This window comes from Callorhinchus milii, unplaced genomic scaffold (genome assembly GCF_018977255.1).
Source record: "Callorhinchus milii isolate IMCB2004 unplaced genomic scaffold, IMCB_Cmil_1.0 Scaffold2, whole genome shotgun sequence".
Classification (NCBI taxonomy): Eukaryota; Metazoa; Chordata; class Chondrichthyes; order Chimaeriformes; family Callorhinchidae; genus Callorhinchus; species Callorhinchus milii.
In genome coordinates, this window is record NW_024704743.1 from 78,440,707 (window position 1) to 78,512,795 (window position 72,089).

At 41.0% G+C, this 72,089-nt stretch overlaps 1 protein-coding gene across 2 annotated transcripts; it reads right to left on the bottom strand.

Annotated features, from left to right (window-relative positions):
• Positions 1 to 725: 725 nt before the first annotated feature.
• dspa (desmoplakin a) lies at positions 726 to 43,349 on the bottom strand. 2 transcript variants are annotated; one of them, XM_007903423.2, is made up of 24 exons: positions 42,798 to 43,349; positions 40,686 to 40,776; positions 37,335 to 37,486; positions 36,349 to 36,532; positions 32,283 to 32,411; positions 29,915 to 29,983; positions 29,629 to 29,790; positions 28,599 to 28,703; positions 28,394 to 28,489; positions 27,046 to 27,171; positions 26,578 to 26,742; positions 24,393 to 24,547; positions 24,165 to 24,291; positions 21,130 to 21,331; positions 19,349 to 19,524; positions 18,983 to 19,152; positions 16,732 to 16,870; positions 16,281 to 16,471; positions 15,653 to 15,815; positions 13,926 to 14,009; positions 13,338 to 13,445; positions 11,440 to 11,538; positions 9,347 to 11,161; positions 726 to 4,922 (listed from the first exon to the last, which is right to left on the bottom strand). In XM_007903423.2, the coding sequence occupies exons 1-24, from the start codon at positions 43,241 to 43,243 to the stop codon at positions 2,532 to 2,534; spliced, it is 7,545 nt and encodes a 2,514-aa protein (XP_007901614.2). In that variant the 5' UTR covers positions 43,244 to 43,349; the 3' UTR covers positions 726 to 2,531. The 2 variants fall into 2 exon arrangements, with proteins under 2 accessions (XP_007901614.2, XP_042202764.1); XM_042346830.1 differs by lacking the exon at positions 9,347 to 11,161.
• Positions 43,350 to 72,089: the final 28,740 nt, after the last annotated feature.

Consider the following 72,089-nt stretch of genomic DNA (forward strand, 5'->3'; position numbering starts at 1 on the left):
CTGTAATTAATGTGTTAAATAATATCTCAAATTATACTTGCGATGTTTATATATTTGAGATATATGATCAATCTCATATGATGGGAGCTGGTTGTGACTAGCTTTGCAGAAGAAACAAGACTGTTTATAAAGAACAAACTGTTTTCAGTCCTTATCAGTCATGTTCTCATGAAAAAAATGGTCTGCAGCTGGTGAAAGAGCTGTGCTGTACTTTTTTTTGCAAAGGAACCATCTTGCAAAAGACAATAGGTGAAAGGTCAAGAGAATCCGAAGAAAGAATTGAAGGGAAGAGATCGAATTGGACGTCCATAATATCTGGATACCAGTACCTTGGGACTTCCTCCCGACATGAAAGGTGCTTTACAAATGTCATTTTGTTGTTGTTGGATACTTTCGAGTGATGAAATTGAACAAACGATAATACCTGGGTACTTTTGAGTGATCGAACTGAGAAATGTAAAACAAACGTACATCCCACCTCCCTCGGCTCCCACCCCCAGCCCTGGCAGCTGTGTTGAGCGCTTTGAGACGTCCTTCCAACGTGAAAAAGGTGCTGTGTAAATTTCGTAATGTTTCTGGAAATAAAATATAAAATATTGCTTGTGCAATATTGCTTGACGTTTCTCAAATATTGCATCTAGCCTGCATCAGCCTGGTTCAGAGTGCATGAAACTATTCTGAAATTTCAACATGTGAAAATACAAATATAATTCAGCAGACGCAAACAATTTTGAAATGACAACTTTATTAATAAAGAGAAGCAAGAATGCACCATCTTAAAATTCAGCATGCTTATAGACTGATACAAAATCGATGTTCAAAACCCCCTTTCAATACTACATAAACTACTGCTCTTAAATTCAAAGTTCATTACATATTGCTCTGATGGCTATATATGTGAATAATCATATGCTAAACTATAAATTGCATTACACTTAGTATGATTTTTTTCTACCCTCCCCCAAAAAACTTGCAATTTCAAACCACCAAAAAGCTCATCTATACAGTGGAGCCCATTTAAGATCAATTTGTTTCTAGTAACAGAAACTATGTTCACTGCAATGTAAGGTATCAATCTGTACAATCAATTCCTATTCAACTCAATGATTTTTGAAGTGTTGTATTTTGTCTACAGCTGCTTGCTTCCTCCTTTTCATGCCACAAATTCATTGCTGCTAAAATTATATGAATTTCACAATGGCATGATTTTTTAAAAAAATCATAAGAATTATACAGCACAGAAGGAGGCCATTCGGCCTATCGTTTCTGTGCCAGCTCTTTGAAAAGAACTATCCAAATCAAAAAAGTACCATAGCTATTAATTCAGACCAGATGTCTTTTATTGAATTGAAACTGTAATAGGATTTAGTGTTTAGCTAATTGTTGAATTCTAATATTTTGAGGTAGAAAGAACCTTTGCACAACTTATTCATTTTCATTATTATAATGGATATCAGAGAGATCAATGTTAAAATCTTGCTCTAGATGAACTACATTTAAGCAAATAGATAATGATCTTAACAGGGCACCAGTGTATAATAAAATACATTTAAAACATTTGCAAAGACAAGTGAATATAATGAAGAGAACAATTTGGGCTTTTCATGAATTTTAAAAACAACCATTGTACAGTAAAACTCACATAAGTTGTATTGGAACTATAACATGTATTATGACTTATGCGAAGTATGAGTTATGGCAAACTTGGAGAAGTCATATATCATATATATGACTTATGTAAAGTTAGGTATAAGTCAGATTTGTTATAACTTACACATAACACATACATAAGTACTGTACTGACTGGGGACATTAAGGCAAGGATTCCGAACAATGTTTAACTCTTGCATATTAAAGCAATGGTAGCCCATTCTTTCCATGCAAAGATACTGTACCACATTGCGGAAAACATGTACTGTACAATGAATGACACAACCAAACAGGTTTGCCAAACCAACAGAACTGTTTTGATAGAATATAAACTTAATTTGTGTTTAGGTGGGGTATCTGCATTGCCTGATGCCACGATGACTGGTCAAAACCTTGTCTTCCATCCTTGTTCGATGTGTATCATTCCATCAGCTGAAGGCATTGCAGCCAGTAAGCGCGCATTAGGTGACGGGTCGGGACTTAGGTTCCCGTAATTGTTTCGCATGGAGCTACTTCAAGGCCGGTAAGTGCGCATGTCGTGTCGGGTTCCCCTCGCTTACCTGTGATCAGGTAATGCTCTTTCCTCTCCCTGCTCCTGTACGCGATGATGTTGATGTTACATCCCTGGGAGGAGGGCATGGAGAGCATTGGGGTGCGAATGTGTGGTGTTCTGTTTTAGGCAAGCGGGCAAAGTTTTGACCCACCAGTCAGTAAGTGTGGTAGTGGCAAGTGTGGGAGTTATGCAGTGATTAATATAACGAGTGCATAGGAATAAGTGAATTTAAAAAGAAATTGAATGGGTGATTGTATGATTTATACAGATAAGACTTATGCAAGTTTTACTGTATTTTGTTACTTGTTTAGGTTTTCATAGAGAATGGTTAGTTTACAGAAATATTGCTAACAAAAGTTGTCGAAGTACTAGTAGTCAGGGTAGACGAGGTAGCATCAAAACTTCCTCGTCTTGATCCCCCACGTGAACCTGAACGGGAGCCTGAACGAGAATTTGGTCCAGATGAACTCAAATTGTAAGGACTGTTGATTCCTTTAGAAGAGAAAGATGATGCCTCTAACATCCTTAAGCCAGTTTTCTCCTCAACCATAGAACGATCCATTGCTTCTTTGTATGAAATCTTCAACTTTGTTTTGGGGCAGGTCAGATTTTTTGAATAGCTGTTGAAGTCTTGAAGCTTCTGAGCTGTTTTGCCACTGATCAAGCCTTTTCTTATTGCTTCTTCCACAGGGATTCGCCCTGAAACATTTGGCAGGACCAGCCCACCTGTAATGAACTGATACTCAAGGAAGCGATTTCCAGCTTCATATGGCAGCCAATTCTCCTTAATTGCTTCTGCTGCAGAGAGCTTCTTTTTGTTTTTAACATCCTCAAAACCAACAAATGCTTTTTGTGCTGGTTTTAAACGCTTTCCCATATCTTCATCAATGATACCTTGAATTATAGAATCTTGGATAAGTAATTTTTGGTTAGTGCCAGGATTTATGATCCCTCCTGTGCAGGCCTGGGCTTCGAGCAATCTTTGCCCTGTAATGGAATCAACAATGTTGCGACGCACAGCTTCAGAAATTGTTATTTTTTCCAATGTTTCAATATCAAATATTGCAGCAATGGGACTGAACTCATCAGAAGAAACAAATAGTGTTTTTGTAAATTGTGGAGATGGACTGGGACTCCTGTTTGTTGAATGATGCAGTTTACTCACATTCCGTGTATCAACGTTGGTCTTGTCACTAAACAATTCTGCAAACTGCGTAAGTGACATAACTCCAGCGCGGTAGTCATCAAAACTCTTTTTGTCAATTAAACCTTTCTTCAAATAATCTTCAATGTCGTATTGGATGCCAGTTTTTCTATCAACCACCACTGTTTTTACACTCCCATCTGATCCTGAAATTGTTATTTCTTCCCACTCTGCCTCCTGTTCAGAAAGTTCCACAAAAGTTTCATAATCTATCAAGTCTTTGTGATATGCTTCACGTACTGACATTTCCCGGTTTGTATCAGGGTCTACAATGACAATTCTACGTTTTCTGACCGCTGATGTAGATGTCGTCGTTTTCTTCTTTTCGGTCAGTTGCAATAAACAAAGGTTGGTAACTTTATCAGTAACGCATCGTTCCATCAGCTGAAGGTAGGTTAAATTTTCCTCTGTGTTGGGATCAAAGAAGCCCTTGGTATCATCACCTGGATCAATGAGAATTTGATTCATTTCTTCATCAAAGTAATTGCGTTTGTAAGCAGTGTGAACTGGCAAACGGTGGCTTTGGGTGGGATCTATAATTCCCCCGGTTGCTATTTGGGCTTCCAGTAGTCGAATGCCATGAGTTGGTTCAATTAATTCTTTCTTCATTGCCTGAAACAAGGAGATGAGTTTTCCTGTTTCGGGATCTTTGTAACCAGTAACAGCCTTTTCAGCTGAGAGAAGTTTATTTTTGAATTCTAGACCTATAAGCCCGCTTTGAGCAGCCTGTTCAACCGTCAACTTTAGGTTTTTGACTGGGTCAATCATATGGCCTGTGGCTGCTTGAGCTTCCAAAAGTTCAAGAGCAGTGCCACGTCTAATCAAGCCCTTTCTCATAGCTTGATAGACTGAAAGCTTCTCCCTTGTGGCTTCTACAAATATGCCTGCAATGCTACTTTTACCTTGGAGTAAGTCCTGGTACTTGTGGCTAACTTCCTCTGCTGTTATTCTCCCAGTTTCAATATCACTAGCTGTTTTTTCATCTATAACTTCAGAATTCACAAGTTCATGCAATGACACATGGTCTCTAATGCCTAGTAATTTTATTTCCTTCTTGGGCACCTCACTGAGTCTTTGAATTTCCATTTGTAATTGGATGCGCAGAGCTTCCAACTCAGATTGCTTTTCTCTATCAGCAGTTGCTAGTTTCCACTTGCACCTTTCCTCCAGCATCCTCAGTTCTTCTTCCAATCTGGTGATTTCAGCTTTCAAACGATCAAGCTCACTAGTTGCCTTTCCTTTATCTAGTTCTTGGTGTCTGATTGCCTGGTCTTTCATTTCAGCTTGGCTCTTCCAATAGGTTAGATCAGTTTTGACATGTTGAATCTCATCTTGCATATGCAACTTCGATCGGGATTCAGTTTCCAGGAGTGCTTTTATTCGACTCAATTCATCTTCATAATGTTGAAGTCTGGATTTGTCCTGCTCCAGAAGTCTGATCTTCAGTAGGAGAGATTCTTTTTCATGCAAGATTTCTTCTCGAGAAATCCGCGTGATTTCTATCTTATTAGTTGCCTAAATGTCAAAATAAACACATTTTTTTAATGTTTTAATCTCTTAAAATAATTAAAAGATATCCTAAATTGTATTAGAAATCATTAAAATCATGTTTCACCCACAAAATATACAGTCAATTCACTTTACAGTATATTCTGTGAAGTGCTTTGAGACTCGAAGACATGATAAGCTGCTACATCAAATGCAAGGATTATTATTATCAACTTCTTCAGGTAACCATTATTATACTATTATTATCAACTTCTTCAGAAGTACATTACACCAACACTACCAAGGTGTTTAAAATTATATATTTGCAGAGCTTGGGGAGTTCATAAACAAGGGATACAAGTATAGGATAGAAACTAGGGGATCTAAACAAGAATATAGGAAAAAAACACGTCATGCAGAGTGTAGTGAGATAGATTATGGAACTCGTTGCCTGAAATGGTGGTTGAATCAGATGGTGTGGATTCAAGAAGAAGCTGACTTTCACATAGGGAGAGGGGGAATAGAAGTGTATGGGAGGATTAAGGAACAAGTGAAGATTCATATGGAGTATTAACACTGAAACAGACTGCTTGGCCTGTTTCCATGCAGAACATTCTTTGTAATTATGCAGAACTCTACTCCAGTACAATTACTTCTGGAGCATAGTTCCTCACATTCAGTGTGGCAAACTTCTGGTTAACAGAAACTTTTATTTATGACTAGAACACTATTTTGTTATATATTTAAACTGGAAGCAATTATTTTCTTCTTGGTTTCATAACCATTTCCCATATCTATTGTATACCATAATCTATTAACAGTTCTAAAACAAAAAAATCCTATTAATTTGTATATAATTTATCCTATTATTTAGAATATTAGAAATCAGTTTCTCAAAGATCAGGTGAAAGCCAATAAATAACTTGAATGTGTAAATACATCTTATACTAATTATAATAATTATTATTATTCAAAGACATCTGAAGCTTTTCACTTCAACTAACCCACTGCCCACTGTCTTGTGATATTTCTGACAACATCTTTTCAGATCTGTATTTTACAATGCTTCTCATTTGATTTTTTCATAATTTTCTTAAACTTTTTTTCTTTGTTTTATTTTAATGTCAACCGGTATCAAAATTTAGCTTCAGAATCGGCCAGCCTTACTGTAATTTAACCTGAACTACATATACATTACAAGTTCTAGAATTCTTCACCTTATACTGTTCTTTCTAACATGAAAAACGGCTTCAGATGATGTAACCCAACTTCCACATATCCAGTAACCCATTCTACTACACAGTTTACATTTTTAATTCCTCTATTTCTTTTTGACTTTAAGAATTCAGGCTTCAAAATGTATAATTCTGTATTTGTCTTTTAAGCAAGAATGATCTTAAAATGCCTTATAGCATGACATTTATGAACAAAAATAATAAGATGTTAGATTTTCATGAATATTTTTTAGACTTCTTTCTCACAATTTTAGGGTTTCTGACAATTAAAAGCAGTTCATTATAAACTGGATGAGTTATTATGTTTAGATATGACTTACTTTATCAAAGAGTGTAGATTTCAGGGCAAATTCAAAGGCCTTCATTCTAAAATATTGTTATACTCATTTGAGCCATTAGTTGTTACAAAATAATACTTTCCAAACTATGCCATGATCCTTTGGATTTTTTTGCCATTATATTTCTGATTCAGGAAACTTGAATGGCGTAGACCATGGGTATCTTCAAAGCTTCCAATCAACTGCACTTAGTCTTTGATCTGTTTTGCAGCATCGTAGACAGTTAACTTAATTTCTGTTATCCAAGTTAGACCACATCAAATCTATGTACCTTTGAGTCGCCTGAATGGTTTGTCTAAAAATTCAGCAAGCTCAAGTGTACAGTGACCTTAGCATAAACTCAAACCTTTCAGAGTAAGGAGCAGTTATTCAATAGCTAAAGCTATTTTTAAAATGTATGATTAGGTTGAAACTAAGACAAAGGGCTATGGAAAATATGATTACCTACTTGAGGAATAGAATAATCTGTTAATTTAATAGGAATCAATTGCCACATATCACTGGAATAAACTCAGAATATCAATAGGGAGAATCACAAGTGATATCCTTTAAGATTTGTTTTTAAGATCTGTGACACAGAGTCATTGGTCCTACATCAATTCTAGCTAAGGTATTAGTTTTTTTTTTGCATGACAAATCATCCATAGTTCAACAAAGAACTGTAGTCAGAAATAACCTAAAAACAAATAAGTCCAAGGAAAATCCCTTGGTAAATATGTGATTTACATTTGTTTTAATTTAGCCTTCCAGATTATTTCCACATAACGATCTTAAACTTGGCCCGTGTTATGGCTGCGCATCAAGTTGAATAACATTTAATCAATAACAATGATGTTATTACCAATGGAGTTTTTCTTCCCAATGGTTTCCATGAAGTTGAAGGCAACTCTTACCAGTAGCCAAAACCAAAGAGCAAAGGAATGTGCTAGGAAATGGAGGGTCAGATTTTTAGGCCTTCCAGAATGACTTCAACCTAATCACCAAAACGTAACTGATTCAGATATTTCCAAATGTTTGGTTTGTAACAATTGTTACAGAAAGGGTACCTAATACAAATCTTTTCAATCCATTTCACCCACAAAAGTCAATTCACTTCATAGCATATTCTGTGAAGCGCTTTGAGACGTCTTGAAGACATGATAAACTGCTATATCAAATACAAGGATTATTATTGTTAGACAGTTCCTTGTTGGGTAGAAGGATGTCACAATCGGATTCAATGCCAACATTTAGTTAATCCTCTGTGTGTGTGGGGGGGGAGAGGGGGACGCAGAGGAAGATGAAAGGACCTCATATAATGGCCTGAAAAATGCTATTCATTTTACATAAAGCATTTGGTATAATTTGTTTGTCTTGAATCAGAATGTTTTCATTCCCTAATGGGAGAAACTATCATTTCACTAATAGGAAGATTTCCCCAAGTATTTTTTGCATTTATAATTGATGAATTATCAAAAGATCTTACATTGTTTTAATGCTTCTTTTGGATAAAAATCTCAAATGTAAAGGAAATTTTGGAAATACCTAGGTCGGTCATTGAAAACTAAACACTGAATGGCATTGTCAGTTTGAACCATAATCTCAGTATAAGACAAGTCATTGCTGGAGCCTTTTAATCAATCCATGGACATGGATTTACTGTGGCAAAGCACAAGAGTTAGATACAATGAAGGCTTACCTAATTCCAGAAAATACTGGACCCAGATTGGCAGCGTAAATAGAATCACAAAAGTAGAATCTACTGCAATGAAACAGGCCATTCGGTCCAACTGGTCCATATCAGTGTATACACTCCACATGAGCCTCCACCCCTCCTAATCCCACCTCCCTAACATTTCTATACACTCCTCAATTCTCCTCTCTCTCTCTCTCCTCTCTCTCTCGTGTACAGCCAAGGCTTAGAGTCCCCAAATTGTGTGAGATGGGGTATTGCTTGAGTTCAACCAGCTAAAGCTAAATAGGTTATTATTCTAAGCATTATTAATGCCAAGACAAATGATGCTGACTTTGCTTCAAAGAGGACCTTCTGGATGGTGTTCAAGTTTGGTTGAGGCTAATTCCTTGGTCTGTATTTATGTTGTCAGTATGGTTTAATGACCCATGTATAACAATACAATGCTACATTAATGTTTATCACCTGTCCATACCACGAGTTGCAGATCTAAAACATACTGATCTTACAGACAGTCTTTTAGAGCTTTTCCTGGTTCTCAAGAGACCTACTACCTGGAATGGGACCAGTGGACCATCGACTCCACCTTTTCACCTCATTGCTTACTAGACTTCATCAGATGAGATGCCTCCCTAATGCTCAAATATAGAGTAAGGCATAATGGCATCCAGGAGTACATTTTTATAGTGGCTGGGACAGAAGTCACAATATCTCAACATCACAGATATAGAAAACATCTTAAAGGGTGTCACTTATGCATGGCATGAGCTCTCCTTAAATGATATCTGCAGGATGCAAATGAAGAAGCAGTGTTATTTCCACAAATTGGTTTTAGAACTCATGAGATAGTTAGATGTTTCATGTAAATTAAGCATGTCGCAGACCTCTATGAAATATTCGGGTTGTAACACTTGCATTGAATGCTTTATTGAACTTATTCCTCATTGTTTAGATCAGCTTGTTTGATGTGAAAGACAGTTACCCTTATAGCATTTCCACTAATTCTTTTTGATCAAAGTATCCAGATGTGACTTATTTTCATAATTCTGGAAATCTTAAAATATCTTAAACATAATTTTGAAATAGTCGAGTGCTGCAGTGCATTAGTATTTATACTTTATACTTTTTCTACTCAACCAAAGATTGTGGATAAAAAAAATCTTACACAAAATATTTTCAGTGTAAAACAGTAAAACTTGTATATACCTCTAGAGCTTGCTTTTGGAATATCTCAACTTCCACTTTCAATTTTTCCCTCTCATTCTTTAACTCATTAATGAGTTTTTGCAGGTCAGCTGTTCTCTTGCTAGTCAGTTCAAGTTGGTACTTGAGTTCAGAGATCAATTTCCCCTTTTCACCTTCATTTTCATTTTGTTTATTCTGAAAATCATCCAGAGAAATCCTTATATTTCTGCATTCTTCTTCTAACCTCAGTCGTTCTTTTGTGAGTTTTTCCACGAGTGAACGAAGTCTTTCTATTTCGGTTATGCTTTCATTCAGACTCTTACTCTTATCTTCAATAGTTTTCTGACAATGTTCATTTCTCAGATGAGCCTGTCTTAAATTGTCTTGTTCCTGAGTTAACTGGTGACGCAGTTTCTCTATTTCAGCATACAGCCTATTGAGCTCCTCTGTACTGACCTTCTTCTCATTAAACTGATGTTCAAAAGATATCCTTTGCTCTTTCAGATCATCCTCAAGTTTTTTCTTTGTGAATGAAATCTGTTCAATCTGCTGTGTGAGCTGACTGATTGTAATTGTATATTCTTTACAACTTCTCCTAATGCATTCTAACTCTTCTTCAGCCTTCTTTCTCTTTGAAGACTCTTCAAGTACATATCTCTTTTGTTGAGCAATCTCCTCTTCTATCTTCACTTTAAAATGGTTTGCTTCTCTTATAGTGCTTTGGAGTCGTTCAATTTCTTGCAATGACCTATTCTTCTCATTAGATGCTCTCTCATAATCCATTTTGATACGCTTATACTCTTCCTCTACGGTATGAATTCTGGTAAATGAGTCTGTGGTCTTCTTCTGACTTTCCATGTTCAGTTGCTTCAGTTTGTCATTATCATTTTCTAGATTTTTCCGTTTATAAATTTCCTCTTCTAATAAAACTTTCACTCTTTCGAGTTCCCTTGTTTTGTCACTAATACACTTAGAAGTATCTTCCTGGAAAGCTTTATGCCTCAGTATTTCTTCTGATCTAATTTTGATTAGTTGTTGGTGTTCTCTTTCCAACTCCAATCTCTTCCTAGATTCATGAGTACCAGATGCTCTCTGCTGTGCAATATTCTCTTCTGCCTTTGTTCTATGCAATTCAGATTGTTTGATGGAAATTTTCAACCGTTCTATTTCTTCTTGGAGATTACTTTTCTCTCTTGAAATGTTGTCCAGCTTTATTTTTAGCCCTGAAGTATCATCCTTTTCGATAGAGAGCTGCTCAATTGTGGATTCACTTATCTTGATCTGTGTTTCATAGTGTGATTTCAACGTAGTCATTTCAAATCCATGTTTGTTCTTAATCTTAACTAGTTCACTTTCAATCTCTCTCCTAGTGTTAGACTCTTCCTCTAGCAGTTTTCTAAGCCTCTGTATCTCATGCTCTTTCTCCTTGAGTGTTTTTTCAATCTGCACCTTGAGCCAAATGACATCATCCAACTCCTTTTGTTTGATATGGAAAACACTGTCATGCTCATCTTTTTGCTCAATTTTCAGTTTCTCACTCGATATTCTCAGCCTTCTTTCCTCTTCAAGTTCAAATGTCAGTCTTGTAATCTTCTCGTTGATTTCTTTCATCTGACTAATATTTACCTCTAGGCTGTGCTTCGCATTATCACGTTCCATTTCAGCACTTCTCCTCTGCTCCTCCAGGATTACAACCTTTTTCCTCAGTTCTGTGATCTCAACTTGAATCTGACTTAAATGTTGATCAAAAAACTTCTTCTGTTGGCTACTATCAGCATTCTCACCCTTGGCATGCTTAAGTTCCTCTTCCAAAAGTTCTATTTTTGTGTTTTTTATCTGTATAATTAAAATTAATGGAAGTGGCCTGTAATATTTGTCTTTGTATCACCTACAATTTTTAAAATCCAACACTCATTTACAGATTGCGACCAGGGTTACATTCTAGAGCAAAACGCTCAGAGGCTGTCCTACTGGGCACACATTAGCACTGCATTACAAAGAGCAGAACATCATTACTTCCTACTTCAAAATTGCAAATTGCCACTACAGTAATATAGAGGACAACGATGATTTAAAGAAGTTGTTTCCAGGAAAGGGGTAAAAATTAAATTTACCTTTACTTCCTCCGTGTTCTTCAACATCTCACTGAGACACTTGTAATAGTCACCTGATCTTGTAAGAAGTTCAATGTATCGAGACTGCAGATCTGCAGACTGTAGGGGGGGGGAAACAATGAATTGCATCTTAAAAATGTGAATAAAGAAATACATTTAAACTTATGAACATTTGGATTCGTTTCTTAACTAAGAGAGGTGACTGGGTGGAAAAAGAAAATAAATTTTCTGGCGTATTGCTAGTTCTAGTCATAGACCATATATCATACACTACAACTAGCAGACATCCAATAGATGGCTTATCCATATACTTCCTGTAGGGGTAGATGGTTTTTGCCACTGCTAGAAATCTGTTTGATAAATTCTAAGAGGAAGAGCTTCGTAGAACTACTACTGTTAGGGTGCCAGGTCCAGAGGCAACACAATCACAGTATTTGACAGCAATTTATTTGTTGAGGTGGGTGTCTTGACACATGCGGAAACCTATCACCATGCTTGAAAGTATCCAAACGAAACTGAGATTTCCTCCTTTAAGCACTACATCAAGGATTGTTCACTTATTATTTAGTTAGTAGAGGAGAAAGGAGAATTTAAAACATGACAATAACACAAAACTACAAGCAACAGCTGCATTTAAGTCTTAAAAATAATTTAGAATTATTTTACAAAACAAACATTGCGGGACTTTTCTCGTTACTAGCTTTAACTGCAGAAGAAAATGGGCCAAAAACAGAAATGCAATTAAGCAAAGTTTTAGTTCAGAGGTCTATCAAAAGCATCTTGCTTATTTTCCTCAGTTGCATCACTGACTTATAATTATAGAGTGCCAGTATTGCTCAGTTGGTAGCACTTTGAGCCATGTCAGGTCTTCGAACTCCTATAGTCCAAGCTGACATGCCAATGCATTGCTGGAGATGTGCTGCATTGTTAGAGGTGCCGCACTTTAGATGAGATGGTAAGCTAAGTTTCCATGTTAAAGATCCTACAGCATTATTTGGAAAGAACAGGGTGTTTCTCCAGGTGTCCCAGCCAACAATCCCCAAATAAACAATTGGTTCTTCACTTCATGGCTGTTTGTTGAACATTGCTGGTGCAAATTAGGTACTGTATTTGGCTACAAAACGCACAGTCACTTTATATATTGTGAAGTGCTTTGAGACATTATTCTGTTGTGAAAGGTGCTACATCAAATGTAAGGATTATTTATGAGATAGGATACACAGATGTTACCGCGGACTTCAAATGTAATAATAATCATTCTTGCATTTAATAAAGCGTTTTTCATATCAGGTGGACATCTCAATCAGAATTTACTGTAAAGTGTAGTGATATTATGTAGACAAATACAGTAGTCAATATGTGCACAGCAATGGCCTACAAACATATGGGGAATTATTGGCCAATACATCAGAAGAAACTTCCTTCTCTTTTCAAATAGGGGATTCTTATTATCCTTCTGAACAGACAGACAGAACCTCAATTTAAAGTCTTATCCAGAGAATGGAACCTCCAACAATGCAGCACACCTCCAGGACTGCATTGGAGAGTCAGCGTAGACTATTTGATTTCAATGCTCTGACATGGTTCGTAAACCCATAATATCTGACTCAAAAGTGAGAATACTACCAACTGAGTCTGGCTAACATTTATAGGTTTAAGAAATGTATGGAAATCACAGGATCACAAGACTAATTTGGATAATGCAGGCCCTTCAGCTCACATGATCTCATACCTCCAGAATACCCACCCCAGCATCTTCAGTCATAACTTGGACTGTAATACTTGGTTGAACTGTGATGTTTGATGTTTTAATAATTCAGTCATTTAATTTAAGACAAAGTAGACTGCAGAACACTGAGCTCAAAGCAAAAGCACAAGAAAAAAACTACTTGAATTACCTCACGAAGAATGTTAGTGGAAGCTGACTGTGCCACTTGCCTCTTGATTGGAATTTTAAGTAGCGTCTCCAGACCAGCACTGAATGATGCTAACTGAAGCTCATAATCCTGTAAATATGAGAATATGTATGTATATGTCTCACAGTTCCATTTACAAACAATGAGGTTTTAAAGCATTCATCAGCAAATGTGCAGTTTAAAATGGTACATTGGAATGTACAATGCATCTTCTCCAGGGAACCCCATTTATGTCATGCCCGCCCGTGAGAAATTGGCTCAGATGAGATCTTATTTCAGAGCTATGTTCCTGCAATTGGCGTCATGTACACGTATTTCCCTGGAGGACACGTATTTTACACCCAATGATGCAAGACTTGGGAGTTTGGCGGTGGTTAACTGATGACTCAAAAGTTGGCCATTTTTAGCTCAGGAAGCTGGCTGTCACAAGGGAAATCAGCCAGCTTTCTGGTTACCTGCACAGCGAATGCAGAAGAGCTGACTGGTGCTCACACCCTTCTATTATTGTTGGTTGGGATTATATGGACTCCAATTACGTTACAATGGGGTTCTACTGTACTGAGCTTTTACCTTTATAGATGTTGCACACATGTCCGCGTCACTTTGATACTCTTCAACATTGACTCGTTTGTTCTTTATTTCTGAATGCAAGTTCTATTCAGTAACAAAAAAAGGATATTAGCACAATAATACCAGTTTGTTTTTAATACGGTGGAAGAAAGTTTAGCCAGGCTCAAGTTAACTTCAGACAACAGGTGAATTGGACCAAACGCCCAGCCCCGATTCATTTGTATTCTTACCCGTTTTAAATATACTTGTCAATTCGTACAACAATCCGGTTAATCTGGATACAATGCCTTGTTCCTCGCTGCTGACTGCAGTTGCTTGTGTGTTCTGTGTCTCAGGCGATGCCATTCAGCCACGAGGGGCTCCAGGCAGAAGATGGGACGAGTCAAATTGCGATTGATTGACAGCAGACTCCAGCCATTCACAAGCGGCTGGAATTGGGCTGTCAATCAGTGAAGGTGCGGAGGAACGGGAAAGAAACAAGGGAATAGGAGGAGTCAAATCACGATTGATTGACAGCTGGAGCTGTTTGTGAATGGGTGAAGTGCTCAACCATTCACAAGCGGCTCCAAAGGTGTCAATCACTTTGGAGCCACCGCTAGTTGGTCCCCTTCCCGTCCAGTGGAAACGGCAATGGGCGGGAGGAGGCGCCACCGCTACTCTGGTGGGCAGGAGGAGATAATGGAACTTCGGTTAACCTTTTTAACGATTAAAAAGCTAAATTCAGAAATGACATTTTTATGTAGGAGCTAAAATTGCAATATGTGATGTGTTAATAAATGTAGACATGGCAATTGTTATACTGTTGGTAAATGTGGTCACCGACGTCAGTCAGTATTAAAAGAGTGGCCACAGGTGATACCATTGTCTCCACCAGAATGTGTCCGACTTAACCATCTATTACAGGGTGAAAATTGCTACATATCATGTACGAATCATCACATTGGTCATAAAGGTGGTCAATGAGGTCATTCAATAACTAATGACTGGCCCTAGTTGTGACTGACCCTCCCCAGCCAACTCCACCACAATGTTTCAGTCCAAAGTCTCATTAGTGGCTATTGGAGATATCAGTCCCCAGGATATCAACAACAACTTGCAAACAAAAACAATAATAAATTGGTCATTTTCAATCCACGACTGTTTGTGGGACATTGCTGTACACAACTGGCTGCCGCGTTTCGCCTACAAATATACGGTCAATTCACTTTATAGTCTATTCTGTGAAGCGCTTTGAGACGTCGAAAAGACGTGAAAAGCGCTATATCAAATGCAAGGATTATTATTATTATTTATATAGCGCCCTTTAACTCGTTTCGAAGCGTTGAAATATCAGCTGATATGACTCTTTCTTGTTGATTTAAGATGTTACCTGTGACTGGCATTCTAATGATATGACCCATGGGCTGGCATGGCCAATGTGGTCATCACTAGAGCTTCATCTTTGTGATGCTTCATATATTTTTTTTAAATCATTCTGGTGGAGACTAGGTGTCACCTGTAGCCACTCTTTAATACTGACTGACATCGGTGACCACATTTACCAACACGATAACAATTTCCATATCACATATCGGAATTTTAGCTCCTACATAAAAATGTTATTTCTGAATTTTTTTTAAAATTCCAAGTGGAATGAGTGCTAATGGGCCTATTAGCATATATGCAGTGGTTAGCATCTGGCAAATACAGAAAAATCAAACGCATGGAAGGTCACAAATTGAATAAACCTTTTGCTCTTGTAGTTGAGCTATAATAGCTTCTGCATGCCCAAATTTATTGATTTGCAGTGCATCCTGTTTGCATTTGGTTACATCAATCCATCTGTTAAGCCCATCAAATAATTGTTTGTAATCATTCAGCTGCCGGTGATGTTTATCCAAGTCTAAATATCTGCATAAAGGAGGGGAATAAAAAAAAAGTAATAAACAAACCAATTCTGAATCCATAATTATTACAATTAATAAAATAAATTAGACTTTGTAAGAGCTCCTGGATTCCTTTTAAATATCATGCGACTGGATTGTTGCACTTAATGGAGGGCAACCCCATAATATCGCAGTCATCTGGGTCCATACTCTCAGGCTCTGCTTTATTAGCCGATAACTTTGGCTTTCTGACTATGTTTTGTACAGTCATTTGGGTAGTGGCGAGACCAAAACTCTTGACCACCACTTTCGATGTGTAAGAACAATAATTAATATCACATCTTTATAGGATAACTATCTGCATGATAACGACTCTGGATTTAAAGTTTTTTTTAAAACATGAAACATTTCTTTAAGCTGTAGTTTGGTTAGAAATTTCTATATTTAGAGTTACTTTAAAAAACAATTTCCAAAAGGTTGTCAAACAAACCTGGAATCAAGTTCTTTGTAAATTCTTTGCCAACGGTCCTTCAGTTGTGTGACCTTCTCATTATATTTGTCAATGTCAATGTCACACTTGTATGAAGATGTTATCCGCTCATTGATATTTAACACTTGGTTCAGATCGTCATCCATGTGCTTCAGCAAGTCCCTTTTCATATCCAGTTCACCTCTCATTGTCTATAGGCAAGTGGAAATGATTTAGTTCAAAAGTTAGCCCTTGAACATTGAATCACCATGAATCAAATGGCTGTTTCACAGGCTGTGCGGTAACCAGAAATTGACATGCAATGTATATTTACACCAAAATGTCATTCATGCATTGGACCATTTAAAAGGCCGTTTAATTCTCATGCGAATTATGAATTTGAAACATTCTTTATTCTCTGCATAGTGCAGAGAGAAAACCCAGCAGTCTAGAAACTCAAGATTTGAATTACCTTCAGATAGAATCTGTAAGGCTCTATTTTATCCAGATCCAATGGAACACTTTCCTCTTCAGTTAGTCGAGCTTCATAAACTTTTACAATATCTTCCACCTCAAGAATACTTTGAATGAGTAAATTCAGTACTTTCATTCTAAACATAAAGAGTTGCAATAAATTGTAAATCATTCATATAAAATCCATTAACCCTCAGCCAGCTGGTAATATTCCAAAATACTTTCAATAAATTCAAGTTCACCATATAGTCAGAGTAGCCATCTGTCAGGTTAACCTTATCCATTGTTGGCAACTTACAAAAAAATAAGCAAATATATATTTTAAATGACCATATAATAATAAAAATAATACATAGGGCATGCCTAACATACGACACGCCTAATAAAAGTGACACCACTTTAGGTAAATATGCATTGTTTTTTTTGTTCTGCTGAAACGATAAATTAATATTGACAATGAGCTGGGCCACAAGGTTAACATCTAAATCTGTAACCTCACAACCTCCTGATATTGGGTTATGTAATAAGAAAGAGATCCTGAGTGAAGACCATGTTCTTGCCCGTAAGAAGAGCCAGAGAAACAAAATCAGAAGTTTTACAAAAAGAACAACCTAGAACAGCCCAAAAGTGACGGGAGCTGTGGGTTTTGAGAACATTCAGTCGACCCAGTCTGATAAGGAAAATATAATAAAACTAATAATAATCCTTGCTTTTCACACGAGGATATCAAAAAGTGCTTCACAGGATTTAGTGTAAAATGTAGCTGCTGTATTTTGTAGCCAATAAAAAACAGCCAATTTGCACACAGCAATAACAATAATAATTCTTGCATTTGATATTGCGCTTTATCACATCTTCGAGACGTCTCAAAGTGCTTCACAGAATATATTGTAAAGTGAATTGACCTTGTATTTTGTGACCAAACCTACGGCAGCCAATATACCACAAACAGCCGTCAAGGGAATGGCCAATTATTTGGGGGATTGTCGGTCAGGACACTGGGAGAAACTCCTTTCTCTTTTTGAAAAGTACCATGGGTTCTTTAGTGTCCATCCGAACAGACAGATGGGACCTTGGATTAATGTCTCATCCAAAGAACAGCAGCTCTGACAATGTAGCATATCCCTGCATTAGAATGTCAGCCTAGACTATCTGAGTTCAAAGTACTGACATGGTACTTGAACACACAACCTTCTGACTCAGGGCCAAGAGCTTTCTTCAGCCTTGGCTGATGTCATGTGGCAGGAATAAATCTGACTTCTTGGTCCTGATCACCTTATTGCTGGAAGAGATACTGTATGACTTCCAGCATTACAAACAATCATTAGACTCTCATCAAAGCACACTCAGCTTTATTAACTATTGAATTACGCAAGTGGCCCAATAGCTCAAGGGATAGCATTCCTGATCATTCACATCAAAAATCGAACTCAGATTCCCTTGAACCGGTAAATGTTGCTGTTTATCAAGATCTCAAATTATGTCTTCGATAGAAGTAGAAGCATTCTATCTTTAAAAGGCATGAAAGTCTTTCAGGAAGCATTTGTACACAGCATTTTGCACACCAGCACAAATGTAGCAATTGTCCACCTCATTGCAAGTGTGAGAAACCAAATGAAACAGCAATTCTGTCATAGCAGCTCTGCTATCACAGCTGTGCTGACATTTATGGCCCAAAATGAGCCACTCATACATAACTGGCTGTGTGTGTGTGTGTGTGTATGTGTGTGTGCGCACGCGGAGGGGGATTTTAAAAAACAAGTATCAAACATGGAAAAACAATGGGTTGACATAAGATCATGACAGTTGTATTTTGAAATAATGTATATTGTACAATATACAATCTCTTCTGTACAATAATAATAATAATAATAATCCTTGCATTTGATATAGCGCTTTTCACGTCAGGAGGACGTCCCAAAGCGCTTCACAGAACACACTGTAAAGTGAATTGACTGTATATTTGTGGGCGAACGCGGCAGCCAATTGCGCACAGCAATGTCCCACAATCTAACAGTCGTAGATTGAAAATGACCAATTTATTATTGTTTTGTTTTTTTGGAGGGATTATTATTAGGCGTGTGGAGTAAGGAAACTTGCCCAAGGTTTCGCCCTCTGCCTGGAATTGAACTCAGGTCTCTCACTTGCAAAGCGAGTGCTCTAACCACTGAGCTACAGGACTCTGCTGTCATTGCAAAACATTCGCCAGTTCAAAATAAAATGAAGTAATAATCATCTGCACCTCTTACCTTTCTAAATAATCTGTGGAGTATCTGCTGGCGGACTTCAGCCGCTGAGCTATAAAGAGAAACTCTTTTTCAAAGAATAATTTAGACTCCAATGATGGATTTGATAAGTGCCACTTCTTCTGCAGTTTGACAAAGTCATTATCAATTGCATCTAGGTCATCTAGTGTAAGCTAGATAAAAATAAAAGAACGTATATCAGAATGGGAGCAAAGCACCCAGTAAATCCACTTGAGTTTTTCAAAATAAAATCTGAACAGTTCCCAAATTAGAATACAGAAAACAAAATAAAAAGGGCAAGTTTTAATAAATGAGAATATTTTGAAGTAAAAGCAGGAAAATGTCAGACTATTACTGTTTTACGCTCACCTCCAATTCAGCTGTCCTTCGTGTGTTGTTGAAAGTTGATGCAGAATCGATAAGGAGGTGTATCTTTTGCAGCAATAACTGTTCATTCTCTTCCAAACGGTGGCGTATCGTTTGGAGCGCAAGATGGAAATTACTGTCTGACTGTGGTGGGCCTTGCCCTAGAACCTTAACTGAAACTGTGAAGAAATGGCATTAAAACACTAATCACCTTCTATTGCCAGATATGCCCTGTGTATATACATATATGTAACACACACATGTATATACATAGCTAACTCTACTCAGCCCACTTAACCTTCTGAAACAGGGAAACACAGTTAAGCTCCAGAATAAAGTGTGAAACCTTTGTTCAAACTCCCAATGGTGAAGAAAGAAAACCGTAAAATATCAATCCACTCTTACACCCCAAACAGTCCGATGACCATCTAGAGTCTTAGCATCACATGTACCATTGTGTTCTACTGAGTATTTGACTGTTGGTGCCTGTCCATAAACTATCATCTTTGAACTGGAAACAAAAATCACATTGTTCCATGTTCAGTGAGCATTTTGTCTCTGGAAGCTTTGTTCTACCTTTTCAGCCACAAAAACACACAGCCACTACACTTTACAGTATATCCTGTGATGTTCAATGTGAAAGGTACTATACCAAATGTAAGATTATCTCCTTTCATTCACATAGAATTAAAAGTGAAAACGATTTACAACATCTCGCACTTTCACACAATGAACAGCTCATGAGAAAAAAATTGGAGAACACTGAGCATGGAAGAGAGGAATAATTTAAGACACTATCAAAGCTGTAAAATTTTGAAAGGGTTTTGAAGGCAAGGAGAGAAGGTGCGAGGCAAAAGGATTTGGAAAGAGAGTTCCAAAGTTGGGACTCTTTGGACTAAAAAGATTCTAGCTCAAATTGCAGTGTTGAATACTCTTTGTAATACGTTTCCCCTTTTACAAATCTTGACCATAACTATACTAATCCTTGCATTTGATATAATATTTTTCATATCTTCTAGACATCTCAAAGCGCATTGCAGAATATGATGTAAAGTGAATTGACTATATTTGTGGGCGAAACGCAGCAGTCAATTGAGCACAGCAGTGTCCCACAAACAGTGGTGGATTGAGTGACCAAATTATTATATATTTTTTGAAGGATTATTATCTCCAGAAAAGCGATCCGCCAATTGACTAACAACTGGGTTCCTACTTACTGCTAGGTAAACAGAGGCGTGTGGAGGAAGGAAACTAGATTTTTTAAAAATTAAACCAAGGTGAGTATCAAACACAATTGAAGAACATGATTACTTGATTTAAACAGAAATAACAATAGGTTTTATTGCTAAACGATATCACATCAATCAATCAGTTGATTTGTTCTACATATTTTACTGGCCATTTTATTTCTAACAGGCATTCGCGTACAAAACACACAGTCACTACACTTTACTTTATGGTAAAATCCTGCCAAGTGTTTTGAACGTCCTAATGTAAAAGGTACTATATAAATGCAGGAATTATTATTATTTTTACAAGGGCAGAATCATTGAAGATAAAATCTGTAGCTAAGCACAATAGGGTTCTAATTTGGGTATTCGTTAAGATGTTTCCAAGATTTGTCAGATCCACAGAAAAATGTATTTAGAGGTAGATTGTTCAGAGTTTCCATGGGTTGACTTGTTATATTCGTGGTAGGAGACCCATTTCAATGACTCAGATTTCTTAGTAAAGATTCTTATTAAGTACTGTCGCAAAGCAAACCGAGTATGAATATTACTAACTTTGTCGATCAGGTGGTCCGTCCTCCAAAGAAGTTACTAGTTTGCTGAAGTGGGTCTGGCTATGGCTGTAGTCTTTCTGCAATTCTGTTCGGTCTGCTTCTGTAAAGAACTGGGAAGTCTTACTGTACTTCAGGAAAGCCTGGAAATTCAGCTCCAGGTTTTTGGTCACCGTCTCGTAATCTTCACGAGACATTTGTTTCAGCTTTAAATTAGAAGGTAGAGCATTACTTGGAGCTACAAATAAAGAGTCATCACAAAATATAAACTGTTGCCTGTGTTGCTTCACACTCATGTCTGTTTATATTGATTTCTCATTACACTCGCCGCTCCTAGAACAAACACCAAAATGGTGGAGGTAATGATGAATTACAGTGCTGCTTATACAAAATAGTTACAAATGTAAACACTTGAGAGGGAATTCCAGTTTGATCTTCTGCTGATACTAAAACCGAGGAAGGAGAGGGTGGAGGGGGTAAATTATGAAAGGTATGCAGACTGCACATTGAACTTGAAACGAGGCTAGTTTTGAGTGTGTGAGGAGCAAAATTGAGGAGCAAATCATTTCCCCATGTCTTTTGGTCACAGCAATTCACAAACCTTCACAGGACCTGTGCGTCCAGACACATGTGTATAGACCAATGTGTACAGACCAATTTTTTGCCCCCAACAATTTTGCTCCTCACACACTCAAAACTAGCCTCGTTTGTTCATTTTTAAAACACTACATTTATCCTGCATGGGCTAACTAGTGATAAGCATGTATTGCACTGATGGCCTTGAGACGTCCTCCCGACGTGAAAGGCACTTTACAAGTGTAATTTTGTTGTTGTTGTACAGTGAACTCCAGTTACCAAACTGAACTTGACTGAAATAAATGGTCAAGTAGACAAAACACTCCTGCCTAAACCAACTGCTTTAAAATGCAAGATTATTTGGTTTCTTCCTGCAGGATTTTCTGAACAAGTCAAAGCCCGAGCCCATGGCATGACCCCCAGGCGTTAGTTATCCTGTTGCTCAGTGCAGCTTTTCCTACTCAGGAACATGGTTCGATTGCATGATCTCTCCAGTTACCCTTTTCAATGTATTTTAAACAACAACAAATTACATTTGTATATTACATTTGGATGTCCCAAGGCGCTGGTCAGGGTACAGCATTTCAGACTCGAGCTGGAGTCTGGGTGGGGGAGAAGGGAGGGGAGGAGAAGGGGGGTGGCTGATGGCATGGTCGAAGAGGAGAGTTTTGAGGTGGGACTTGAAGGAGGCTAAGGAGGGGGCGAGGTGGAGTGACTGGGGGATGGAATTCCAGAGATTGGGGGCAGAGTAGCTGAAAGCCCTCCCGCCAATGGTGGGTCGGGGGACGTGGAGCAGGCCAGAGCTGACTGAGCGGAGGGAACGGGCGGGTTGGTAGGGGGTTAGGAGGTCGCAGAGGTAGGGTGGGGCGATGGCTTTGTAGGTGAGGATCAGGATCTAGAACTGAATCCTCTGAAGGATAGGGAGCCAATGGAGTCGGGCGAGAATGGGGGAGGTGGGGTCACGGAGTTTGGTGCGGGAGAGGACACAGGCTGCAGAGGTTCTGGATTATCTGCAGCCTGTGGAGGGAGGAGTTAGGAGGGCCGACAAGCAGGGCGTTTGCATAGTCTGGAGCCTGGAGGTGATGAAGGCATGAACAGGAGTTTCACCGGCCTGAGGGATGAGGTAGTGGCGGAGTCGAGCGATGTTACGGAGGTGAGGGATGGCAGAGCGCGTCATGGCTTGGATGTGGGGAAGAAAAGACAGTTGAGGGTCGAACAAGACACCGAGGTTCCTGACTGGCTTGGTGAGTTGAAATGTGCAACCATGGAGGTTGATGTTGCCAGAGCCTGAGGTGCTGAGGTGCTGGCGTGAGCCAATCAGGAGGGCCTCAGTCTTGTTCACATTCAACTGTAGGAACTTTGCCCTCATCCAGGACTTGATGTCCGACAGGCAGTCTGTCAGGACAGCAGTGGTCCTGGAGTTGAAGGTGGAGACAGAAAGATAAGAGTTGGGTTCATCTGCACACATATGGAAGTTGACCCCATGTCTGCGGATGATGTCACCAAGGGGGAGCATGTAGATTTTAAAGAGGAGATGGCCAAGGACAGAGCCCTGGGGGACGCCAGATGTGACAGTGCGGGGGCTGGAGGAGAAACTGTTAGAGGCAATAAAGTGGAGACGGTGAGAGAGATAGGAATCGAACCAGGCAAGGGCAGATCCGCGAAGGTTAAGTAAAGAGAGGTAGTGTATGAGGATGAAGTGGTCGACAGTGTCCAAGGCGGCAGAGAGGTCAAGGAGGACAAGGAGGCACAGGGAGCTCTGATCACAGATGTTCAGAATGTCATTAGTGACTTGACCAGGGCTGTTTCCGTGCTGTGGGCAGCGTGGAAGTTGGATTGGAGGGTTTCAAAGAGGGAATGGCGAGAGAGAAAGGAGCGGAGCTGGGACACAGCGACTTGTTCCAGGACCTTGGAGAGGAATGGGAGGTTCAAGATGGGGCAGTAATTGGAGAGCAGGAATGGGTCCAGGGAAGGTTTTTCAAGATGGAGGTGATGACAGCTGTTTTTAGGGGGGTGGGAACTGAACCGGTGGACAAGGAGAGGTTGATGACGTCGGACAGGAGAGGGACCAGAAGATGGAGTTGGGAGATGAGGAGAGAGGTGGGGATGGGATCGAGGGAGCAGGTGGTGGGTTTGACTTTGCAAACGATGGCAGTGAGGGAGGAGGGAGAGATAGGGTCAAAGGAGTATAGGGGGGGCTGGGTGCGGGGGTGGGTCATGAGCGAGAGGTGATGTGGGGGTGGTGGTGGACAGGGGTGGCGGAGGTGGCTGAACGTATTTCCTCGATTTTGGATTCAAGTAAGTCCAGCATCTCCTCACAACATCAAACATCAACTTGGCAATCTATTTGTGGTTCATACCAGACAAAGTGGTTCTTTGTACTAACGTGTATTATAAGTGGCATAATTAATGCAAGGAATTAGTTAACACTTATTTTGCTTCAAGACATTTTCCACCACTTACCATTAATAAAGTCCAACTGCGAATTTTTTGCATGTCCATGACGCAGTACTGCCAAGACATCAAGCTCTTCATATTAATGTACAATTGATTCCACAGAGAGAGAATTGCCTCATAGTATTGTTCAATTCTAATTGTAAAAAAAAGAGGAACAATTTCAATATTCGTAATAAAGCGCCCATACATTTTTCACTGTTTCAGTTGTAGAAATTGAAGGAAATTGTTTCATACTTGTTTGCAAGATCATTTGCAGCATGGTTGGGAGGTGGGATGAGGAGACAAACAGATGGAACCATCATTTCTATTCCACCAGGGCCAATCACCTTCCACTTGCTGCGTTGCGAGTTGTCCAATAAAATACATTTATCGTCTTTATGCACCGCTTTCTGAAAATGCACATTGCAAGGAAGTGAGATTGTAGTCAAAATGCAAAATATGCAGATGCTGGAAATCTCAAACAAAAAAAACAGAACCCAGAACTTCAGTTCTGACGAAAGGTTGTGGACCTGAAACATTAACTCACTTTCCTTTCTCCATAGATACTGCCTGACCTGCTGAGTGTTCCCAGCGACTTGTTTTTGAGTGAGATTATAGTCGTTGCATGCCATTGTTATTTGAAAAGAGAAATGGTATTCCCTCATTACCAACAACAACAAGATTACATTAAGTACAATGAAGTATTGTTGCATATCAACGTCTTAACTCCCACCTCAATAGGAAGAGTCCATAAGAAGTGGTCAATTCCGACAGCAAACTAAGAATTCAAACTCAGTGTTCCATAAGGCGACTGCCTCCTAAAATGCTCACTTGAAGTCTGTCCCAAAGAGGTTGTTACAGACAAAGTTCAATGCAATTGTATTAGAAACGCTACACTGATCCTAAACTCTGGCTGATTATCAGGTGTGACTTGCACCAGGATTTATTTCTCTTTCAACTGTGAAAACACAGCTTGCCAGTAAGAATTTGATGTGTTGGTTTAAATAGTTCCCTCCCCTCCCCTCATCCTGACCATTTCTCCCCTGCTCGGGTCCTGACCCAACTGTCCAGCACCTTGGGACGTCCTCCCGACGTGAAAGGCGCACTATAAATGAAATCTTGTTGTTGTAGTTGTAATTTGCAGCCTGGGTTCAGGACCCAATTAACTTCAAATATATAACAAAACAATATTGGTTCACAATTTCTTACTTTTATGTAATTTTAACCTCAGAATACAGGTAGACAAACCCAGATCCCCATAACAACCTCCAACACTACTTTGTAACCGGTGTTTTAAATATGACTCCATTGAGCCATCTGATCTCAGCAGCTTGCTCTTACAAGTGGAACTCAGATGGTGATATCAACCGAGGATAGGTATGCAGAATAGCTTGGTTTACTCGCACAGCAAACAAGTGATTTTCCCTGCAATTCAGATCTGTCCCGTCCAATGAAAAAAGAGCCCAATAACTCAGCTGATGAGAATATTTTATCTTAATTTTTTTAAGATTGTGCAGAACTATGAAAAATCTTTAAATTCAATCTACATTTGATAGTTTTTTTTGTGCAGTTTGTAAAAAGCAACTGGTTTCCAAATTGAGATTGAATGTAAGAAATTTCAACAATTCCACAAAATCTTAAAAGTTAAGACAAAATAATCTCATTGGCTAAGAGTAGATGGAGTCCTGTATCATATTGGTTAGAGCATTGCCTCGCAAGCGAGAGGACGCGGTTTTGATTCCCGGGTGGGGCGAAAACGTAGGCCAGTTTCCTTACTCCACATATAATGATAATCCTTGCATTTGATATAGCGCTTTTCACGTCGGGAGGACGTCCCAAAGCGCTTTACAGAATATATTGTAAAGTGAATTGACTGTATATTTGTGGGCGAACACGGCAGCCAATTGCGCACAGCAATGTCCCACAAACAGTCATGGATTGAAAATGACCAATTTATTATTGTTTTTGGTTTTTTGGAGGGATTATTATTAGGCGTGTGGAGTAAGGAAACTTGCCCAAGGTTTCACCCTGCCTGGAATTGAACTCAGGTCTCTTACTTGCAAAGCGAATGCTCTAACCACTGAGCTGCAGGACTCCACATACCTCTGTTTACCGAGCAGCCAGAATCTGGTTGTTAGTCGATTGGCGGATTGTGTTCTGGGAGTAATAATCCTTTCAAAAAAAAAATTTAGTCACTGAATCCATGACTGGGACACTGCTGTGCAATTGGCTGCCAGTTAATTCACTTTACAGTATATTCTGTGATGCACTTTGAGATGTTTCAACAACATGATGAGGTACTAAATCAAATGCAAGGCTTATTATAATTATTATTATTAATTCTGGGCTTGAAATTATTGATTACTGGCCATTTCACATAGCTCTATTGAAAGATTGAACTGAAGAGGGTAGGAAGTGAAATTCAATCCAGAAATTATACCTGATCTTGTTTGTAGTCGCAGAGAGCCTTGAGAATGATTTTGTTCCCGGACCGTTGATCAGCATTGGTAAGTGGGTTACGTGGTTTTAGCTGGACTATATTCTTCGATTTGTTTACCAAGTTCGTCATCTGTCTCTTGTACTCCAGGATTTTATCTTTATCTTTCTGTGGAAAAGAAAACCAAAGATAGCTTGGATGAAACATAAAACTCAAAAAACGATAATAGGTCTCTACGAGGACTGTGTTTTGCTGGAAATACTGTAATGGTTCCATATTGTTATATTACAACAATATTATTAGAAAATTAGTGGTCAAAATTATATATGTAATTAGATACGTATGTCTATAAATCATTGAAAGGGTCTATCACACGCTTTTAGCTAAAACAGTGACAAAAATTTTTTACAAAGGTGTTTCCATTCATGAAGATACAATGAGGAATTCAGCTTTCAACATTGAAATGATTACCTCGGATTCTGTTATCATCTTTTCTAACTGCAGAGCCGGTGTAGACTTATCACAGATAAATTTCTTTCTGATAGAGTCCTGCATTTTCTTCAGGTCTTTTTCAACCATTTGAGCTTCCTCAAAAAACTACAGAACAAAATGTGAGAATGCCATTTACTGCAATAAGACAACATACTTGTCAAATTGGTTGCCACGTTTTGCCCACAAATATACAGTCAATTCACTTTACAGCATATTCTGTGAAGCACTTTGAGACGTCCAGAAGTTGTGAACAGCGCTATATTAAATGCAAGGAATATTATTATTATTAAATTCTCCCTCCTTTGCTCTCCTCAAGGTGAACCCTACTGAGGTAGGGTTTGATGGGCGCCAGGTTCCTCTTCTACCTTTCCCAAATGGCCATCATTCGAGTGCGACTCAAGAGAGTGAATGTGGCAGACTATTCCATGCTAGAGAGTATCACACCTGATATATCAACAGCATTTATGTAGCGCCCTTCACACGGGGTAATGTCCCGGAGTGCTATATGGTGATATTGCAAGGAAACAGGCCATTGGCCCAATTACTCCATGCTGGTGTTTACATCCCACACAAACTCCGCCCCTCCTAAGTCATTCACGTACACATTAAGTCTCCTCTTAAAAATGTTGATGCTTTTTGCTTCAACCCCAGCTCCCCAGATGGAATTCGACATTTTCACCTCTGCATGAAGAAGTTCCTCCTAAACTCCCTTTGAGCTCTGCTACTGGCAGTCATGGCCCCCCCAGTTGGATCTCACCAACGTGGGAACAGCCTATCAATGTGCACCTCATTGAATCCTTTCATAGACAAACTCCTGTCCTCACCCCACACTGAAGAGTAGTCAGGAAGCAGGAATCCTGGCTGAGTTTCCAAGGACTCAGACCATTTGTAGGACCTCAACTGCTGCCCCAACTGAGATCAATTAAGTCACTGTAAATTCAAACCTGCGACCTTATGCTCGGTATGAACCCAAGCTCTACCACAGGGCAATGCCTTTACTCAGTCGACTACAGGGGAGCGCATATAAAAAACCTTTAGTCAAAAGTAAAGAAGTATCTGACCCTGCAGATTTCTTCACATGCCTGAGACTGATCTTCTGACCTCTGCTCAGATATCAATTAACTTCATGAAAGTCAAATTGAGATTGGCATAGGGATCCAGTGACAACCTGAGAACATAGCCAGTACCTACAGGATTACAGCGTTTTTGAAAATCTTGTTAATTAGATCTCAATGTAAGAGGTCTACACCATAGATAGTTGATATGACATAATCTGTATTATTTTTTAACCTGTTTCATTGGCAAATTGAACTGATCAGTGGTATACCTGAAAATAATTTGTGTTTTCTTTCAGATGAACTTCAATGCATTTGGTGAGCTGGAGAACCCAACTCCACTGGGTCTGCAGAGCATCAACATAAGCCTGCAATTAAATAAAAGTTGGTTTAAGTCAATTTTCACATTAACTTCTGTCAATGAAAGACTTGGGGTCAAGCTTTGCACTGCCTAACCAAATGGGTTAGTCGCCTCACCTCAATTCTGTTAGCTGCGGGATGCTGATTTGCCACTAGCTTGTCCCCTTCCTGTTTGAGTCTGTTTAATTGCTTTTCTTTGACTTCCAAATTGCTCATCAACATCTAGTGAAAAAAATAATTGAATTAATTGATTTGAAAAAAAGAAAAGATGTGCACTTTAAAAGTAGCAAAGTAAAATCGGTTAAGTTAAATAAAGACTTTTGTCCCCACAACAGAATGAGGTGTGTGTGTGTTCGTCCTCTTGTCTGTCAGTAGCATTCATGTATGAACAGCATCTGGAGATAAAAATGGAGTTCCTGCAGAACAAACACTTTGACCACTTAAAATAAAAGACCCAGTTTTTCTCCTGGCAAATAGCAGCCAGAGACAATAATGATATAAACACCAATTGATGCACTTAACTGAGAATGGAAACTTATGAAGCTGAGAAATCTACACATTTATATTTTCTGCCGTGGCTCACTGAATGTCTGGTCTATTTAATCCTGCAAGTCTGATCCTGCATGGGAGAGTTTCTTTTTAAAATTTGCGAAAAAAAAGGCTTCCATATTAAGTGTGTATTTGAATTCAATTCTATGCAATCTGAAATTTAAAAAACACCACCACCACAACAACAACTTGCATTTATATAAGGCCCTTCATGTGGGGTGGCTTTCCAGAGCACTTGATCTTAAAGGCCAAGAAGTGGTGAAATTTCAGGCCTGCAGTCACTGATGCATGTCAGGTATCTCCCAATTTAATATCAGTTTACTTACATTTCAACCAGATAATCAGCAAGGGCGGCAACGTGCAAAAGATAGTCTCCAGAAAGGATCACAAAATTCATCGTAGATTTGAGAGCTTTAGTTGCTTGTTGTGGTTAAGAAAGCATTTGTTTTAAACCTACATTTTGACATTTTTGCCAGTTCATCACTTCTCTGCACTCATCGCAGGAGTGATAGCAGGAGATTTGATACACACACACACATACACAACACACACACACAGCTTTCAAAACCATTAGCTCAGTCTAATGACTCCGACTTACCGAGAATCTTTCTTGCTTCTCAGCAATGTTGGTGTTTTTATCACTCCAATCATAAACTAGTTCTTCCTCCTCACGATCATTGATCCACATAATCTCATTAGATGCGACTTTAATTATGTCTTGAAACCTGATCAGCTGATCAATTCTTTCATTTGAACCTTTCTAATTGTTTAGAAAAAAAGAGAGATTAAGAAACTATCTCCTTTTTTGTTGAATAAAATCACGTACCCCGCACTCGCTGAAAATAAAATCATGGATCGAGACTCATCGAAGGATTTTTGCTTACCAAAAGGCCTTCGTATTGGTCTTCAACTTCACTTATAGCCAGTCTGTAGTTCTCAGAATAGTTTTCATTCTATAGGTAAAAGCAAAACAAAAAAAAATCACACTTCAAACCAGCTTCAAAATTAAGCCTGAAATTAAGAATTTGCCAAATTGGGAAATGCTAAGTAAATAGAGTAAATCTAGAACCTGATGGCATTTCTATCCAAATGGATCTAACCTGTGGATTTTATTTTTTCAAAACAGGATTCCTTAATAAGGAATTCCAACAAGAATGCCCATTGATCCATGGGAACTTCACTCCAGAATTAATTTCCCACAGGTCAGAAAAACATATTTATCACAAGAGTGGCAATCTGCAAGTTCCTCATTAAGAAAACAGAAATTAGCCCCTAATATTTCTGATTTGTATGCAAACATGTGTTAATGTCTGTTCATGGATAGATGGTGTGGAATCATGCGAAAAGAGAGGTAGCCATGACAAACTATATGGGATCGCTTACAATTTCCCTTTGGGTTGGCCAGGTGTCCGAATGTCAAATACAGAATATACATTTACATAGCGCCTTTCACGTTGAGAAGACACGTCAAATCGCTTATATTGGTAGCACAACTATCAAATGTCTGCTGATAAACCTACACAGAAATAAAAAAAGTAAGGAAAAGGCCAATGCCCTGAACTATAAAAACGTTATACCACTGGAAGCACAGCAACTTAGCTCCTAAGAGGAAAATGATGTGCAGAAATAAACCTGATTTATACTTTACATCACATGAGAGCATCAAAAAAATTGGGTCTTTGTTTTTATAATGCTGGTGAAGAGACAGTCATGGCATAAACTTCTTGATAACAATATAAAATGTGCTTCTAAAAGCTCCTGGGCCATGCAATGTTCACAGTCCACTTCATGTCACTAGAGTTACAGCTGTTAAAATGTTGCTCTGCGAAAGTGATTGCAGTAGCAGCTATAAAATCGGATCAGTCTAAATAATAATAATCCATGCATTTGATACAGCGCTTTTCACATCTTCTAGAATTCTCAAAGCGCTTCACAGAATATGCTGTAAAGTGAATTGACCGTATATTCGTGAGCCAAACACAGCAGTCAATTGCGTACAGCAGTGTCCCACACTCGTGGATTGAAAATGACCAATTTTTTTTTAAAATGAAAGAATGTTATCAACAGAGGGCATTCTAATATTTTGAGCACACAGCATTGATCAAGTCCCATTGATTTTCACAGGAACAGATGTAATGCTGTCCCTAGTTTTGTTGTATTAGTAGCCTCCTAAACATGTGTAGTTTAGGGATTGGTTTCAAAATAAAATTCCAGTTGTTACAATGCTGGCATTCCCAAGGAAATCTCCCACTCAAGTACACTTCCTGCCCATTTTTTCATCAATCAGTCACTGGATTTTGGACAATCCATTTGAATATTGAAATCTGATGGTCGACATTAGGCATGGAAAATAGGAATCGCCAGGTGACAAAATACTAAGGTCCATCTAGTTCGCCTTCTACCATCCTGGTCGTCGCATGGAAATAGGTCAACAATTTGCAGACACATTTTCCATTGGTATTAACTTGCTGAGTGATAAATCAAGGCCAACGTGTTTGAACTAATCTCCAAAAGTTATACGCCACTCATTGCCATTGTTATCACTCAGCTTTTAATGATTTGGTCTCATTGCACTATACGAATATTATTCTTAGACTAATGCAGCTCTAATAGTTTCTGAATATGCTACTTGTATAATACTCAATTGGTCGCACCACCTCTGTCATAGCAGAAAACATACATGAGGGAGAAGGGAATAGATAGGTACAGTAGAGGCAATTAGAAAGAAGGGAGGCTCATGCAGAGTATAAACAATGGCATGGACTAGTTGGGACACATTTAGTATCTTTCCGTGCTGTAAAGGGCAAACTGTATAATTGAATCACTGAGTGCTTTTCACAGTTCAACTGTACATGGAACAAAAAAAAATGCTTTTCTAAAGACATAGGCGATCCTAGAAGGACATAGATTTTATCTTTTGAATATTTGGGGTCATCATCCCTTGGAAAATAAGTCATTTTATTCTGGAGCTGTATAATGGGAAATCCTTTCATAAATAACAATAATAACCCTTGAATTTGATATAGCGTTTTGAAACATCTCAAATCACTTCCCAGGTTTATTCTGTAAGGTGGTGACGATTTTGAGGCAAATGATATAACAAACCTATTGCTAGATAAATGTAAGATGCACCTTATTGTATTCTTTAGACAACCATATTGGTTTGAAAACAACAGACTATAACATACTTATATTCATAATAGAAAGCAACACTTTCATAAAAACATGCCGGGATCTGCTTGAGACCATTACCTGTTCCACCTTGACTTTATTTATCTTCCAGCGAAAGTCCTCTATGATTTTGTGGTATCTTTTTTGTTCCTTTATTTGTTCCTCCACAGAGACTGCATCTAAAGCCCATTCTTGTACACCCATTACTTGCTGTTAGGGGAATGAAGAACATAGTGCAATTCGTTTAGTATTTGTTTTGTCTTCTAACGTTATTCGCTATGATGCCCCCTAGTGGGATTTAACAGGTCTTTGATTTCCTTAGCCCCATTTTGTTTTACATGATTTTCTCTTAAATACTGCATTAGCAGTAACAGTTCAAAATTTCATTGGAATTTTTTTTAATTTCATTTTTTAAAATTTCAAATTGTCCTATAACTTCCCCACTCAAGACTTACCTTTCCGATTGCACTTTCATGGCTTCAATTTTTNCTTCAAAAGCAATTCAAATAATGTATTGTTTAAGAATTATTTGATTTCTAATATTTACATATTACGTTCACATTAATAGTAATATAATTTAAAGCAGTAAGTTTTGGTCTAGCATTATTGCTAATATTCCACTTGCAAAAACTGGTCTTGGGAAGAGGAAATACATCAGATGATACTTGAAACATCCGACAATAAACAGAACGCAAAATGCAATCCTAAAATAAAATCCAACATGAATTGCACAATATTTTCCAGGGGCACAGCCACAGGTAGGGCTGGGTAGGCCATGTCCCACCAAATTAGCACCCAGGCCTACCTGTCACTCTCCGTGTTGCCTCATATTCCTGTTCCAACTCTCTTCCCATTGCTCTCCATGCAAAGGGATGACAGGAAGAGTGCCGGAGCCAGAAGTACGAGGCAGTGCAGAGAGCAATGGGAATAAAGCCGGAGCAGGAGTTATGATATGGTAGCGTGTAGCTAGGAATGGGAATATTGTCATTGCCTGTCCAACAATAAATTGGTGTCCACCAAATTTACAGTCCTAGCTGCATCACTGTTACTTGCCTGAGAGCCTGAGGACAACAGAGCCTGAGGAACGAGACTGGTTGACCATATCGGCCAGCAGGAGGGAGAGAAGGGGGAGTTGAGTGGCTAGAAGCAGGTGGTGAAATTCATCCGGGTGATTGTAGTTGAGAGGGAGGAGTGAGAAATGGGGGCAAAGGAGTGTAAAGAGTGGGGGAATGGCAGGAGCTGTGGCAGAGGGAGAAGGTGGTGTGGATGGTCTGGGTGGTGTGGAGGACGATGCAGCCAAGCAGATGTTTTAAATTTTTTGAGCCGAAGAAGTCTAGGACCTCTTCATACTTGGCATTACAAGAGCTCTAAGGAGTATTTAAAAAATCCATTTGTCCAGGAGTGATTAAATAGATACCTTACAGGTGAACACTATCCTAATTTACAAGGGAGTTCACTTGTTTCAACAGCGAGGGTCTGGGAGGGGCAATGCTGAATACAAAGGCCTCTCTCATTCAACATTACAGTCACCCACCTTGTTTTGACGACTGCAGAATTACAGTGCACTAAAACTGTAATGCATTTTAATTTAAAATGAATTTAAGTTATTTTATTAAATTAATTAGTGTTCAAGAATAAGTTTCAAAATCTTACTGAGAGCAGATTAGTGGTTAGTCTAAATCCACAATAAGCAACACATGATCCCATACACGAATGACCTATTTTTTGCCTCCACAACAATCTCATGTTACCTAATGTTTGCTAAGTCTCATGTTACTTCCTGTTCACGCTCTATTTGCATTAATGAAATATTACATATACCATCCCATGCTGTGCAACAGTGGGATTGACTTTAAATTAATAGCAAGAAATTGTTACTTTTTGCTGTGTCTTCATATTGGTAAAGTATAATTGGAAGCTTTGTTTAAACGTTAATTTTTGACTTTTTGAATTGTTATCAGAACAGCAATAAAGTGACAGTAAAGAACAATCTGAAGGTGTGTGGCATCATTAACTGATAACTCAGTAATTGGGAACTAAACTACATGGTGAATAATTTAGTGTTTAGTGCAGTGGTGCCCACTGTTGCCCTTCATATTTCATTGCACTTAACTACGAACGAATTTGTATATTTGACAGTGTGGAGAATTGTTGATACACATCAGTAATCGTTCACAGATGCACTGAAATCCGATTTATCACACCGACACTACTCACGCAACTGGCCTCACCCAAACCACTCATAAGAACAAAAAACAACAAAAAAGTGTATTTTGACGTTCCCCCCCCCCGATTCCAAGAAATCTTAGGAGCTGACATATGACCCAGTCAGCCTGGGAATCAACAGTTTATGAAGTGTAGGTTTCTGGTGCTCAGCCAACCTAAAGTGATTAAAACGCACATAGGTAATCACAAAGCATGTTGAAACTTCTCTCGTATTTTTTTTAATGAATTCTTGTAAAGGAGGACTGTTCTCTAGCTGCTAACTTTACTTCATAACAATCATAACATCCTGGCTTGACTACGCAAATTCCCTGCTTGTCGTCCTCCGCAACTCCTCCCTCAATAGGTTGCAGATCATCCAGAACTCTGCAGCCTGCTTCTTCTCCCGTACTAGGCTCCGTGACCCTATCACCCCCATCCTCACCCGACTCCACTGGCTTCCCATCACACAGAGGATACAGCTCAAGATCCTGGCCCTCACCTTCAAAGCCCTCCATGGTCTTGCTCCCCCCTACCTCTGTGACCTCCTAACCCCTTACCAACCTGTCCGCAACTCCGCTCAGCGGGCTCCGGCCTGCTTCATGTCCCCCGCCTCACTCGCCCCACTATTGGGGGTCAGGCCTTCAGCCACTCGGGCCCCACCCTCTGGAACTCCATCCCTTGGCTCCCTCCCTTGCCTCCTTCAAGACCCATCTCAAGACCCTCCTCTTCGACCGTGCCTTCAGTCACACTCATTCGCCGCCCCCTCCGCAGCCTCTACCCCCAGCTCGGGTCCAAAACACTGATTGTCTAGCGCCTTGGGACGTCCTCCCAACATGAAAGGCGCTATCCAAATGTAATTTTGTTGTTGTTGTCACATGTCGGTTGGTGATTAAGAAAGTGGGCACTTTGATAAGCAATTCAAAGGCAGTTAGCAATAAAGGGATGGCAGCAGGAGCTTCTAGATTAATTTGGTCTCAGCAGAGATATCAAAGTTCTGCCTTAAACTGAACTGTAGATTTGTTCAGCTTATTTACTGGGGGGGGGGCAGGGGGGGAGCCAGGTAAATTAAACTTGTGGTTATGCACAGCAAGCTTTACATAGGGCTGGAAAATAAACTACAGAAGAACCTCCATTATACCACATTGTTTTAGGTCCATTTATTTAAACATTGTGCCTGCAAGTGCAGCATTTCCTGAATAATGGTTGTCATTGATATAATTTCCTGTGGAGGACATCTCAAAGTGCTGGAATGTCAGAGATTTGGACCCGAGCAGAGGGTTGGAATGAGGGAGGGTGGACGGCCGGATGGTGGATGAAGTCGAAGAGGAAGGTCTTGAGACATGCCTTGCAAAGGAGAAAGCAAGGCGAAGGGAATGTAGGATGGCGTTCCAAATGGTGGAGGCAGAGAGACTGGAGAACCAATCTCAGGTGGTGGGGTGGGCCGGGCGGGGGACATGGAGATGGCCGGAACCTGCTGAGTGGAGAGGTTGATATGGGTTAACATTACACATGAATCAGCAGTGATAAATTAAGGAAGTAGTAAATGGCAGATGGATGACCATACAGTTCTGCAGCACATCTCCACAACTCATGTTTAACCAAGGACTTTGAAACCAAGATTGAAATGTAGTGACAAGTGGGATAAAATTATATTATGTTCAAGTTATACAATCACCCAATACAAGACCCATTATTCAGGAAATGCTGCACTTTCATGCACACTGCGTGTATATGTACATGCAATGCACCGGAAGTACATCACAGTGGCAATTGTGATTTTGTGCTTTCTTATAACAAAATTGTTGTTTTAAACTGTAACCCTTCTGTATGTTTTGTTTTGAAACTGAATTACAGAGCAAATCCTTCTTCCAACTTGCATTCTGTAAATACTTAAAAACTTTTTTGAAAATTATAAACAAGCAAAATATCAGATTTGGTTCACCTTTTGTTGGTTTATCCAGCTGACCAGCTCATGAGTTGACCTTGAGTATGATTCATCCCAGGAATTGTTACCGATCGATACTCTTTGGCCGGGTAACTTGACGTGTTCAATAACAACTTGTTCGCTGTATCGTTCATAGATAGCTTTGGAAATCACACGCAGCTGATCATAAAGTTGAACCACCCTACAAAAAAAGGTTCAAAGATTTAAATTGAAGGTCATTCATCTTAAACACAAGAGCAGAGGGCTTCTTTCCCCTTCATTTCTAGCTTAAATTCCTCCTGATACCCCATATTTTATGTTTACACAAATCTGTAAAGATCTGCTTCCAACACACTGCCAATGGCATTTTGTATGAAGGAGATGAGGCTTTGTAGGACAGTCACGTGGGCCTTTTACACCCACAAAAGAACTTAAGCAACTACATGCCAATGAAAAGATGCATCTCTAGGTTTTTGTTATTATTGAATATTTCATTGAAGTACCTGCTGTTTAATGAAAAGACCTTCCAGTTCTCATTTTTGTACAGAGTTTTCAATTTGAAAAGACTACAGACTGACTGATCGCAATTAGGGACTACTCTTTCTTGTTTTAACAAATATCCCTTCAAACTTTTATAATAAGTATTTTGTACCATAAAAGCACTCATATAGTGACATCTCGTACTTCACTCCAGGGTCCTTTTGACAAAAGACTTTGGTATGAAATACTTGAATACTTGCTAGATGCACTCAGGCAGATTATTTATGAAATGTAAATATTTTAGGTTAAAGGATAATCCTTACAAAATATCTTGACACGTGTTAATTTCTTTAAAACAATATGAATCCTGGAAACCAACTGATAAACTTGGAGATTTTAGAGATTAGTCATCAGATTCAAATGACATCCAAGACAATGTTTTAAATTTAGTTTCTTGTTACAAAATACATCAGAAAAAGCCAGGTCACTTCAGACTAAACTTAAATAGTTGAAATTTTGCTTACCTATTCTGGATAGGTTCAAAAGGCTGCCCAGAATATTTCAAGTCTTCAATGGCTTCCTCAATTTCCGAGATCATATCACCACACATTTTTAACAGATTATCGATCTCTATTCGATTTCTCCCAGGCTGCCCAACTTCAAAACCTTTCAAATCCTGGTATAAATAATGCAAAAATAAACTGTAGTTTACAAGGTATTATTATCATCTGAGAACAATTCTGTTGCTTTGCAAAGACAGTTTTGATGATATGTTTTGTGTAGAGCTCCAAAAATAATTATGACAGGCAAGTCACTTGTACAATTATATTCCTGGTCAATTACAGTTTCATGTATTTCTTCCCTGTCATCTCACACATCTCCAAAATAAAAGTTGCCACAACTCAAAAGGATGTAAATCCCAGTCGTTGGTGGGACTTACTGTTCTCCATCCTTGGGAAATAATTGGAAATTGGAAAAAATTCAAGCAAATGTTTGCCATTGTTTTGTGCAGCTTCTTTTACTGGGAACAGTTTCTGGGAATTGGGGAACAGGAGGATGGATGACCATTCAACAGATCAAGCCTTTTCAGAAAATCATGGCACATCCAATTTCCCTGCCTTTTTTCGTGCCCTTTAATATCTTGTATCAGGATCTGCTATTCACTCTGAAAATTATCAGAGCAGTCATGAATTTTACTAAACAGCTGACTAGCCATTCCAGCTACAAAAGATTGCACTAACTTAATTAATTAATTTACAAGATTAAGTATAATACAAATACATATATGATAGCATTTAATCAGAGCTAAGCAAGTGTTTAGGACAACAAGTTAGGGCAGGTAACTGCGGCATGAATAATCTAGGACCCACTGTAAACCAAGTAAGTTGAAATTGAAGGTTTCTCTTCACACTAATTACAAAGAGGCAGTGTTTGTCCACAGCGCTTAGAGCAACTGAGATCTCATCAAACCTTATACCAGTAACTTGAGTATTCTGGACAACGTGGGTCATCACCACTGATGAAATTTCTCTTTATACACACGCTTCACCTATACCTAAGGAGCATGTTAATGCATTGCATTTTCTTTAAAAGTGGTAATTGACAAACATATTTGTGTCACTTCATTTGTAGGTGAGCTGATATTGCATAAAAACAATCTTAATCATATAATGGGGTCTAAAACCCGTTTATTTTTAGTGGGATTCCTTAATAATGACTCAAGAAATGACAGCTCTTTTGGGAAACTGAAAGCATGCCACATTGACCTGTGGAACATTGCTTCTACCAATATGTTTCTGGAGTGGCATTCCCAGCATGACGTACTTCAGATACCAATTGCACTTGGAGTCCTCATTAAAAAAAATCCCCACTAGAAATGTCTGTATGTTAGATCATATTATTTATTTCTCGCTTTTATATTTCTTCTAATTTTTCTTCTATTTTTCTAGGCCAGTCCGATATAGACGAAGCGGAAGGTCTTCAGGCGCAACCTGAAAATGGGGAAAGAGGGAGCAAGGCGAATGGGATTGAGGGAGGGAGTTCCATAGTTTTGGGGCGTAGTGGCTGAAGGCACAGACACTGATGATGAAGCGGAGGAAGTATTTCATTAACTAAAGGGTAATTAACAACTGAAATGGTGGAATAAGTTACAAAGAAGCGTGGCTGAGGCCAGGACACTGGACTTATTTAGAAAACAGTTTGAAGCTGTAATGGAAGATGGTGGCGTGGTATTCTAGAAGAATACAATCAAAAGGGGCTGAACAGCTGACTTCATCCAAACCTCCCGTGAACTTTTAGATTTTGAGCTACATCAGGGTTACTGTTCTCACACACAACAGGATCTAATAAGTAATCTATTCTAATAAAACAATGTGCGTGTGTGTGCCAATAACACCATAATCAATTGACGTAGAGATATAATTTACTTCCTCATCAGAAAGGTCTTGCATGCACGAGTGTCGCAGATATATTTTTTTCGGGGATTTCCTATCATTGATGAGTTATATTTAAAAAAATTTTTAATTAAGCCCTAAAATATGAAGTATGCCTACAACAAAGTAGCAACAGAGGAAATCATGCATGTTCTAGAGAGATACACCTGTATTACATATTCTGCAACAAAGTAGCGACAGAAAAAAACGTGGGTATATTTTTTGGGGGGTATCATCTATCATTATATAATGTATAATGTCTAATATAAAGTATAATAATATTATATAAAGTATAATAATACTGAAATCTACATTCCATATTGGGTAGCTGCAACGGGTACAGCTAGTGGTATTATAAACATATAAGGCCTGAAATTCAGCCAGAAAACAATTCTATCTTAAAAAGAATTAAGATCACATAAAATTATGGCAAATGCCTAAATCTAGCCTTCATTTGAAAACCATTTTGTTAAAAAATGGTTCCAAATGAAGGCTAAATTTAGGTACTTTCAATAATTCTCCATGCAGTTAAATGTTTTAAACCAAATAATAATAATAATCCTTGCATTTGATATAGCGCTTTTCACGTCGGGAGGACGTCCCAAAGCGCTTCACAGAACACACTGTAAAGTGAATTGACTGTTATTTGTGGTCGAACGCGGCAGCCAATTGCGCACAGCAGTGTCCCACAAACAGTCGTAGATTGAAAATGACCAATTTATTATTGTTTTTTTTGTTTTGGAGGGATTATTATTAGGCTCTGTGTGGAGTAAGGAAACTTGCCCAAGGTTTCGCTCTGCCTGGAATTGAACTCAGGTCTCTCGCTTGCAAAGCGAGTGCTCTAACCACTGAGTACAGGACTCCACGCTGTGACAAGGTGCAATCTCTGTCTTGCAGGGAAAAGGATTACTTATGATTTTTAGCAATCAGCATAAGTTATATTCCAAATCCCAACAACACAAAAGCAATCTTATCCACAACTGACAACTGTAACCTGTATCACAAAGAAACAATCAATTAATCAAGTAAAGAAAGAACCAAAACTTCCACAAATGAAAGACGTATGGTAGCAAACTCTGCTGGGGGTGCACTCTGCTAGGACACCAGAAGCTCCCCTCTCTTCTTGATTTGTGTCATAAGATATTTAATATTCCATCTGAATATTAAAACCAGACCTTAGTTTAATGTCTAATTCAGCACACCCCCAGCATTGCATTGCAGTGTCAACCAATGGCCGCAAAATGCCAACTCACAGCTTGAATCCGCAACCTTCGGACTCAGAGACGAGAGTGCTATCAACTGACCCAGGCTCACTCATAAAATGTCAAGACAAATGTCCCTAAGACTAAAACCATGTGAAATTTCAGACTCCACATCTTAAAAAAAAATGATTATTTATTTCCATGTAATTGCGTTTATCCTTTGATCTGAGCACAAACTTACGTTTTGGAGCAACACCTCTGCTTGTCTCAGTTTCAATTCACATTCGTCCACCCCTGCCCGGGCCGCAGCATAGCGTTTTGTCAGCGAATTACTTGAAAAGATACAAAAATATATAAATGTCTGCAGTATATGCATGTGACGTTATATTATCAAAATCTATGCATCCTGCACCACAATAGCGTACAAAACCTGAATTATGTTGTGCAGTATATGAAAAATACTGTAGCTGCATCTTAGTTTAATTGGACATTTAAGGAAAATCTCCCAAACTAAAACAGTGGCTCATTTCTATGGCATGTAAAAGCAACTATTCAAATGTTCTGCACTCCCAAGACATAAAGTAAATGGGCAAACACAGAAGATAGTCTCCGAAATAAAAAAAATCAAAAGCAATATAATAATCCTTACATTTGATACAGCATCTTTCATGTGGGAGCACGTCTCAAAGACCTATGGTACAGTTCGTTGTAAGGTGCAGTAACTATAGATATGCTGTGAGTAAATGCTGTTGAACACCTTAACAACACTGGATTTAAGAGAATCAAACAGTTTCCACCACATGCAGGAAAAGGGCAGCTGGAGAAGTTAATAAAAATATGTTCAAAGAGTTCCTTAAACTTGGGGATTTTCCATTCCTCAAATGTTATGCAATAAAAGGCAGACATTTTTGTTTACATAATAGATCATGTTTGTTTTAAAAAATGTACAAAAATAGGTTAAAACTATTAACCCTTGCATTCGATTCAGCGCTTTTCACGTCAGGAGGGCGTCTCAAAGGATTTCACGGTATTTACTGTGAAGTGTAGTGATTATTTTGTAGGCTTTCGATACAATCAAAATAGGCAAAAATTATCAAATAAAATGTAGCATTTATTTCAGGCTTTTTTGCCGCAATCGTTGAAATGAGATTGACTCAAAATATATCGACCTGCAAGCAGCTCATGATTGCTTAATTGTAAATGGATGAGAAGACAAACTTCATTCGACAGTAAACTCACCCAGACAGGTCACGACAGGCTTCCTGCTGAGAAACTACCTTGATCTTTGAGCGATGTCACATAACAAGCCAACTTTACCTTTCTCCCTCTCCCACCTTCCTCCCCCACAAAATAATAAGAGTAAGAATTCTTGCATTTGGTACAGCGCATTACCACATCACCGAGATTTCTCAAAGCGATTCAGAGGTTATCCTATAAAATGGAGTGCTGTAAAATATTGGTTAGAGCACTCGCCTCACAAGCGAGAGTCCCTGGGTTCGATTCCCAGCCACGGCAAAACATTAGGCAATTTTCCTAACTCCACATGCCTCAGTTTACCGAGCAGTAAGTAGGAACCCACTTGTTTGTCAATTGGAGGATCGATTTTCCGGGGGCAATAATCACTTCAAAAATAAATAAAATAGTGATAATTGAATCACTCAATCCACGACTGTTTGTGGGACACTGCTGTGCGCTATTGGCTGCCATGTTTCTCCCACAAAACATACAGCCAATTCACTTTACGGTATATCCTGTGAAGCGCTTGGAGGCGTCTCGAAGACGTGATAAGGAGCTATATCAAATGCAGGGATTATATTGTTATAAAGTGGATTTTGCAGGCGAAGGTGACAACCAGTTTGTGCACAGCGAGTGTCCCACAAACATTCATGGGAGTGAGTGACCTTTTTTTTTGTTATTTGGGGGGGGATTGTTGGCCAGGACAGATCGCCAGCTTGAGTAACGTCAAAGGCGTTCACGCGACCGAATCCAGCTTTACGCCTTGTAAGAGTAAAGAACACGTTTGCCTGGATCGGATTCCGGTGGGGACAAAACGCGCGTCTCGAACGCCGGGTGAGAACCGGGCCAGCGAGCCGTCCCCTCCCCCGCCCCCGCCAGGAAAAACGAAACGCGGTCGCGTTTCAGCCCCACGGCCGGCGGGCGTCCCTAACCGACACGACCGGGGGCCCCGGGCGGGCGGGCGGGCGCGGTCGCTGGTGGAACGCGGTGCCGTCGTCTCTGGTCCGCTCGCAAAGCGTCGGCGGGAGAGCAACGAGGCACGGAAAGGAAGACCTTCAGTTGAGTTGGTTATCATCATCATTGATGATGAGGATGATGATGATGATGAGTCGGTTACCTGTTGTGGACGGTTTTAATGGTTTTGATGATCTCCACGTTCTTGGCTCCCGCTCCCGCTCCCCCTCCCGCTCCCCCTCCCGCTGCTCCGGGCTGTTGGAGTATGTAGGAGTCTCCTCTGTGGAAGGTCTCTCTCTGGTCGAAGCCGCTCTGCAGCTGTTTGAAGGATTGGCCTCTCATTCTGGTTGGAAACTGCTGTTCGCTCAGCAGAATCGTCTCCGGGTTTCCGCTGAACTCGGGAGCGCAGACCCCGGGCAGGTACATGTCCCCCGGGCCCGGCCCCGGCCCCGGGGCTCGGTGGTGGGTGTAGGCTTCCCCGCGCCCCTCGCTCCTCATGGTGAAGCTGCCCTGAGACAGCACCGGCTGCCGCTGCTCCACCTGAGAGCCCGCGCGTCTGCTCAGCGCGTTCAGCCGCGGCTGTGAACCTCTCCAAGTCATGTGCTCCATCACTGCCGCTCAGCAGCACCGACCCCAACACCGACCCCAACCCCAACCCCAGCACCAGCTCAGCCCCCGCACCTCCGCGCACTGACTGACTCCCTCAGCCACACACACACACACACACAGAGGCTCCTCTGCGCCGCTCCAGCAATAACCCCTCCTTTTGGCTCACAAACTCCTCCCTTTACCTGGGCGACACCAGGTTACACCCGCACCACCCGCCCCGCCCACACCTGCCCCGCCCACACCTGCCAGCCCCCTGCCCCGCCCACACCTGCCAGCCTCCTGCCCCGCCCACACCTGCCAGCCCCCTGCCCGCCCGCACCTGCCAGCCTCCTGCCCGCCCACACCTGCCAGCCTCCTGCCCGCCCACACCTGCCAGCCTCCTGCCCGCCCACACCTGCCCCGCCCACACCTGCCAGCCTCCTGCCCACCCACACTAACACCTGCATTTCTGTTGTGTTTTTGCCTTTAAGGTTTTTTTAAAAAAACAATAATAAATTGGTCATTTTCAATCCACGACTGTTTGTGGGACATTGCTGTGCGCAATTGGCTGCCGCGTTCGCCCACAAATATACAGTCAATTCACTTTACAGTGTGTTCTGTGAAGCGCTTTGGGACGTCCTCCCGACGTGAAAAGCGCTATATCAAATGCAAGGATTATTATTATTATTATTAATACAAAAAGGTTTCCACTTAACAGCGGAGCCAACAGCAATACACCATCTGGATTGTTCATCTGCATTCTTTTTCTTTGTTCCCCAATTTTAATGCCTTAAAAGTAATGCCTTTTATTTCCTTTTCAATGGTTGAAAAAGGCATGTGGAGTCCTGTAGGGTCGTGGTTAGAGTACTTGCCTCGCAAGCGAGAGGACCTGGGTTCGATTCCCAGGCAGGGCAAAATGTTGGGCAAGTTTCCTTACTCCGCATACTCTGTTTGCCTATCTGTAAGAAGGAACCCAGGTGTTAGTCGATTGTCGGATCGCTTTTCCAGGGGTAATAATTGTTTCAAAAAAATAAAAACAATTTAAAGAAATGTGGTCATTTAATCCATGACTGTTTGTGTGACACTGCTGTGCGCAACTGACTGCCGCATTTTGCCCCCAGTATATTCTGTGAAGCGCTTTGAGATATCTCGAAGATGTGATAAAGCGCTATACCAAATGCAAGGATTATTTTTACCACATCATCTGGGTCCCAGATATACCTTTTCTCTCTCTGGTCTGCCTATTTTGTTGCAATTCTCCCCCTCCTTTGTTTTGCATCAACACCTCTTTAACCCATCATCCCCTGTCCTCTACCCCGTTTTCTCCTTTGTCTTCCTTGCCCTGCCTCCCCCTCTCTGTTAGCCCTTAACAACAACAACAACAACAAGATTTCATTTATAGAGCGCCTTTCACGTCGGGAGGACGTCCCAAGGCGCTGGACAGTTGGGTCAGGACCCGAGCAGGGGGGAAATGGTCAGGGTGAGGGGAGGGAAGGGAGGGAGCGAGGAGGGGGTAGAGAGTCGAGAGGGGAGCTGAAGGCACGGTTTAAAAGCCTCTCCCTCCCAAAATGCCCCAGTTCTGACGAAGGGTCGTGGACCCAAAACGTTGACTCGCTTTCCTTTCTCCATAGATGCTGCCTGACCTGCTGAGTGTACCCAGCGACTTCTGTTTTCGTTTCAGATTTCCAGCATCTGCAGTATTTTGCAAGGATTATTATTATTACTATTAAAGTGGAAATCTCTTTGCCTTTTCAGGAAAAGATCATAATCTGAAATGTCCCTCAGCAGCATCGCTGCTCTGACAGTATATGAAAATCATATATTAAATATATACAGTAACATCGGGTAGGATGGAGGTGGGCTGTGAGATCGTGGCCAGTCACTCGGAGTGAAGTGCATTCCACAGGGTAAGAAATGAAGTGGATGGGAAGCATCGCAACACCTGCTAGAGTACGCACACTGCGTGAGGGAAGCTATATAAATGCAAATTGTTGTTGTACGGGTTGTGAGTGGTTCAGGGAGCATGAAGCTGCAGCTTGGATCAGGGTGAATCATGTTTCACTTCCAACCTGTGTGGATCCTGGGATGTGAGAGCAGGTGAGTGTGCCCTCCTACCTCCAACCTAGGCTTCTGGTTTAACCTGAACAGCTGGTTTCACACACAGAATGCTGCTGCAGTATTTCAGTATTGGGTGTGGTTGAATAATTGCAGTTTGCCTCAACAATTTATCGCAACTATTTGCTACCTGGCTTCTCAGCTTTTAAGTTCAGGTAAAGATAAACTAAATGATCTGTCTTGTTAGGATGGTTTGTGGTGAAGCTCAGTTTTTTTGATACTAAAAATGTTATCTATAACACTGTTTGGGTTGTTAATTCTGGTAAGTACAGTATACTTTGAATACAACTCCCCCAAGGTCAAAGCTTTGTATTACTCAGGTGGGCGTATCCAAATTCTGGTGGAAAACTTAAAACAGCAGCAATATTTTTTCTTCAAGAAAAAATAAAGGAGCTTTCTCCACCACCCATTTACACCACCCCAACAGCAATTCATCCCACCCATAAAGTCATTTCTGGTTTTGTTGTATTTATGTCTGAAATTTTTTTTTGCGGGCAAAACGCAGCAGCCAATTGCACACAGCAGTGTCCCACAAACAGTCGTGGATTGAAGTGACCAATTTTATAATTTTTTTTTCATGAGGTATTATTAGGTGTAAGGTGCGGAGGAGGGAAACTTGTCCAGGGTTTCGCCCTGCCAGGAATCGAACGCTGGGTATCTCACTTGCAAGGCGAGTGCTCTAACCACTGAGCTATAGGACTCATACAGGACAATGAGTTACTTCAGCAAGTAATAACTGATGGGCGATGGCTAATGAATGTGTCAGCCTGGTTCAGTTGAATGGTTTCTGAGTCAGTCAGCTGTGGGGTTCAAGCTCCATTTCAAGCCTTTGAGCTCATAGTCTGGGCTGACAACCCAGTGCAGTGCTGGTTTAGTGTTGTCCTTTGAATGAAACATTAAACGGAGGTCTTCTCTGTTCATTGGATGTTAAAGATCCTAAAACACAATCTGAAAGGGATTTTCCTCTGAAATTGCAGTATGCAAATTGACTGCTGTATTTGCCTACAAATACACAGTGATTACGAATACAAAGACTTTGAATTGTGATCGGCCAAATACTAAATGCAATTATTGTTATTAAATAATCTAACCCTAGTGAACAAGGGAATGCTGCTTAATAAGCTAAACAAAATTCAAGGTTGTGTACGTTGAAAATGGATGTAATTCTCTCTCTTCCTTTCCATGTACTTCTTGTGTTTTATGATAGAGTGCCTAATAATAATAGTAATTATAATAATCCTTACATTTGACATAGCTCCTTCCATGTCAGGAGAATGTTTCAAAGCAATTTATAGGAATATACTGTAAAGTATAGTGTCTGAGTATTTTAGATTTGAATATTGATTCCTACTTGCAAGTCGTTTGGTATTTTTACATTTGAAATATAAATATTGGTTATGTTCCAAGCAGAAAGCTGGAATTCTTAATCAAAGACTAGGCTGTATGCTTGCCTCACTAAAAAACAGATGGGAAATCAACAATTAAAGGTCTTAAAGATTTAGACCGAGCAGAATTGTGAAAAAATCTTAAAATTCTGTTCTTAATTTAGATGCTCATTCTTTTTAAGATCTGCAGAAAACTGGTTTCCAAATTAGGATTAAATTTGAGAATTTTCCACAGATCTATCTGAAATATGAAGATGACGTGATCACACTGGCTGTGTGGGATTTATGGTCTTCAAAGAAAAAGTGTCTCTGGCAAATCTGGAACAATGACTAATGGGGCGTCAACTCTTCTCACAATGTGTTGAAATATAGATCAAGGTTTACATTTGCGAGCCTGGTTTTTGATGATAAGAACTAACACTGGCAGTTAGGGTATTGCTGCAACTGTATTTTCATGCTTTAAATTTATTGTTGCACCTACAGTCATCTATTAAAAAGTGAGCATGTTTTGTCTCACAGGTTTTTGGTTAGTACAGTAAGGCAAATGTGTTTGTGCCATATGTATAATTCAGATCATCCTGTGAGATGTCAAATATTAATTAAATATCTTCATGCTGTTAAATCACAAAATATACAGTCAATTCACTTTACAGTATATTCTGTGAAGCGCTTTGAGACTCTCAAAGATGTAATCAGGCGCTATATCAAATGCAAGGAGTATTATTATTATATTACCAGCTGTACCCGTTGCAGCTTCGCTTGCAACCAAAGGATCCAATGTGGAATGTAGATTGACACACAGACAGACATTTCATATTTATACTCATCTGGGAAGACTTCTTTTGGGAGGACTCAGTGGGAGGACTCAGCCCTTTAAAAATTTAATTTTGTTTTTGTTGTCGCGGCTTAGGTTCGTCTATGTATTTTTTTGTTGCTGACATTTAGCTACATGCGTGCTCTACGAAAAAAAAAAAACTGAAAATAATTCATGAACGATAGAAAATACCTGAAAACAAATATTCCCATATCACTCCCAGGTGCAAGACCTTTCCGATGAGGTATAAATCATGTCTCTATGTCAATCAGTTACTGAGATCCTTCTTGAAGAGCAGACAGACATTGTCATTTTATTAGTATACAGAAGATTATTATCACAAGCAACACATTTTAGTCAATCACTCCCAAAGGAGGCAAACATTGCTTTGGTAACGCATTTTTCTGTTAGGTAAGATAAACAATGCTGGAAGAATGACTGAGATTTAAGGACAATAACTGGCAAATATGAAGTATCAGCACTCTGAGATGCTATCCTGAACATAGGGTCCTATATAAACACAAGATTCACAGGATTTACTGTAAAGAGCATTGACTCTGTTTTATAGGTGATCGTGCATATATTGTAGCGTGACTGCAAGATGATTCAACATCTGGTGAGTATGCAGATACAGGCCAGAAAATTGTGGTTGGTTAAACTCAGGTAATAATGATAATGGCATTTGAAATAGCACCTTATATCGTCAAGACGTCTCAAGATAGTTTTATTACAAAGATTACAATAGCTGCACAGGGCCACATGTACCCGCAAAACCAATTTTTAGCAGGCAAAGACTGTTTCATATTACACTGCAGGTAAGCCAAAAATACAGTGGTTAACCACATGCGAAGCTATAATATCGCTACCTTCCATGAGCTGATTCTAACCACTTTATTAGCAGGTTTCTTCCAGGACCATAGGCAATGTGGAGCTAGCCTCTTGAAGTGGCTGTGTGGTTACTACGTGTGTGGTGGAGAGAGTGAGAGAGGCAAAGCCTTGCCCTGTAAGATATATTAGTTCCTCCTCCATTGGCTGCCTTTGCTCTGACTAGTAAGCAGAGCAACAGATTGCAATTATAGAGCACTTTTCTCAGGGTAAAGTCTCAGAACACTGTACAGTCAACGGGCTGGAAGCCAAGGGAGGGGAGAGGGGGAGTAGGGTCAGGAGAGTGGAGAGGTGATCAAAAGAACAATTGAAAAGGAGGGAGGAGGGTGTGGGAGGGAGTTCCATAGAGGGCGGGAAGGAGGATGCAGGTGGTAAAGTTTTAGACAAGTTGCAGTTTATAGATGATGGAGCTAGGAAAAGCAGTGAGGGGTGTTTTAGAAAGTCTAAGTGGGAGGTGAGAATAAGTATTTGGTGTTTCATAGAGGCACAGACAGGTGATGGGCCTGTTCCCCATCACACACCAAATACTTATTCTCACCTCCCTCTTAGACTTCTCATTTCACCCACAAAATATAGTCAATTTACTTTCCAGTATATTCTGTGAAGCGCTTTGAGGTGTCGAACACATGATAAGGCGTCATATCAAATGCAAGGATTAGTATTATTATGTGGTGGGGTGAAGGAAAGCAGGCTTGGTCAGGCACTGTGTGTGAGGGGAAAAAGGAGCTAAGGATCAAACCAGACTCAAAGATTGTGCACTGGTTCAGTTTGGGAGAAAAACTGAGGAAGTTAAGGATGTTAGAGTTGGAAGAGAGGAGACATTAGCAGGATAAACCTCATTGACCATTTTGATTATTTCCTTCCTGGCAACCAATTTTACGAACACCAAAAATATGGATAAAAGCAATCAATAGTTGTCACTGGCCTTAGGGTGGTGGTGGGTAGGGGTTTGGGGTCAACCATTTGGCTACTTTTTCCACATGTAAGCCCAAAATACTCTGGCATGATACAGTAAACCTTCACAGTGGAGTCTGTAGCTTAGTGATTAGAGCATTCGCCTCGCAAGCAAAAGACCTGGGTTCCATTCCCAGCAAGGCAAAATGTTAGTGAAGTTTCCTTACTCCACACAACTTTGTTTACCTAGCAGTAAAAATAGGAACCTGGTTGTTAAATAGTAATAATAATCCTTGAATTTGATATAGCGCTTTTCACGTCTTCTGGACATCTCAAAGCGCTTCACAGAATATACTGTAAAGTGAACTGACTGTATACAAAAAAATTACATTTGTATAGCACCTTCACATCATGAGGACGTCCCGAGGCAAAGGACAGTCAGTGTTTCGGACCCAAGCTGGGGGTCGGGATTGCGGATGGTGGAGGGCACGGGGGGAAGGAGGGTATTCGAAAGCACGGTCAAAGTGGAGGGTCTTGAGATGGTTCTTGAAGGCGGCAAGGGAGGGGGCGAGGCAGAGGAACTGTGGGATGGAGTTCCAAAGGGTGGGGCAGAGTGGCACAAGGCCCATCCGCCAATGGTGGGGCAGGCAAGGCGGGGGACGTGAAGCAGGCCGGAGCCCACTGAACGGAGGGAGCGAGCAGGATGGTAGGGGTTTAGGAGGTTACAGAGGTGGAGAGAGCAAGACCATGGAGGGATTTGAAGGTGAGGACCAGATCTTGAACTGTATCCTCTGTGTAATGGGAAGCTAGTGGAGTCGGGCGACTATGGGGTTAATAGGATTACGGAGCCTGGTGCGGGAGAGGGCACGGGCTGCAGAGTTCTGGATGATCAGGTTAGGGTTTTATTTGTGGATGAAACTCAGCAGCCAATTGCGCACAGAAGTGTCCCACAAACAGTCGTGGATTGAGTGACCAAATTATAGGGGGGTTTTGAGGGATTATTATCCCTGGAAAAGCGATCCAATCAACTAACAATCAGGTTCCTACTTACTCCTAGGTAAACAGAGGCGCGTGGAATAAGCAAACTTGCCCAACATTTCGCCCTGCCGGGAATCAAACCCAGGTCTCTCGCTCGCGAGGCGAGTGCTCTAACCATGAGCTACAGGACTCCAATAGTCAATTATCAAATGTACAGTCAATTCACTTTGCAGTATATTCTGTGAAGCGATTTGAGACGTCTAGAAGATGTGAAATGCGCTATATCAAATGCGAGGATTATTATTATTATTCACTTTCCCAGAGAATCTGCTTTAAGACCAACCTGAGAAGTGCACTCCTACATGATTTCCACACCAGCTCATTCTTGTGATATCCTTGAGTGAGGGTGTTAATCAGTGTACAGTTCTTCATGTGGACTCAGCCCCACTAAGCAGGGTGAGACTGACTAAAGATCATTTCACACACTTTAAAGACTTTCATCCCATCAGTCTGGGCTGGATTTAAGCTCAGGTGACAGAGGTGAAAGACCGAGCCCATACTCAGTTCTTTAGCTTTGTGGAAAGCTTGAAAGGTTCACTTTGTTTTCTGACAGTCTTACAGTTTTGTCTTGACATCATGTGAAAAGAGGCCAGCCCAGCCAGTGCTGATATAGCCTGTGAATACACCTTGAGATACAGACCTGATTTACTTCACAGTGATTGTGAACCAGCTGTTGTGTCTTACTGTTTATGTGATCAACAACAAGATTCCATTTATAGAGCGCCTTTCACGTCGGGAGGACATCCCAAGGCGCTAGTTAATTGGTAAGAAATTAAATGGATATTGCTGTTCTGTACACTAATCTTGCCAGACAGTTTTATAAACCACACCTTTTCCTGAGGCAAGGTGCAAAGCTGCACATCTGACTCTGTATGAATACAGGCTCTTGCTTGTTCACCTTGAGTCTGCTCCTCCCATTTTCCAGCATGGAGCTTTCAAACGCACTTACAAAAGGCCTCTGAATTTATACACAATTTACAATTTTCAACAGATGGAACTTGGGAACTAAGGCACAGGAAAACCTGAAAAAGATTTTAAGAACATAAGAATTAGGAGCAGGAGTAGGCCATTCGGCCCTCGAGCCTGCCCCGCCATTCAATAAGATCATGGCTGATCTTCAGACCTAACTCTAATTACCTGCTCTATCCCCATATCCCCTAATCCCTCTGTTTTTTAAAGATCTATCAGTCTCAGTCTTGACGATGTTCAAGGACTGAGCATCTACAGCCTTCTGGGGTTCACTACCCTCTGAGTGAAGAAATGTTTCCTCAACTCTGTTCTAAAAGGCTGATCCTTAATTTTAAGACTGTGACTCCTGGTTATAGATTCTCCTACCAGGGGAAACAGACCCTCAGTGTGTCTACTTTATCCAGCCCTTTAAGAATCTTATATGTTTCAATAAGATCTCCCCTAATTCTTCTGTAATTTGAACATTTTTGTATTTTATTTTGAACATATTTTATTTTATTTTGAACATAAGCAACAGCTGAGGTCTATAGAAACATTTTTGTTCAATTTTCTTCCCTCCTCCCAAAAGATGGTGGTTCATGCTGATTCCACAGGTTGCTGCAGGTCCTCTGAAACCCCACCCAAATACTGAAAGACAGAGACGCTGAGACAAAGAATCTGCAAATGCAGGCACAAAAAATGTGGGAATAGCTGACAGGGTCAAAGCAAGGAGCACACCTCATTGTAACATGATCTGTTGCACTTTTGACTAAGGTTTAATCCAGACATTCTTATGCGTCTTTACTCCTCCCTGACCACAGCCTTGGGTGTAACCGAACCAGCTTGTCAAAAGTTTGAGATCAATTTCGTTGGTGAGTGAGCAGCTTGACGTGATTCACCCTTTGGTGATTGTTAAACAAAGAAGAAAGCTCTCTCTCCCCCCTCCCCTCCAACCCCTTTTACTGCAGAGAAATACCTGAGACCAGGCTTTTGAGCGTCGATCTCTCTGCCGCCTTCGACACTGTCGACCACTCCATCCTCATACACTGCCTCTCCGCTTTACTCAATCTTCACAGACCTGCCCTTGCCTGGTTCGATTCCTATCTCTCTCACCGTCTCCCAATTCGTTGTCTCTAACGGTTTCTCCTCCAGCTCCCGCACTGTCACGCCTGGGGTCCCCCAGAGCTCTGTCCTTGGCTCTCTCCTCTTTAATATCTACATGCTCCCCCTTGGTGACATCATCCGCAGACATGGGGTCAACTTCCACATGTATGCGGATGACACCCAACTCTATCTTTCTGCCTCCACCCTCAACTCCAGGACCACTGCTGTCCTGACAGACTGCCTGTCGGACATCAAGTCCTGGATGAGGGCAAATTTCCTACAGTTGAGTGTGAGCAAGACTGAGGCCCTCCTGATTAGGCTCACGCCAGCGCCTCAGCACCTCAGGCTCTGGCAACATCAACCTCCATGGTTGCACAATACAACTCACCAAACCAGTCAGGAACCTCGGTGTCTTGTTCGACCCTCAAATGTTTTTTCTTCCCCACATTCAAGTCATGACGCACTCTGCCTTCCCTCACCTCCGTAACATCGCCCGTCTCCGCCACTACCTCACCCCTCAGGCCGCTGAAACTCTTGTTCATGCCTTCATCACCTCCAGGCTCGACTATACAAACGCCCTGCTTGTCGGCCTTCCCAACTCCTCCCTCCACAGGCTGCAGATAATCCAGAACTCTGAAACCCATGTCCTCTCCCGCACCAAACTCTGTGACCCCATCTCCCCCACTCTCGCCTGACTCCACTGGCTCCCTATCCTTCAGGGGATCCAGTTCAAGATCCTGGTCTTCACATACAAAGCCCTCCATGGCCTCGCCCCACCTTACCTCTGCGACCTCCTAAGCTCCTACCAACCCACCCGTTTCCTCCGCTCAGCCGACTCTGGCCTGCTCCACGTCCCCCAACCCACCCGCCCCACCATTGGCGGGAGAGCCTTCAGCCACTCTGCCCCCAATCTCTGGAATTCCATTCCCCAGTCACTCCACCTCGCCCCTCCTTAGCCTCCTTCAAGTCCCGTCTCAAGACCCTCCTCTTCGACCATGCCATCGGCCACCCCCCTTACCCTCCCCTCCCTTCCCCCCAACCCCAGCTGTACTCTGTCCAGCGCCTTGGGAAGTCTTCCTGACGTTAAAGGCGCTATACAAATGTAATCTTGTTTGTGTTGTTGTTGTTTGTGGGCTGGAAAGAGGAACCATTCTGCAGACATTGGAGGAGAGGGATGAAGGGGTGGGTCAGTGTTACACAAACAACCTCATATTCTGCCCTTGTGATAATTCTCACACTTAAGGGAAAGTAAAGTATTCAACTAATAATATTCCATATATTATAGCGGTCAAAACTTGAGCGTTTGACGACAAATTAAAATGCTTAGTACAAGAACAGCAACAGACTGATAAGTCAAGAGTAAAACAATAAAGATCTTTCAGATACACAATGGAAGCAGAACAAAATACACACTTTCAGAGTTGTGAAGGCCAATTAGAAGACAGACATTGCGAAGGATTTCTTTACCCACTGGACCCAGATACTAGGAAGGGTGTTTAGGGCGGGATGCCAGAATGATTTATGAAACAGCTTGATCATGTAACAACTTGATTTTTTATATAGCGCCCCGTCACGCAGGATAGCATCCCAGAGCCTTGACAGTGGCTGAGCATGACACCAAGCCAGGGTGAGGGGTGGGGTGGGTGACGTAATGGAAGGACAGTTGGGTGGGTATTCTGTAAGGATGAGGTCAGACGGATTTGAAAGGCTTTTTTCATCTGAACCTCTTTTGTGGTTTTCTGACTAATTTAACAAGTCCTTCTGTTTGCATGCTTGAAATCTTCACGTGTTTCTTTGCCAGATTAGATCACTCTGTTTGCTGCAGACCTACTTTAGACCAAACAACATGAGACTGTTTGATAAGCAAAATAATTCCTCAGGCGATGTTTATGGAAACCATTGTCAATAGGTTTCTGGATTTCTAACACTGGCAACTTTCACTAGTCAGAAGGTTTAAGATTTCTTAACTGATAATTGTCACATGACATCTGTCTCACCTGGCTCAGCTGGTAGCACTCTTGCCTCCGACTCAGAAGATTGTGGATTCAAGCCCCAAGTCATAACTTTCAGCTCACAGTGCAGGATAATCCAGTGCAGTGCCAGGAAAGCGATGCAACAACAACAAATTGTATTTATATGCAATAACAACTTGCATTTATGTAGCACCCCTCACACAGGGCAGTGTCCCAGAGCGCCTTAAACATTCGGAGGACCTCCTAAGGCCCTGGACAGCTAAGGATTTTGCACCCAAGCTGCAGGTTGGGATCAAGAGGGTTGGAGGGCCGCGGGACTGGGGTTGGGAAGATGATCATAGGCACAGTTGAAGAGGAAGGTCTTGAGATGGCACTTGAAGGAGGCAAGGGAGAGGGTGATGCTGAGGGGCTCCAGGATGTAGTTCCAGAGGGTGGAAGCAGAGAGGCTGAAGGCCATGAATTGTGGTGTGGGCAGGGCAGGAACATACAGGAAGCCAGTGCCCACTGAGCGGAGGGAATAGACAAGTTGCCAGAGGTAGGGAGGCACAAGATATGGAAGGCCCTAAAGGTGAGGATAAGGGTATGGAACTCGATCCTCTGGTGGATGGGGAGCCAGAGAAGCCACGCAAGGATGGGGATGATTGGGTCACAGAGCCTGGTGCAGGAGAGGGTATAAGCTGTAGACTTTTGAATAATCTGCAGCTTGTGGAGGGGAGAGTTGTGAAGTCTGGCGAGCAGGGGGTTAACATAGTCGAGTCTGAACATGATCAAGGCATGGATGAATGTCTCAGTTACATTGTCTGAGATTCCATTCTTCAGATGAGATGTTGAACTTAGCATTAAACACCCCATCACAAGTTTTGAAATTAGAAAGGAGTTTCTCCTGGTGTCCTGGTCAAAAATCTCCCAAATAAAATTGGTCGTTCATTTCATGGCTATTTGTGTGATATTGACGTGTGCAAAGTGGCTGCTGAGTACACCTACAGATATAGCTACGACACTTGAACAATCTTTGGAGAAGCAATGTTCTCCACATCATAAATATCAAATGCAAAGATTCTGATTTATTGTAATTTTCATCCCAATATTCTAGGATTTGTCAATGCTGTATAAGTAAACAAGCCAGAGCAATGATTTTTCATACTTTATCAACTGTTTTCAAACTGATTGAAAATCATTATCTGCACATTAAGCTAAATTACTATGAGCTATCTGATAGGTGCACTAAATGGCTTCTCCCAAGAGAGAGAGGGAAACAATATGACTATCAAAAGGAAGAGTGACTCACAATCCTCACACCCTCTACATTACAGATCAAGAGCGAAATTACAGATCAACAATGCACAACCTATTTGGTCACTACCCGCTGCATCCACTCGGCTGGTTCTGGCTTCCTGCTTGTCCCTCGCGCCTTGCTTCACCAATGTTTAGCTCTCCGAGACACTGCCCAACGTCAAGGCACTATATAAATGCTTGTTGTTGTTGTTCTACTGTCACTACGCTCAATCACGGACCACTCAAACATGGCAGATACTGAATGCACTGTCTTGGTTTACAAATCAAGTGGTTTATTGACAGAGTGGATAACATCTAACAGACCCGGAGGAGGGTAGGCCACGTGGGTTTGATGGCCAGTGTTCTGGAACCCCTCTTATAAATCGCTCTTACTTGCAGTTCGTACTCTGTTCAGGTGCTCACTTGACATGGTCTCCGAGGTAAAATACTGCAGATGCTGGAAATCTGAAATAAAAACAGAAGTCACTGGGAACACTCAACAGTTCAAGCAGTATCTCTGGAGAGAGGAAAATGAATTAATATTTCAGGTTGATGACCTTTCGTCAGAACTCCTAACAAAACAGAACTGAACAGTTTTGACAAAAGGTCATTGACCCGAAATGTTTACACACTTTCCTCTCTCTATAGATGCTGCCTGACCTGCTGAGTGTTCCGAGTCCCGGGCTCAGCAACCAAGGCACCTTCTGCAACAGGCCGCAGCTGCCATGCGGCTAGGCCTTAGGTTTCCTCTCTTCCCCTTGACCCAGGAGGGGGCCAGGGACCTCTTTCCCTGCAGTCACTCAAGCTCTGCCTCCCAGATCCATTGCAAAGCCCTCTGTGGAGTGACCTCATGGCTTGGCTGACTACCATATTGCTGGACAGTCCGATACAAGAACAGGGCAGTGTTATTTTATCAATAAAAGAACTTGTGAAAGTAGTTTGCCCATTTGAAAGTTCTGCTAAAAGCAAGGTGAAATAATCCTGTGCTAGAAATGTAATACCACCCACAAAATACATACAGTGACACCACTCCACAGTATATTCTGTAAAGTACTTTGAGATGTCTCGAAGAAGTGATGAGGTTCTATATCAAATGCAAGGATTATTACTATTATTCCCCAATTGAAGAAAGCAGGGTGGTGCTGCACAATAGAAAACATAAAAGCCACTGTGATGTTCTGCTCTGAATGTAAACTGGGAAACACAGGAAGTCATGTGCAAATTTGCCCTGTCACTGCCTGGTAACGTTTGGACTATGTGTGCACGAGGGCTGTATTTAATGTCCCAGATCTGCTAGTGACAAAGTCACATCCGAAGGGAGTAGCTTTACACTCTTTGTCCCTATTCTGCATATTTAAATGTTGAACCATACAAAGTATCCAGGAGGAGGTCTCCCCACTTCCCTCTCCTTTCCTTTCTCCCCTCTCTTCCCATTTCTCCCCCTCTTCCACTTCTCCCCTTCTCTTTCTCCCTCCTCTCCCCATTTTTCACCATTGTTTACTTACCAATGGTTTACTTCCAGTAAAATCTCAAACCACATAACAGGGGTATTCTTAAACACGTTCAATTCCTTAATTAAAAAACAAGATTAAACAAGGTTTTGAAAAGTACCCCGCCACACCTCAACTTCTGAATAATAACAGGTAAAGCTAACTGAAAAATGTAAACACAGTCAAGCTGGTATTCCATGCATACAACTACAAACTGCTGTGGGCAATTTGGCTGCAATGTTTGCCGACACAATACACACAGCATCACTTTACAGCATACCCTGTGAAGTGCTGAGAATTAAAAATTAAAATTGTGGCAGCTGGCCGTATTCTTATAGCTTTTGTTAGGCCAGTTTTAAATTTTTGTGTCTCAGTTGGGGGCCTTTCAATTATAACAAATTAAACACAATACTACACAAGTTTATATTTACATAGCAGCTTTCACATAAGGAGGATGTCCCAAGGTGCTTAATAATACTTGCTTGGCACCAATTAATAATTAATTAATTAATTAATATCCTGTAAAGAGGCTGCTTTCAGTGTCAACAGTGACCTCCCAAGTGCAATACAGAGGCTCACAACATTTTCCCAGTCACTTTGGGTGCTACTATTATTCAGAAACACAACCTTGTTCTTTAATTACTTAATAGGTGTGTTTAGGAATACCACAAACTAACTCTTGTACCTTTATAACAAAAATCAATTGTCCTTTTAAACTATTTAATTTTTAGAAAAATCTTATATTTTATTTTTTTTGTATGCAATGGGTGACGAGTTAGCAGTTTACTGTATATTCATGTATATATGAATGGCAATGCATGTTATCAAATAATAATTGTTGCATTTGATATATTGCCTTATCATGTCACCAAGACATCTCAAAGCACTTCACAGGATTTTACTGTGTTTGCAGCCAAATGTGGCAGCCAATGTACATACAAGAATATCCCACAAACAACCAAAAAGTGAATGACCAATTTTATCTGTGAATATTTCTTAACTTCTAATATTGTCCAGCATTGATGCATTTAACCTAAGGTTATTCTGAATGATTCAAGTATGTGAACATTTGAGTGTACTTTGACTTGTGTCTCTGACAGCTTATCTGTTACTGTGGCAACACTGATAACTTTCTGCCAATGATTACTTATTTACCCACAGCTGCAGTGTATTGTTTGCCTAGAAATTTGTGCTGCAAGGCAGTGGTAACTATCGTACCGTATTCTTTATCCCAAGATATTGAAGCAGACTAAATAACAGTGATAGTCCCTCTGCAGCCTCGTTGAAGTTAGGCCTTTTTCAGAATCGAGGGGGAAGGGTTTCAGTCCCAAACCGATCATTAAGGACAGAATAAACAGCCTTGTGACCTTGTCATAGGTATTAAATTCTCATGTCTCATTCCACTTACCTCCCTCATCTCTCTTGTGCAGCAATCATCCTAAAAAAGTAATAGATATTAAATAAAACATAAAGTAAAAGATCCAAATTTCCACCGAGTCTTGGCTTGTTGCCTTAAGATAAATTTAAGATTGTGCAGAATTGAGAAAAAATTGCTAACATTCAGTTTTAATACAGAGGCTGGTTCACTGTAAAAATAATCTACACTGTACTCTTGTCTCAATGGAACTAGATTATTTGCTGTCAAACCTTCTCATGATTAAGATTGATAAACTAGGGGACTTTCCTTGTGATTAAGCATGCAGTCTGCAGCCAATTTTTGCTCTAATCAAAGAATATGTTTACCCCAGTAGAGCATCTAGAAGTGGCACACACAACCTCAGTGTTAGTGGAATGAGCTACAAGCAACAATTATAGACGAGCTAGGGCTCTTCAGTCTTGAAAGGAAACATCATAGAGGGATCGAGAAAATAAATTCAGAAGAATACTTTTGAATATAACAAGAAAACAGGTTTGACAAGGACAAATTCAGTACAGATAACAGGAAGTATTTATTTATGTAGAGAATAATTATCGATTAGGATATATTGTCAGAAAAACTGGTTGACGGCCAGACTCTGGACTCACTGAAAATGTAGCTTGATGTGGAGGATGATAAGGTGGGCGTTGTGGAAAGATGAGATAAAATGAGCTGAAGAATCTTCTTCATTCAAAGTATTCTTGTGAGAAATGAAAGGCCTCAACAATTATGCAAGGCTTCAGAATAAGATTCTTTTACACTAATGTCAGGCTTTCAATAAGAACAGCTGTGTGTGTTTATAAAATAATCATTGAGCTATGTTTTTCACAGCAAGTGCTGTTTGGCATTGTATGCAATAAAGCACGGAAATGTCTGTTAATTTTTTTAAAATACTGTATTGCCAAAACTGACTTCTGCTTCTGCAATGATTGACTGAGTTTGCTAACGTAAGCAATCCTAGGGAATATTGGAATGGTCATTTGGGAGATAATGCTCAATGTGCAAGTCTATTGTCTAAATACTTCCCAGGTCCTTTGTTCTATCGATAGCTCTGAGTTCCAGCCCCTGTAAATCCTCACAAAACACAAAATACTGCAGATGCTGGAATCTGAACCAAAAACAGAGAGAGCTGGGAAAACTCAGGAGGTCAGGCAGCATCTATGGAGAAAGGAAAGTGAGTCAACATTTCAGATCCACAACCCTTCACCTGTAAACCCTCCCCAGGCCTGTTACAACATGACTCAAACCTCATAAAGCCATTAACTAGATAGTTAAAGGGTCATTGGCATGCCAGGCCGTGATTGGTTACACCCCTTCCCCCTTGCCGACCTTCTGTGTGAACGTATGCCCTAGTCTATGAGAATTCTAAATAAGTCACTCATTTGACTTTACTCTTTAACCTGGCAATTTGTTTCCTGTAATTTCAAGCCTGACTTGTTGCACAGAAATGAGAGAAACAAGTTAAATCAGAAGCACTTCCTATCACACGAAAGTAGAACGAGGTTGTATATGTAGCTTTATGGGACGTTGTTACAAAAGGTTTTATGTTAGTTGAACTGTCATATGTATTCCTCTTGGATGACACCCAACTCTACCTTTCCTCCTCTACTCTCAACTCCACGACCACCGATGTCCTGACAGCCTGCCTGTCCGACATCGAGTCCTGGACGAGAGACAACTTTCTTCAGCTCAACGTGCGAAAAACCGAGGCCCTCCTGATTGGCTCACGTCAGCGCCTCCGCACCTCAGGTGCCGACACCATCAGCATCCAAGGCTGCACTCTCCACCTCTCAAAGCCAGTCAGGAACCTCGGCGTTTTGTTCGACCCTGAGCTGTCCTTTCTCCCTCACATCCGCACCACAACTGGCACCGCCTTCCATCACCTCCGGAACATCGCCAGACTACGGCACTACCTCACCCCTCACGCTGCTGAAACCCTGGTCCACGCCTTTGTCACCTCAAGGCTGGACTATGGGAACTCTCTCCTCGTCGGCCTTCCCGCCACCTCCCTCCACAAGCTGCAGGTCATTCAGAACTCTGCAGCTCGTGTACTGTCCCGCACCAGGCTTCGGGACCACATCACTCCCACCCTCGCTCGCCTCCACTGGCTCCCCATCCCCCAGAGGATCGAATTCAAGATCCTCATCCTCACCTACAAGGCCATTCACGGCCTTGCTCCCTCTTACCTCTCCAACCTACTATCCCCCTACCTACCTGCCCGTACCTTCCGTTCCTCTGACTCCGGTCTGCTCCACGTCCCCCGCCCCAATCGCCCTACCATCGGTGGTCGGGCCTTCAGCCTCTCAGCCCCGAGGCTCTGGAACTCTATCCCCCAGTGCCTTCGCCGCTTCCTCCCTCTCCTCCTTCAAGGCCGGTCTCAAGACCTTTCTCTTTGACCGAGCCTTCAGCTCCCCTCTCGACTCTCTTCCCCCTCCTCGCTCCCTCCCTTCCCTCCCCTCACCCTGACCATTTCCCCCCTCCTCGCTCCCTCCCTTCCCTCCCCTCACCCTGACCATTTCCCCCCTCCTCGCTCCCTCCCTTCCCTCCCCTCACCCTGACCATTTCCCCCCTGCTCGGGTCATGACCCAACTGTGCAGCGCCTTGGGACGTCCTCTTGACGTGAAAGGCGTTTTATAAATGGAATCTTGTTGTTGTTGTTGTTGTTGTTGCATCTTCTTACTCAGACAATTATCAGTTCAGTCAAAGGCAGTTTTAGTCTAATGAGTCCAAAGCTCATATTTGATAAACAAGGGGACTTTCTTTATGCACAAAATACAAGTCTACAGCAGTTTTCTGCCTCTATATAATAATATCCCAATATCTATTTGTAAAGTTAGCAGCATCTGGGTTGAACAAGATAAAAATGATTATTTCATTATTTATCACACTCTTTCTTCCTGCACATTTTGCCCAGACAAACTTACCCCTGAGATACAACTGTTAGCAAAACAGGAAGACTCTCAGTTTAAACACTGAATGACACTTCAATATAATCACGAAATTTAATCCATAGACCTGGAACGTACATACTGAATTCACTTTGCATGGTGAAGATTAACCTCGCCCTCTATTCCAAGCATGCAATAAACAATATCAAATGCCCATCCTCTAAATGAATGAATGATAGATTGAGGAAAGTTTACAGTACAGGAGGAGGCTATTGGCCCATTATGTCTGTGCTGGGACTAACTTCCCCACTGGAACCATCAATTCTTATCCCATTGCATTATACTTTCCTGAATGGCCGTCAAGGTTATTTTCTAATAACTGTATCCAATTCCCTTCCAACTGCTGTAATGGCCCTGCCTGCAAATGTGGTAATGCATTCCTCAGTACATCACATCCAAATTTTATCATTTGTGAAATTGAACCCGACTCTATGAGGGTGGACAATTGAATTAAATATGATAATCAAGCACAAATCTGACACTAAGGAAAACAAACATAATTCATTTTGATATGTGTGAACAAGTTCTATTGATGGTAACTGAATATTTTGCTTTTATTCATTTCTTCACGTGTGTTAGCCTGGAGCATTCGTAGCATTCTCACTTCTGAGTCAGAAGGTTGTGGGTTGACTTGGAATCACATAGCCTAAGCTGACACTTCAATACAGTGCTGGGCGTATTGCATTGTGCGAGGTGCTGTCCTTTGGATGAGACATTAAACCAAGACATTTTTACATTTCAAGATCCTGCTTCTCACTTTCAAAACCCTCCGTGGTCTTGTTCCCACCTACCTCTGTGACCTCCTAATCCCCTACCAACCTGCCCACACCCTCCGCTCAGCGGGCTCCGGCCTATTTCACATCCCTTGACTTGCCCACCCCACAATTGGCGGGCGGGCCTTGAGGTGGGACTTGAAGGAGGCTAAGGAGGGGGCGAGGTGGAGTGACTGGGGGATGGATTTCCAGAGTTTGGGGGCAGAGTGGCTGAAGGCTCTCCCGTCAATGGTGGGGCGAGTGGGTCGGGGGGACGTGGAGCAGGCCAGAGCCGACTGAGCGGAGGGAGCAGGCAGGTTGGTAGGGACTTAGGAGGTCATAGAGGTAGGGTGGGACGAGGCCATGGAGGGCTTTGTATGTGAGGACCAGGATCTTGAACTGGATCCTCTGAAGGATACGGAGCCAATGGAGTCGGGCGAGAGTGGGGGAGATGGGGTCACGGAGTTTGGTGCGGGAGAGGACACGGGCTGCAGAGTTCTGGATTATCTGCAGCCTACAGAGGGAGGAGTTAGGAAGGCCAACAAGCAGTGCGTTTGCATAGTCGAGCCTGGAGGTGATGAAGGCATGAACAAGAGTTTCAGCGGCTTGAGGGCTGAGGTAGTGGCAGAGTCGGGTGATGTTACGGAGGTGAGGGATGGCAGGCGGGTCATGGCTTGGATGTGGAGAAGAAAAGACAGTTGAGGGTTGAACAAGACACCGAGGTTCCTGACTGACTTGGTGAGTTGAAATGTGCAACCATGGAGGTTGATGCTGCCAGAGTCTGCGGTGCTGAGGCATCCCACCTAATCATGGAAATCCCAGAGATAGATTGTTGTAATGGAGTGCAAACGCTTTCCCTCGAGGGACACATCCTACTTACCTGATTAGTGTATTGGGTGCAGGTTGGCAGGAGCCAAGGCTTGGGGACTCCGGAGTGTGCATTGGGGTCACTCAATCCACGACTGTTTATGGATCACTGCTGAGTGCAATTGGCTGTCACGTTTCGCGCACAAAATAATAATAATAATCCTTTCATTTGATATATCACATCTTCAAGACGCCTCAAAGCACTTCACAGAATATACTGTAAAGTGAATTGACTGTATATTTTTGTGGGTGAAACGTGACAGCCATTTGCACACAGCAGTGTCCCACAAACAGTCATAGATTGAAGTGACAAATTTCTTATTTTTTTTAAGGAATTATTACCCCCAGAAAAGCGATCCGCCAATTGACTAATAACCAGGTTCCTACTTACTGCTAGGTAAATAGAAGCGTGTGGAGTAAGGAAACTTGCCCAACATTTCGCCCTGCCGGGAATTGAACCTAGGTCTCTCACTTGCGAGGCAGAGGTACAGGACTCCACATTACAGTCAATTCACTTTACAGTATATTCTGTGAAGGGCTTTGAGGCGTCTCAAAGACGTGATAAGGCATCATATCAAATGCAAGGATTATATATATATTATTTTTATTATAAGACTACCCTACCCGTTAGAGCTTTGGCTTGCAGGGTTAACAGAAACTGAATTTTATGAACACTTTGCCTCCTGGTACAATACATGTATATACATAAATGATGCATTAAATGCTAGAAGCATTCAAACATCATCAAACTCTCCACCACACCTATTCTCCATAGCAACATTCCTCTGCCCTGTAGATAATAAACCTTAGTGTACATACATGAATGTTAAATGCAGTGAGCTAAACTTCATAGTAAATTCAAGCAGAGGTGTCCTAGCCAACAATCCTTCAGATAAAATCGGTCATTCATAGCTGTTTAATAATAATAAAAAATAATGCTTGCATTTGATATAGTGCCTTATCTTGTTGTTGAGACGTCTCAAAGCGCTTCACGGAATATACTGTAAAGTGAATTGATTGAATATTTTATACCTTTTGTTTTTGGGACATTGCTGTGTGCAAATTAGCTGCCACATTCACCTATAAAATGCATTATTCAGTAAATTCTGTGACCACACCCCCATCTTGCGTCATCCTTCCGGCATGAAAGATGCTGCATTAAATGCAAGGATTATTATCAATAATAATCCTGTTCTGAAAGCGCTGACACAAAGTTTCAAAGATTTTCAAATGACCAACCTCTTGAATCTGATTCTTAGTTTCCAATTGCTTTTATGACTACTGTTGATTCACCATACCCAGAGGAATCACCACCCTCTCAAGCTTCATCACTGTTCTCCTTCAAGTTAGCAATTCCCTCAGTTCTGCATTTACTAGATATTAACATAGGCACTCGTGTGTTGAGGCATGAAGATATTGTTTTCCAATCACAATTGCGTTAGGTAACCATAATAGTTCTGAGAATATAATCCACTTCAGGGAATTGGAGCAGTATTTGATTGAAATTGTATATGTTAGAACCACCTTTGCCTTAAGTTACCCAAGAGGTTTCCCAGGCATATTAAATAAAGGAAGCAACAAGAAGCTGCTGATGGAGACCTTTCTTTTGGGGAAATTAATATTTACCTGTCAATAGTGACTGCACTGACAAGCTGTAAAGGGCAGGGCTGAGTTGTCTTGTGATTAAAGGATATTTTCAACATGTACATAAGCAACACTTTGACTTTCAACAAGCAAACATTGACAGTGTGTGTATTTTTACCCCTGGTTGGTTCTTACAAACCCTAGAATTCACAAACAGATTCAAAATCCATCTTTCTTCAAAGATCTTTCACTGGAGTCGTAAACTTCTCCTTGAACACTTCTATTCCACATGGACCTCTGCAAAATTAATCCAACGATAACACAGATTTACTAAGTGAACCACAGCCCATTCTGAAAGTGCCAGAATACTTACTCACAAGACCTGTTGTGTCTTGCCTTAAGTGAAATATGTTCAGTCAGGCTTTAAAAGCTACAGAGCTCTATAGTATAATTTACATGATTTATTGCAGTACAGTAATTGCAACATTAGCTCAATGTGCTGTTTAGTTCTTGTTGTAGATTTTCATATCTAACACATACAAAATAATTGTATGTATTCCTAAAATCTAACTTGATGTGTTTCTTAAAACCATGTTTCTATGAATTCAACCAATGCCTGGCAATGAATCCCTGCCAAGTAACCAACGTATCAAATTATTATTTTTACCAGTGTTTTTTAGAAGTTATAATCTATAAGAATTCTTTTTACATATACGAGAAACTATTTCCACTGGCGGGTGGGTCGGTAACCCAAGGATACCAATTTCAAATAGTTGTTAAAAGAAATAGAGGGGAGGTGAGGATAAATTTTTTCACGCAGCAAGTTGTTCGGATCTGGATTGCATTGCTTGGGTCCCGACCCAACTGTCCAGCGCCTTGGGACGTCCTCCCGATGTGAAAGATGCTCTATAAATGCGATCTTGTTGTTGTTGTTGTTGTTGAAACGGTGGTGGAAGCCAATTTGATAACAACTTTTACGAGAGAAGTAGATAATTATTTGGGGAGGGCTGTGGGGAGTGAGCGGGGGAGCGGGATTGAATTGGACAGCTCTTTTCAAAGAGCCCGCACAGATGCAATGGGCTGAATGAGCTTCTTCTGTACTGTATAATTCTATGATTCTATGATATATGCAAGCATGACTTATCTATTATCCTAAAACACTATATTCATTTGGAAGTAAAAGTAATTGGGCTGAAATTTGTGCAAACGTCGCAACTTTGACTCGATAATTACGCCTTCTGCCACACCTTTTACATTAATTTACGCCACAGCTGTATGCTCCTTGCTTGTCAGTTGCTGTTTGATATGTTTAACTGTCTCAACGTGCCCAAAAAAACAGCACTGCAAAACAATGGATTATTTAAAATGTGTCACAGAAGACACTATTTGGCCAAAGATACCTAAGCATCTCCCAAAAGTATTATACTTTGTGTTTAGTAAAATAAAGAAGCTAAATGTTTAAATGCACTCCAATGCTAGTTCTGGGACAGCAGATATACTTAGGATTGTATCACTCATACACATATTGACCCCAAACTAAATTAAAAGCCATTACCAGGGCTCAGTTACTTATTCTATTGGATGGCTCATGTTGTACGATTCAAAATGTTCAATTAAAATATAATTGAATTAAGTTCAATTTCAGCCAAAATCTTCTTTACTGTCACAGAGCAAATTGGGTACACTTTCATTTAAAGAGTTTAGAATAAGTTACACAGCCATGTGTCCACTGACTCCCAAAGATTGATAAGACTTTTTCTACAGATACAATTCATTGCATTATGCACAATAGGGTTTAATTTCTTGCTCTCTTTGATGGATCAATGGCTTTATTCGGATGAGTTATAAATGGGTAGTTATTGGAAAAAGTTGAGACACCTTGGGATAAGCAGTGCAATACCCAAATCCCAAACAGATTTGCTGCTGCTAAGACTTGCAGTAGTAATTTACTATTATAAAACACTTTAAAAATTTCTTTAAAATTCCTAAAAAACAGCGTCCTAAATAAGAATTTTCCAAAATTCTGCATGTTTTTAAATTTAAAAAATGTTTTTTTTGTTCTCACCCATTTCCAGGCGTTGTGGGTAAGCCAGGGGTGGACTGGGTAGATGAACATGAATGGTTCCTGAGCGCCCCAGTGAATGGCTCCCGATGTTTCACCGCCAAGTACAGCCTAATTCAGAAGTTCCAAGTTTCTTTTAAAATGCGCTGATGTTTTTGATTTTTAGCGCCCCCATTTTATCTGACAATCCCAAGCCTTTTCAGAGAGCCAGGTTGCAATCCATGCCTGGTTTCACCCTTACCTTTCCCAATGCCTCTACTTTGTATCTGCTTTCCCTCCAGCCCTGGCACTGTCACATGCAGCATTCCCCAGGGCTCTGCCTTCTCCTCTTTAATATTTTAATGCTTCCATTCAATGACATCATTCACACACATAGGGTTAACTTGCACAAAATATACAAATGATACTCAACTCTATCTCCCTGCCTCCACCCTTGACTTGAGGACCACTGCTGTCCTGATGGATTGCATGTCAGGCATCAAGTCCTGGATGAGAGTTAACTTTCTCTAATTGAATGTTGACAAGACAGAGGACCTCTTGCTTGGCTCTTGTCAGTGCCTTCTCACCTCAGATACTGACAACAATAAATTACCCTTGTATAGCACCCTTCATGTCCAAAAGAGGTCCCAGAGCGCTAGACAATCAGGGGTTTTGGACTCAAGCTGGGAGTTGGGGTCAGAAGGGGAAGAGGATGGTGTGGGTGGGAGGGTGGCTGAAGGCACGGTCAAAGAGGAAGGTCTTCAGACAGGACTTGAAGGAGGCAAGAGAAGGGGTGTGCAAAGGGATTGGGGGATAGAGTTCCAGAGTGTGGGGAAAGATGACATCGCTGAGTGGGAGCATGTATAGATGGAGCATGAAGAGGAGGGAACCAAAGACAGAGCCCTGAGGGATGCCACACGTGACAGTGCGGGGGCTAGAGGAGGAGCCATTAGTGGCCACAAAGTGCAGACTGTGGGAAAGGTAGGATTGGAAGCAGGCAAGAACAGAACAATTGATGTGCTGGTGAGAGGACAGATGGTAGAGAAGAATAGAATGGTCAACAGTAACAAAAGCGGTCAAGAAGGACGAGGAGGCAGAGAGAGCCCTGGTCGTAGATGGACAGAATGTCATTTGTCACTTTGACCAGGGCTGTCTCTGTGCTGTGAACAACATGAAGCCCAGATTGGAGTGGTTCATGGAGGGAATGCTGGGAATGGAAAGAGCGAAGCTAGGAAGCGACGACTCGTTCCATGACCTTTGATAGAAAAGGAAGGTTTGAAATGGGGTGGTAGTTGGAGAGCAGAGATGGGTCAAGAGAAGATTTTTTGAGGGTAGTGGTGATGACTGCTGTCTTTAAGGGATGGGTATGGTGCCAGGGGACAGCATCACTATTCATGGATGAACTCTTCACCTCTCTGAGCTAGTGTGGACCCTTGTGTCTTGATCGATTCTCAATTACCTCCGCCACATTGCCCTTGTGTCTTGATCGATTCTCTGACCGTACCTTACCCCAAATACAGCCAAAACCCTCGTGCATGTGTTTGTCACCTCCCACCTGGATTACTCAAACGCACTCCTTGCCGGTCTCCCCAGCTCCACTATTCAAAAAATCCAGCTCATTCAGAACTCTGCTGCTCTCATACCTACCCAGGCCAAACTTGTTGTATCCTCATCTCACTAGTTCTGGCCAGGCTCCACTGGTTCCCCATCACTGAACGGATCGACTTCAAGATCCTCTCTCTCATGTTTAAAGCCATTCACTCTCTGGCACCTCCCCACCTCTCCGACCACCTCACTCCCCAATCCACTACTCAGCGCCTTCTGCTTGTCCCTCAGACCCTCCGCTCCACCATTGGAGGTCGTGCTTTCAGCCACTACGCCCCCAAACTCTGGAACACTCTCCCTCAATCCCTCTGCCTTGTCCACTCTCTCTCCCTTTTCAAGTCCCACCTGAAAACCTTCCTTTTCGACCGTGCTTACGGTCACCTCTCACCCCACCTCTGGCTTGGATTCAGGCTCCGCCACTGTTAAGCGCTGTGAGACGCTACCCTGAGTGGAGGGCACTATATAAGTGCAAGCTGTTGTTGTTGTTGAACGGCTTCACAGTCATGGAGTGAAAATGCAAGCACGGTGGGAAATAATGATCAAAGAAGAACCATTCTAGAAAGGTTTTGAAAGCAGAAAGAGAGGGTCCAAGGTGGATGGATTTGGGAGAGGAGTTCTGGAGAATAGAGCCTTGTGGATGAGAGCTTGGCTGTCAGTGTTGGAAACGTGACAGGCACCAGTTTGTGGGAGAGTGGGCATTAGAGTGGAGCTGGGAGAAGGAAGCCAGTAGATCCAAGCAAGAATAGTGTTGATGAGCACATGGAGCCTAGTGTGAGAGAGGAAATGGATTGTGGATAAATTGGATAAAATGCAGTTCTGGATAAACTGGAGATTGTGGAGGATTGAACATAGGAGCAAACTGAGCAGTGTTTGTGACAATCAGGGCCCAAAACAAAGTGTATGATACCTCTTGTGTAATGACATATTGTGAAAACATACAACAAAATCTCAGGAAATATTTGAAAAGAGGAAATATAAAACGTATGGGGAGAAGGACAAGGGAGTAGGACTAAATGGAAAGCGCTTACAGAGTGCTAGAACAGGCAATAGCCAAATGGCAGCCTCCTGTACCGAAAAATGTTATCACTTTGATTTTATGTAATGCACATGTTGCTAAGAATTGCCTTTCCTTATTGTCTGTGTTAATTTAAAAGTCAGGAGAAGACTGTCTAACTGTCCAGTATGACTCCCGTTGTACAGTGTGATCTCCTCATTGTATTCAAGAGATTAGAACAATATCGAAGAAGGCAATCTATTGGTGTTTTGGGCATGTTTGTAGCACAGACATTTTGAGTTGAACAAGGATCATATGTCTGATGATTTCTGGTTCAGCAAGAGAGTGCTAATTTGTGCATTTTTGCTGTGTACGGTGTTCTAATGTAGAGGACACACCCTAAATACTGGTTCCATACTGTAAGTGTGGACTTGTCTGGCATTTCCCTACATGCCACAACATTGTGCTGGAATTAAAGAAAAAAATAATGATGGCCCTGAACAGTTCTGACTGAAGTAGCTGCTCCCATTTTTCTACTGCTCTCTTGCATTCAAATTTCTCTTTGTTAAAAGCACACTTTGTGTCTCTGTACATAATATATAATACATATGGACACATTGCACAAACACACCAACTGTAAGGAGGGAAGTAGAAAATCCATTACGTTATCACTGAAATTAAATCATCTCTTATCATGGGATGTAACCCTTCGCCAACAAAAACATACAGTCAGTTCACTTTACGGTATATTCTGTGAAATGCTTTGAGACGTCTCAAAGATGTGATAAGGCGCTATATCAAATGGAAGGATTCATATTATTATTAATGAGTAGCGTTTTACAACAACAGCAGCAAATTACATTTGTACAGCACCTTTCACATTGGGAGGACGTCTCAAGGCACTGGACAATCAGGGATTTGGACCCGAGTGGGGGGGTTGGAATCAGGGGAGGTGGAGGGCAGGAATAGGAGGATGACCAAAGGTGCAGTCAAAGAGGAGGGTCTTGAGACATGCCTTGAAAGACGCAAGGGAGGGAGCGAGGCAAAGGGACTATGTGATTGAGATGTATAAAAAGAATCATCTGTAATTGTTAATTGTGCACAATTTGAAAAAAAAACTTGCATTTAATATAGGGTTTTAGCACATTGAAGCATCTCAAAACCCTTCACAATAATTCCTATTCAGAGTAGTGACTATGTATTTGGATACGAATGCACACACATCATTGTCCCAGGGGGTTGATGACCAATTTATCTTGGAGATTGTTGGCCTGGACACGGGGAGAGAAACTTCCTTCTCTTTTTGAATAGTGTCGTGGGTTCTTCAACATCTTTAACCTGAGCAGGCAAACAAGTCCATGATGACTTGACAAGTGTGCAATTTTTTCCTAACTATCGAAAAATTCTTCCTCCTTCTCCACCATGCTACACTACCAAGATTCCTCACTGCTCTCCATGTGCTGGATTTGACTGTCAGCCTACCTTAGAGCTAGTTCAAAAATAACAGATCCTCAAGTATCCTGAAACTGTGAAATCACTACTGATTACTTCACAAGCCAGAATCAGAGGCACAGGAGCAACAGGAAAATATGACTGCATTTGTTAAGTATGTGTCAGGGTAGCTGTTGTGATGGTCTGTCTTTTTTTAAAAAAAACTTTGCTAGCTCAGGAGTTACAATTCGCAGGCTGCAAATTTCTGAATTGAAATTAAAATGGTAATTGCAATTAATGGAATTCATCTAAAATAAAAATAATAATCCTTGCCTTATTACGTTGTCAAGATGTCTCAAAGCACTTCACAGGATTTTACTGTGAAGTGTAATGACCATATATTGTGCAGGTAAACGCGCCCAATTTGCACACAGTAATTTTATTTGGGAAATTGTTGACGAGAACTTTGGGAGAAACTTCCTTCTCTTTTCAAATAATGGTGTGGGTCTTTAACATCCAGATGAACAGGCAGACGGGACCTTGTTTTAAAGTCTCATCCAACAGACAGAGGCACGATTATTGGGGAGTTTCTCTTGATGTCCTGGCTGAAAAATCCCCAAATAAAATTGGTCATTCACTTCATGGCTTTGTGTGGTATGTTGCCTCATGCAAATTGGCTGGCACAGTCACCTAAAAAATACAATCACTACACTTTACATTAACTTCTTTCAAGCCACTTGGAGACAATCCACATCTCAAATATTCTCCAGACATGAAAGTCCTTCCCAAATAATTATCTACTTCTCTCTTAAAAGTTGTTATTGAATCGGCTTTATAACCTTTCAGCCAATGCATTCCAATGCATTCCAGATCTGAACAACTTGCTGTGTGAAAAAAATTCTCCTCACCTCCCTTCTGCTTCTCTGTTTCAAAATAGTTTTGTAGTTCCTCATGATTTTTACAATTTCCGTGAATTCAGTAACATTCTAATTTGACGTTTCCAAGAATTTTCTTTGATTGAAATGATTGGTTTTAGATGTTATCTCAAACATACTGTGAGGCAGGTTCCTGCTGAGACAAACTGATTTTTTTTATGAGATTGCATTGCAGTTAATTGTTTTCTCCACCAAGCCCCACCTAATTTAGTTTGGACACACCCTTGTTTCCACTGAGCAGGCCAGCACTTCATGGTTACATTAACCTCCTTATCTAATATGCGCCAAGATGAAATGTCAAGTGTCTTTTCAACCTTTCATCAAAATGGCAAACTCCCACCGCAGTCAGTCTTGGCTCCTGGTGTCAGAAAG

Bases quoted from the DNA above. Each gene is read 5' to 3' on its own strand.
- dspa (XM_007903423.2), bottom strand. From the start codon at position 43,243: ATGGAGCACATGACTTGGAGAGGTTCACAGCCGCGGCTGAACGCGCTG. The intron at 32,412-36,348 runs GTGAACCAAATC...TTCCCCTAACAG, and splicing joins GCTGGATAAACCAACAAAAG to CAAGTAATGGGTGTACAAGA. The intron at 13,446-13,925 runs GTAAAAGCTCAG...TCATATTTACAG, and splicing joins TGTGTGCAACATCTATAAAG to GATTATGAGCTTCAGTTAGC.